Source organism: Pezoporus occidentalis, unplaced genomic scaffold, assembly GCF_034315485.1.
Source record: "Pezoporus occidentalis ecotype Australia unplaced genomic scaffold, CSIRO_AGI_Poc_V1 ctg57, whole genome shotgun sequence".
Lineage (NCBI taxonomy): Eukaryota > Metazoa > Chordata > Aves > Psittaciformes > Psittacidae > Pezoporus > Pezoporus occidentalis.
The window spans coordinates 4,501,129-4,573,217 of NW_026915910.1; the positions used below are offsets into that span (position 1 = coordinate 4,501,129).

General features: G+C 41.2%; 1 protein-coding gene across 8 annotated transcripts; it reads left to right on the forward strand.

Annotated features, from left to right (window-relative positions):
• The first annotated feature begins 5,125 nt into the window (after positions 1-5,125).
• Positions 5,126-38,751, forward strand: TFAP2B (transcription factor AP-2 beta). 8 transcript variants are annotated; one of them, XM_062638515.1, is made up of 11 exons: positions 5,126-5,320; positions 6,149-6,196; positions 10,239-10,697; positions 16,031-16,091; positions 23,758-23,832; positions 24,092-24,311; positions 26,912-27,030; positions 29,532-29,673; positions 31,738-31,997; positions 33,382-33,444; positions 38,680-38,751. In XM_062638515.1, the coding sequence occupies exons 1-10, from the start codon at positions 5,240-5,242 to the stop codon at positions 33,420-33,422; spliced, it is 1,506 nt and encodes a 501-aa protein (XP_062494499.1). In that variant the 5' UTR covers positions 5,126-5,239; the 3' UTR covers positions 33,423-33,444; positions 38,680-38,751. The 8 variants fall into 8 exon arrangements, with proteins under 8 accessions (XP_062494499.1, XP_062494498.1, XP_062494500.1 ...); XM_062638514.1 differs by lacking the exon at positions 38,680-38,751 and having other exon boundaries at positions 33,382-37,482; XM_062638516.1 differs by lacking the exons at positions 6,149-6,196; positions 38,680-38,751 and having other exon boundaries at positions 5,127-5,320; positions 33,382-37,482.
• Positions 38,752-72,089: the final 33,338 nt, after the last annotated feature.

The following is a 72,089-nucleotide window of genomic DNA, read 5'->3' on the forward strand; positions in this document are numbered from 1 at the left end:
CATGACTATCTTATCTTTCAGACTGTTATCAGTGTGGCTTTACTAGCTAGAAGTGGATAATTGTCATTCCTTGCTCACAACAAACTTTGATGTCTTGTATCACGCTGTTTAATTTGTACCTCTCTGCTTCATCATATTTGAGAATACTCTCATCCTAAAAAAAAAAAAAATACCAAATTCCTGAGATGTTGCTTTAAAATTTCTTCTTTACCCACCTATTCTCTTGAGTTTCCTCCTATCCACAGTTTTACAGCCATTTGATGATTTTACAGTTGCTGCCAAAACCAGCAGTGTCCTGTCTCTCAGCTGGAAATCTTTACCAAGGGTATCTTCAGTGTACCCTTATGGTAAGGACTGGGGTTTTCATACGGTCATGTCTGATTGTCCTAAACTCCTTTCTGTCATTCAGCTCTTGCAATTCCTCACTATCCCAAGACCCAAATTCAGAGGGGAAAAGCAGACAGAAAACCCAAGGTTTTCTGCAAGGCAACAGAAATGCCCTCTAGAAAACTGACCAAATGTCTTTCTTACTAACGGAATTTGGGTCCTCCTAGCAAAAGTCATCTAAAGCGTTTCTTGAGTTTGCCAAAACATCATTATAAACATGCTTTTTAAAATGGGAGAGAGACAAAGGCATCCAGACAGCTGGTGGGATTTGTTTTGTGAGTCTTGGGTTCATCATTCGTTACTAGGTTTCTCTGATGCAGAGATTTTTTACTCTCTTCTTCATTATATAAATGGTTGGGAATCACAGGGAAGACTCTTCTAGCTGGAAATATCAGAAAGACATTTCTGTTCCTTCTCTTTACAGGTGAGTAGTACTGATGGTTGAAATGGTCACACCAACCCTTTTTAGCCTGCCTGCGCCTATGCATGGTTATTAGGATGTTTCAGAGACCTTTTCAGGGAAGACATTTCAGATTGAGTTACTGTCTTTGCCTTGTCCTCTCTGGCTGCAAGCAGGGGTTCAGGGAGGTTGGCAGCCCCATGCCAGCGGGAGATGAGTTCTGATACACAGAGGTGACTCCTTCACCTTGATCCTGGCTTTGGGAACAGTCTGAAAAGGGTTGTGATGAAAGGTGTCCAGGCAGGTCACCATTGATGGGAAATCGTGCAGTCTTCTCCACAGGGTTATTAAATGTAAAACAGTTAAAACACTGGTACAGGTTTCCCAGAGAAGCCATGGCTATCCCATACCTGGCAGTGTTCAAGGGCAGGTTGGATGGAGCTTGGAGCAACCTGTTCTAGTGGCGGGTATCCCTGCCCATGGCAGGGTGTTGGAACTAGATGAGCTTTAAGGTCCCTTCCAACCCAAACCATTCTATGATTCTCTAAAAAACTCTGGTTATGTCTGCAGACGTAATAAGGAAACTAAATTTACCAGCAAATGATAAAAAATAAGTTAGATTATTTTAAGAGATGAGTCTTGCTATTATTCACAAAGAAAAGGTATAAAATGCACACCAAAGTGATGATTTTTGTAAATCCATGAACAAGCAGGCAGTAAATTTTAAGCTACATTTTGAGATACCTGCAATATTACATGGGGTTTTTTCCCCATTAATTAAATTGCAAAGCTTTTTAATAAAAAAAAAACTAACTTTTTAAACACATGTGAGAACATATGTAAGAAAAGTGTCAGGAAAAAAAAAAAAAAAAGCTACTTCGCAAGAACAGGTACCAAAAGTGTCCAAAAAGCTTGGATTTTCAGTTAGAACTGGCAGGACCCTGCCTTTATTCGAGAGCCAGCAGCAGAGGGCGCTAAGATAAACATATTGATTTCAAACTCTAGCCAACAGTAAGGATTTGCTAGGTATAGGGGGATATAGACTTCATTACAGAGATCTAGGTTGGATTTACAAGGTAAAGCAGGCGTTAAAAGTCCATTTCTAAATCAGGATCTTGACTAGGTGCCGGCAAAGCTTAAAATAAAATAAAAATCTTGAAATCATCATATGAAGCTAGAGGATAACTTGTTGAATTAAGATTAATGTTGGGATTATTTTTTGGTTAATCTCTCACCAAAATGGCCATCACGATGTTGCAGCTCCTCTATTAACAGGACTGTTAATAGACATTTGGTTTAGATTATTTGGATAACTGCATTTAAAAGTGTGGGATAAAAGATGGATTCTAATTATAAGGTTCAAACACTGTTAAGAAAAAAACAGTGTACATAACAACCTGAAACTGTATCCTAACGGAGGAAGCACTGATAAACAGCATAATTTCTAGTAAAGGAAGCGTTTGGTTGCTTGTAACTCCCAAATACAGGTACAGCCGGGTGTGAGGGGGAGGCAGGAGCTTAGGGAAGGGAGCTGCTGCCGGGATGGAGCCCCATGAGAGGGCGCCGCTGCCCCGCTCAACGCCGCTCGGAGCCCAGCGCCCGGAGAGCACAGCCTCCGTCGCCGAAGCGTAGGGGGGGGGAGGTGGATTTCCTCTAGCATAGGCAAGGCTGTATGGAGAAGTGTCCTTAAAAAAAACACCCAAAAAAATAAAAAGTATAAAATATTCCCTTACTGCCAGGCTGAGGCTGTGGTGCCGCTGCCCAGATCCCCGCTGGAAAGCCAGGGTCTTTGGTTGGAAGAGATTGTAAAAGCAAGCCCCAAAACTGCTGGGAAATGGGTGAATTCCCCCCCCCCCCCCCCCCTTTTTTTTTTTTTTTTTTTGTGGTTTGGTTTGGTTTTAGTTTTTTAAAGTAGCGCTTGCAACGGTCAAAAGATCAGTTCTGAGTAGTATTGCATTTTGCATCCAGGGTTTATTGTGCATTGCAGGTATAAACTGGTGTTAATCTTCCCGTTTGAAATTGGGTTTAAGGAATCTGCGGGGGTGGGGGGTGCAAAACAAACACAAAAAATGCGAAGAATCTTTGTTGTAAATGATCACTCGAGACACGTTTGTCATGTTTCGTGAAAGGAATGTAATACTAGTGGGATTTGAAAGTAAGAATTTATTGTCCATACCATTCTGCTACCAAAGAGCCAGGGGTCAGCAAGTCTATTTTTGGTTTCTTCTTTTTCCTCCCCTGCTCACCCCTCCCCCAGCACGTAGACCATATTTAATTCAGGGTGCCACTAAATTATAAAGCATTAGCTGTCACGGAGCACATTAACGCTGCCCTGTGCCAGCCTTCAAGGCCGTGACTCAAAGACTTTAACCAAAGTGATAGCAAACTGTCCCTGGTGTTTTTCTAAGAGGGTCATTCAGATCTAGAGGTGCGTGAGGGAGGGGAGGGAGGTAGCTGCATGGGTATCTCCCGCACATCCGCATGCAAACAGCATACGTTCTTTCTCCTTTTTCAGGATTTGGTTGAAATTATCTGTCCAACCCACTCCAAAGATGTACCCTTTTCTCCTCCTCCTCTTCCTCCAGGCAGCGGTGGCTGTGCTGTGAAAAAACTCGCCTCTGCTTTAACAGCTCTCAGCAGCACCAGTGTCCAGCTCTTGTTCTAATACCTGGCTGATACTTGGTTCTTGCCTTTTGGGGTTCGAGTTTTCAGAAGAAGATGTACCCTTGGAAATGAGGGGGGTGGGATGCTGTAGAGGTTGAGAGAAAAGGGGATGAATTTATACTTTCTGCTTTAACTTAAGGATAAAGCAAACAGAAAAAGAAAAGCCCACCCATCCCACCAGCCAACCAAAGACAGCCAGAAGTGTCTCTTGATTAAGTTCGCTTCGTTTTCGAGGTTACATATATATATATATATATATAAGTGTCTTTACTTATAGGACCTTTGAAAGTACAAAAGACATTATGCACTTTCCCATAGGATCCCATGCAGGATAACAAAGATGTGTAGGAACCCTATAGATAGAGCTTGAAATTTCCGGTGACAGGACCTTGAATTTAGAAATACCTTCTTGTTCTCTGCCTTTCTGTCTGTGTCTTTCTTTCCTCCCCATCCACACCCCACACCCCCACTTCCCACACACGCACACACCCGGTGCATCAGCCCATTGCAAAGCTCAATTGTAATTGTTTCCTTTCAAAGGCAGAGATGGGTTCTGCTTGCTTGCAGAATAGGTCGCCTCTTTGCTGTATAACGTGTTTAAAAAAAAAAAAAAAAAAAGAGGACAATACAAAGGAAGGTTAGCCTGAGGAAAGAGATAAAAAAAAAAAAAAAAAAAAAAAGGTTAAAAACGGTCCAACTCCTCCTCTCCCCTTCCAAACGAAGGGCTACCCGGGAACCGCACAAATATCCATCCAACTCTGGTTTTAATCGTGTTCAGAAAGTAGCTAATCGCTATTCAAATGCGTGCGGAGAAGGGTTTGCTAAACTCCTCTTTTTTCCTTCTTTTTTTTTTTTTTTTTCTCCCAGAGAAAGTGTTCCAAGTTATAAAATATACAGTCCAAATCTGAAGTGTAAGACTTTCAAATTGAAATCATTGATAAATTTACTCCCTTTATATGTGCCTGAATGTGCTTGATGAGACGCTGCTTTGGTGTTTTACTGCATATGGGAGGATAATTTCTGGACATGTAAATAAAAGCATATTGCATGTGGTGAAAAGCATAAGACCTCATTGTAGATGATGAATCGCCTAGTACAGAAGCAACTTATTCTTTATTTTAATATAAATAGGATCGAGAAAATATTCCTTAATTTGTCCATTCTATCTATCTATCTATCTACTCATCCATATACTAAAATAGCGGATATATGCACTATATAATTTGTATATTTGATCACTGTGCATCCACATATATATGGTAAATGTATAAATATATGAGCAAACATGTATTTATATACCCTTTTATATAAATTGATCAGGCTTGTATGTACACATGCATATGTAATGTGTAGAATATATGTGTCTACATATGTAGGAATATAGAGAATTTACATATATAAATGTGTCAATTTATATTTGTCTGTACACGGGAAAAGTTATGTTTTCGGTGGTATATGTGTGTATGTGTGTGTAAATGTATGTCTGCGTATTTGCAACTGTGTACATTTATACATCTTGATATGCCTACATAGAAGTCTAAGTCTCTATATGTGTATATGCATATATCTAGTCACATATATGTCTGTAGATATATGTAACGATGTAATAGATAATGTTCTTTACTATCCGATTGAGCTAGAGTTCTGCAGCCTATTGTTTCAGACAACACATATAAGTTGCGATGGAAGAGGAACGTCGGATTTGGTGTCTGTCCCCCATTTCCAATTATAGATGGATCATTACAGACAGAGAAGTACTGAGAATCCAGACATCTGCTCTTCACATGAATGCACTCACCTCCTAGAGAACAGCCTGCCATCATGCTCTGGAAACTGGTTGAAAATGTCAAGTATGAAGATATCTATGAGGTGAGTATATGATACGCATATGAGTAAGAGAGCATATGTATATTTAAATATATATAGTATATAGATACAGGCATGTCTATATAATACACGTATAGCTCTACATATACATACAGGCAGAAATAGGGACGCATACACCAACACACACAAGTATAGAGACGGGAAACCAAGAGTAAATGCTTAAATGTTTATTTATTTGCATCTTTGTATTCAGCATGCCAAGTCTTAAACTTTTTTTTCATGGAAAAGCTGTTTGATGCGATTTAAAACATCAAAGAAATGATCCGGGGGTTGGGATGAGGCAATTTATAGGCAAGAGTTTGGTTGTTTATACCTCCAATTAAATATAATTCGATTAAATATGGACATATGTCTAGGAAAAAAAAGCTGAAAATAGAAGAGAAGCACAATCTGGTGTTCAGGGACCGGATACATTTCTTTCTTTTCTTTCTTTCTTTAATTTTTTAATTTTGCAATTCCAAGCTGGGCTAAAATTGAGTTATGATTTTTTTTCTTTTTCTTCTTTTCACAATCGGATACGTCTTTTACGACTTTTTATACGTGTATACCAATAGCTAAGATGTGCATGGGTACATACACTCGCATTCATTAGGTGGCACATACATTCTTTCACGTCTGTGAGTACGCGTACCCGAACTGATACATTCAAAGGCAGCTCTGCATAGTCCGCGGACATAAAAAGTTGTGTGCTTTAGTCAGACTTCTTCGCTATTTTCGAGGCCAAATAGCAGAGCAAAGGAGGTGGGGGTTGGGGGTGGAGGGGCGAAATCACAGCGCAAACACCGCGAAACCTCTCTTAATTTTGCACAGTTTCCTGAGCCGGATCTTTTCCAAACGGGCTCCGCGAATGCATTTCTTGTAAGTTAACCAGCGGGCTGGATTTGCTCCGAAGCTGGGGAAAAGACGTGTAAGGGAAGGCGCTCCGCAAAATTATATTTTAATATTTTTTGATTTCCTTTATTTTTAATTTTGTTTTTAATCTGGCAGAGGCATTTGCACGGCGATCGCGGGGGGGGTGGGGGGGGGTTGATGGTGAAGATTTTCAGAAGGGCGCAATCCGCCAGCTCCAGCGCGGAGGCTGCTCCGTGGGGAGGTGGCCGGGCAAGGACCGGGGACAGGGCAGAGGCCAGATTCCGGGCAGAGACCGGCTACTGGGTAGAGGCAGGGCGGGGACCGAGGACAGGGCAGTAGCAGGGACCCAGTAGGGCCAGAGCCAGTTACTAGGCTGCGGACTGGGCAAGGCTCGGTACCCGGCAGGGGACGGGGACTTGGCAGGCTGGAAGCCGGATACTGGGCTGGGCGTCGGGCAAGAATAGTGGATCAGGCAGGAGCCGGGGACAGGGAAGCGGTCAGTTACAAGGCTGGGTACCTTGAAGGGGCCGGGCAGGAGCCGAGGACTGGGCACGAGCCAGGGGCGGGGCAGAGCAGCGGCCGGGGGCCGGGGACCTGCGGGGAGTACGCCCGGGATAGCGCCGTCGGGACCCCGCCGGCCCCAGCTCGTAGCTCCGCCGCAGCTCTCCCATCCGGGAGCTCGCTCACACTTACAGCGGGGAAACTCACGGGCAAAGCAGAGAAGGCGGCAGAGGGAGGGCATGGCTCCCACAGCAGCAGCCAGGGAGGGAGGACGGGACGGAGGGGAGAGGGAGAGCGGCAGCCTGCGCAACCGGAGAAACGTTTCCATTCCCAAAAGCTGCCGTCAGGCTGTCAATTGACAAACCCCAGTTTGCCAGAATGAGCACAGCCCGGCATGTGTATTTCTGCCCGTGTGTGTGTGCGTGTGTCCGTCCCGCCGGCAATCGCAGTCCACTGAGCCCTCGCTTCTTTTCCCTCTCCATCTCCCGGCACAGCCCGGCCATTGTCTCTGCCTGCCCACAGCACCAAGCGACAAAACATCTCCCCTTCCCTGCTTCGCGGGGTTTTATTTCCCACCCTCCTTTGGAAGGGGATTTTGAAGCCGTTGTGCATTTTACGGACACTCTTATTTCTAGACTGCCGTGGAAGAGAAGCTGAGTTGGGGAGCTCTTGGTTGGGATTTGGCTGTGGGCAGGGTATACCTGGACTTGGAGTGCGCCCTAAGACACTTTTGTAACGCGTAGCTTTAAAAAATAAAGACAAAATATTGTTACTATTTTATTTTATTTTTAGAGCTGAAGTCCTCTAGGTCTATCTTTTTTAAAGAAAAAACGTTTCTTTTCTTTCCCATTAAATTCTTGCTTTCTTTTTACAATTTATAATTAACGTAGGGGAGTCTCAGCTGCTTAAACTGACTCTGTTCTTAAAACAGAAGTGTGTGTGTGTGTGTGTGTGTGTGTGTGTGTGTGTGAGCAGCGGGGGGGGGGGGGGGGTGCTCTGGGAAGTGCGAGTCTATTTAGGAAGGAACGTAAAGTTGAACTTTAACAGAAATGGCAGACAGTCCAGTTGAACGGGTTCCTGCAACACCAAAAAGGTTTGATATCGCCTCTGGCTTTGCCTCACAACTATAAATTTACCATCCTTTAAAAATCACTGCAAACATTTCACATTTGGCTGAAAATGTGGACGTATACGTGCATATATTTTTATTTATTTTTCGTATCGGGAAGGGAGGAACAGGATTCAGAAAGAAGTGAAGCCCAACTTAGTGCAGATTAATTTATTTATTTGGCTATTGTGAATAAATACGACCTGTAACATGCACCAGAAGGGCTTTATCTTAGCTGTAGACATATGTTATAGAGACTGCACACTTCTTCCATTTCTTTGAAAAAACAAGGAAAGTGAAGGTTTGGAAAAGCCTGGCTCTCCTCGTTATTTGTTTAAAAAGAAAAAAAAACACCAAACCCACAAACAAAAAAAAAAAAACAAATTTACAAGAACAAAAGCATCGAAGGCAAACAATTCCTCGTATTAGGAATGTATAATTAAATGTAAAAAAAAAGTAAAAGAAAATATGGGGGTTTTCTTATTTTTTCTTCGCCTCTAGCATTGTTTCCTCTCACTTCCCCGCTCCAGCCCACCAGTTCCTACTTTCCGCATCTTCCTCCTCTCGAGTTCATTGAAGTTATGCCTCTTTCTTGCTAAACTTTTTCCCCCCTCTCCCTCTCCCCAACCCCTGCTTCTGCCAGCCCCCCTCGTCTGATTACATCTAGTAATTCTCCACTGAATGAACGTCATTTACAATAGTAGGGGAGCTCTCGAGCTGGCTGCCAGCTTCACGCTCCATTTGGTCCTGCATTCTCCCTTTAAAGTAGTCGTGTAATATTAATAGTCATGAATATCAATTATTATGAGGCGGTGTAGAGAAGGAAAGGGAGGAAGGGGTAGCGGAGCAGTCTGAGCCTAGCCTTGGGTTGAAGAGGATTGTATTTGGGAGCTCAAAGGGGAAAAAAAGAGGGGGGGGGGAAACCCCAAAGAGGGAGGGGTAAATCATATATGCAGATAGAGGTTTCCAGGCTCGGTCTGGGGGGGGCATTGATCCTTTTTTTTTTCTTTTTTTTTCTTTTTTTTTTTTTTGATGGATAGACTTCGAAGTATCTCAAGCTGTTCTCCTGTGTCCAACACGGCCCTTTGCAGATCTCCTTGATATTTTTTCCCCCCTTCAATTATTAGCACTACTACCATTATTTTCTTTTTAGCTATTACAAGACTTTTTTTATTTCCAGATGTTAGTCCACACCTATTCCGCCATGGTGAGTTTGGATCCATGTTGTACTAGAATTGCATGTTCTCTCTCTCGATCTGTTGTCTCTCTCCCTCTCTCTCTCTTTTTAAACGCCTTTGGCTTGGTAATTTAGCACAATAATTGGAGGAGGCTTGCAGCTGCTTCTCCGTTTTTGCATTGTGTGTTCTCGATTTGAGCAAGCGGAGTCTGGGGGGGGAGAGCAGGGAAAAAAAAACACAACTTTTTTATTCCTGTTTTTTTTTTTTTTTCCTAGAGATGTGTGCCATTGCTTGTGGGGGTTTGAGCTACACTTTGTGGAATAGATATTTTTCTTGTTTACTTTTAGCCTCGCAGCTTCAGCTCTATGGAGTTGAAAAAAACTCTTCTCCCACCTTTTCTCCGAAGCCTCCACACCCCACCAACCCCCACTTCCCAGCCCCCCACACACCCCAAAGACTTTTCATTACAATTGACCCCCACCCCATTTTCCGGAATATAATATTGGGAAAGGAGACAAAAGACATTGGAAATAGCTGGAGAAATCAGAAATCACAGCGACTGGATTTGTTCAATGCCGATGTTTCTTTTTTAATTTTTTTAATGATTTTTTTTTTTAAGGAGTGGACTCTATATAAAAAGCCCCCATGATTTTTTTTATTTTTTTTTTTTCCCAAGTGTTTTTTCGCACAACTTCTTTCCCCGGAGTCCTCCGAGAAGTGCAGCTTTCTTTTTGGTCTTTTCCAAGTGAAGATGGGTTGGTGATTTTGAGTTTCAGGACTTCAGCAGTGGGGACAAACAGATGTTTGGAAACTTTAGGCAGGACAAGGGGTGGGCTGTTTGGAAGGATGGGTGGTTTGGGGTTCTCAATATTCTTAATTTATTTTTAAAATTTGGGTTTTATTTGAGGAGATACTGGAGGGGGAATCATATTACTGGACTGAAGTCACTAATCATAACTGCATATGGAACACTCGTTCTACATTTTTAATTACGACATTTAGTATTTCTCCCTCAGACAGATCCCCCTTCCCCCTCCTTGATACTTACTGGGAACAGATACGGTCTGGGTGGGAAATGCTGGGACACTCCTAATCCTTGGCAGAGGAAAGAAGGGACATACCTGAAACCTGGTTTACAGCTGGTTGTATTTATAATTTGTTTTATTTTGGGGTGGGATTGTGCTTCTTTTACTTTTTTTTTATATTATTATTTTTTAAAAGTCCTCTCTTTTGTGTTGCTTTTATTTCATTCTGCTCGTAGGACCGGCATGATGGAGTGCCCAGCCACAGTTCCAGGTTGTCCCAGCTGGGATCCGTCTCCCAGGGACCCTACTCCAGCGCTCCTCCACTCTCTCACACCCCATCCTCGGATTTCCAGCCGCCTTACTTCCCACCCCCCTACCAGCCTCTTCCTTACCACCAAAGCCAGGACCCTTACTCCCATGTCAATGACCCCTACTCCCTAAACTCCCTGCATCAACCCCAGCAGCATCCCTGGGGCCAGAGGCAGAGGCAAGACGTGGGATCGGAGACAGGGTCACTGCTGCCGCAGCCTCGGGCCGCCCTGCCCCAGCTCTCAGGCCTGGATCCCAGGCGGGACTACCACTCCGTGAGGAGGCCAGATGTCCTGCTCCACTCAGCTCACCATGGCCTTGACTCCGGGATGGGGGACAGCCTTGCCCTGCACGGCATCGGGCACCCAGGGATGGAGGAGGTCCAGGTAAGGCTCCGCGTTGCGTTCTCCTGGGCCATGCAGATGCCTCCCAGGCTAGAGCCCCCATCTCTCGGCTATAAATCATCAACGAGGGGCTTACAGGGATACCGGTGCAGGCTGCCATCCTTTTTCCTTGCTGGGGTTATAATCCAGCTACTCCCCGTCCTTCACCTTCTTTTTATTATTATTATTAAGTATTAGTATTATAGAGAGAGAATTTATTTCACTGTTATCACGCACTTGCTCTGCTTTGCAAACTAAACCTTACCCTGCAAACAGAGTGCAGGGGAAGGCAGACATACTTTAAATATTCCACGTGTTTCAGAAGCTGGCAAAGTTTAAACCTGGCTTTTCAAATTCAGGTTATTTTCCATGCAATATCAGTTTACCCTCACCCTTAACCACCCCAACTAATTTCCTGCCGTTCAAGGATTTTGATGAAACTGTCCAATTACTACATTTTTCATCCGGGAGGGAAAATATAAACAAAATCCAAACTAAAAGCAATAACCGGTCATCAGGAACAAGACTTGAAACACTCACTCTCCACACCCACCCCCCCTCTTTTTTTTTTAAGCATAATTGGTAGGGTAGCGCTGATTTTAAATAGTTTGATTCCCTCTTTTGGGTAACAAAAGTTTAAGCGGACTTAAAGCACAGTATTTCTCAGCCATCTTCCATCCCACGCGAAACTCATCAGCACATGTTATTTCCTAAAAAAAAAAAAACAAACTTAATATATATATATATATATATATATATATATATATATATATATACAACCCCAAACAGACCCACAAAGGCCCTTAACAGCTTCGATACTAGTAGGTGGGGGGAAGGGTTTGCACCTTGGTGGAGCAGGGTATGGCCAAAGAGGGGAATTCCGAGCCGGAGGAACTCAGGGGCCAGTTCCTGTGTTAGGCTTTGCTAGTAGGGATCTGGGGGTTCGCCTCCATTCTTCACCTTCCTCTTCCCCAAATTTAGGTATCATATATATGCATATATACACTTGGGATAAACAAACGCTGGATGAGATACGAACTTCAAAGTTAGAGAAACGGGAAAAGAAAGGGGGAAAGAAAGGAGAAAAGAGGAGTCTGAGAAGGTAAAACCAGCCGTGAAAAGGATCCTGCTGAACATGACAAGGACAGCAGGAGAGGGGTGGCTAGTTGCATTGGCTTGAACACGGTTTTAGGACTTCAGGGGAAAATCTCTGCTATTTGCTGGGGCGAAGTGCTTTAGAAATAGAAAGATTTCGGCTTTGCTTCTGTCTCCGAGCTCGTCAAGTCGCTGGTTTCTGCGGGTTTCCAGGCGGGTTTTGAGAGCAGAGGGCATCCCCCCCTCCCTGGGGCTCGGCTTCCAACCTCGGCTCAGCCAAACCGCCTTGGGGGTCAAGTCGAGCTTTACCTCTGTGAACATGTCTATCTTTCTCTGGGTAGATGTTAAGTACTGTTTGTGCTTTCGTATTTACACTTTCCCCAAAGAAAAGATGGTGATTGTTGTGCTCTTGTGAGAAAGAAAGAGATGAGAGGAAAGGGAGAAGAGGTAAAAAATATAAAAGGTGGAAGAAACGAAACGAGAGAGAAAGAGGGGGAAAAGAGAAGGGGGAGGAAAAGACAGAAAGAAGCAAGGGGGAGAGAGGGGGAAAGGGGAAAAGGTGGGGAGAGACAGGGAAAGAAAGAAAGGGACAGAGACAGTGAGAAAAGAGAGAGAAGAGACAAAGGGTGGGGGAGCGGAAGAGATAAAGAGGAAAAACAAGAGAGAAATATAAAACATGGAGAGAGAGGAAGGGGATGAGAGAGACACCGAGAGACAGAGAGAAAGCAAAAAAGAGAGAAGGTCCTACTCAGCTCAAATAAAATAGCTATCCTTCCCTTTTCCAGTAAAACATTCCCGCTACGGGCAGGGCTCAGCACTCGTGGAAAGTGCCTCCCCCGGCCCCCGCCAGCCCAGGCAGGTGATCAGCCTGGGATCGGTGTGAAAAAGGGGTGGAATGAGGATAGGGATGGGACTGGGCCGGGGCAGACGTGGCCGTGGGCCAGCAGGCATGGGGTTCTTGTTTTGGGGTTCTGAGGCTGCTGGAAATCAAACAGGCCCTTTATTTCTGAAAGTTTGGTCTCAGGCCGGGGGAGGAGGGGAAGAGGAGAGGAGAGGAGGGTGTCCCAAGGAGAAACACGTGAAGGAAGAAGTGTCCAACTACAAGTTAGCACAGGCAGGAGGGAAAGCAGCCTGGTACTCGTTCCTACCATTCAGCTCTTTCTATTCTTGTCTCCTAGTGGCAGATGAACCTGGGCAGTTTTCCAGCCTGATTTTTAATATGGATTTATTGTAGAGACAAGGAATCCGTTCTAGGGATTTTAAATATGAATCTACAGGGATTCCTGTTCAGGCGATATTTACTTATTTTCCACGAACACTAGAGAGAATTTCCAAGAAGGGTCTCAAATAGCTATTTGGTTTAGTTTTGTGGTGGTTTTTTTTCTTTTAAGTAGTCCAAAAAGTTGAACCGATATCTAGGTATATAGTTGGATAAAGATGTGTCTCTTTGCTTTAGCTTATAAGTGTCTGATCAAATACATGCCATGGGAATGGGCTGGGCTGACAAGGGAGCATGAAACAGAAAGAAAGGCAGTGCGTGACAGAAAGAAACAGTGGTTATTTTACAAAAGCCAAACTCAGGCCATGTGTGAGCCATTGTCCAGAGCTGGAATTAAGTGATTGTAACATGATAGCGCTCTGTTATTGTAAACAGGACGTATTGTAATGCTATTGCTGCTCCTTCCGACGGGCATTTTCAAACTGCAAGTTACAGCCCTCTCATAGGGAACAGAGAAGCCAAAACCTAGCCATTGAAAACAAATTTGCGTCATCTAAAAGGGACTCTGACAACAAACAACCCCCAAACGCTGCAACTTCAGATATTCTCACACACACCAGCTAAGCAGAAGAAAGATTATACTAGTAAGAGATACAATAAAGAAAATATGGAGGGGATATTCAGGCTCTTTAAAGGGAAACAAGAAGATTTTTTTTTTTCTCTGATATATTCTTTGCTGTTGAATAACGGGGATATATATGGCATTTAGGAAGCTCTGTGCTATCAGATTATTGGAGGAAGGAAGGGAGGGGATCTTCCCCTCGAGATTTTCCAAATCTATCTGGAAACTCATCACCTTTCCCCTCCCCACACACACCTTCACTCCTCCTCCCTCACACTGCCGCCCCTGTTTCTACGTGCTAGCTAGAGAAACGGAGAGCTAAGTTGCGCCAAAACACCGAAGTCTCTTATAAAGTAACCCCTGGTATCACTTTTAACTAAAGAAGTCTAGTAATTAAAAGTCTGAGTTGTTTTTCCACGTTTCCGCATGCAGTCCTAATTAAATCTTTACGATCCTCTCTGTGACTATTAACTGCCAGCATGCTGAGCGAATATCCTGTACAAAAACCCAGCAGGAGGGCGTAATTAGATAGAAAATCAGACAGGAGTCTTCTCATTAACTACAACAACTAACCCACGTTGCTGATGGAGCGAGCCGAGCGCACGCACAGGCATAAAGCGTGGGCACAACCATCTACTCCAGAGATAAGGTGAGATAAGGAGTTAAAAAAAAAATAAAAAAAAATAAAAAAAGGGAAGGAAAGATGTTGTTTCATATTTACCTCCAATTCTGTGCCGTGGAGGTGCACCGTGATGCACGGTTTGCTCATCATCCCTCTTTGGGAACTGTTCAGGGAAAGGAAGGAAGACTGTAATTTTATTTTGTGCCCTTTAGGTATGTAGCCTATTGATTATGAGAGAAAGACACAGCCATGCACAAACACACAACAGAAGGAACCGCTCTGTGTGTGCGCACCCGCTTGAGTGTGTATGCAAGGAAAATGAAAGGAAAAATCTCATAGAAAATATTGTTCCGTCACATTTTAGGGGAGATGCAATTTTGTCCTAAATCATATTCCGTCTTAAATATCTGCTAATCAGAGAGAGCTGGAGATAAGGGCTTGATCCGGATAATCTCAGCCTCTCGTGGTAGCAAAGATAGTTAAAATAATAGCGAAGAAAATAATGGCTTTTCTGTGAAAATGTTTTCTTTATCAGGAAAAAAAACAAAAACAAATGACAACTCCCCAGATATGCAATAACTTGGGAAAAAGAAAAAAAAAAGCCCTCAAACCTTAAATAGTAATAAAGAAAATAAAATAAACCCAAGAAACCCTTTCTCGAATGCCCAGAATTTACCCTAAAACGGAACGTGCCATAACCCTGCAATAAATGGCTCTGATGACACCTCTTTAGGAGATTTTTTTTTTTTTCTGTACCTACAGCAGATCCAGCGGTAATTTTGGTTTGTTTATTTGTTGTTGAGTGGGTTTTTTTGGTGGTGTTTTTGTTTGGTTTGTTGTTTGTTTTTTTTTGTGTGTGTGTGTATCCCACGTTGGTGTTGAGAAATGAAACCCAACATTTTCTGTGTCCTCTGGGCCCTTCTTTGTTCTCTTCCCGGCTAAAGAAGTTAATGCCGTAATAACAGGTGTGCTCTTATACGGGCTGAAAAGAAAGGGGAAAGAAAGGGCGGGGGGGGAGGGGGGCCGAGATGGTGTGAAGGGGGATGGGGTGGAGGAAAGGCTTGGAAAAGAGATAGGGAGACTTTTTCTAGGCAATTTCATAGTTCCTTCTTTTTCCTTCTTTTGATAATGTATATTCCTCCTCACCTCTCCCCATTAATTCAGGAGCTGGAAATCTTCTGCTCCTGCCCCGGACCATGGGGCCGGATGGCTCCGGCTTTAATTAAAAGTCCATAATATAAACTATTGTATATAAAAAGTAAATGGCCCTCGAATTATTAAGATGTAACAAGGTTAAACAAACAAAGCACACACACACACATAAAAAAAAAGTTGGGGGGGAGGAGGGAGGAAAGGAGAGGGAAATTTTAAGTTGTCCTTAATCGTGTTCATTTCTGTCATGCGATGGATCTTGCAGACGTTGCCGAATTGCCAGGTTTTCAAAGGAAGAAATATAAAGCTTAGCCGAATGCAAGGAAGTCTATGTGATTTCTGTGTTTTATAAGATAACAAACCCAGTATTGCATCTCATGTGCTTCACACCTTATTATTATTATTAATTATACATACTATATTATACTATATAATTTGTAAGAATTTTATTTCCTTTTCGATTTGGAGGAATGATGATAACAATAAGAATGATTAAGAAATCCCTCCTCCCCCAGTGAATTAATATAAATGGAAATAACAGAAACTTCAGTTTGGAATGACATGATTTATGTACGTGATTCTTTAATATACAGTCAATTTGAATAGTGATGTTTTTATATCCACAGTCAGTTGAAGATGCCAATAACAGCGGTATGAACTTATTGGACCAGTCTGTCATTAAAAAAGGTATGGATTATTCCAACAGGCTAGACGAACTTGTACTTTGTAGCAAAATCTTCAGGCTATCTTTTTACTTTGGGACAATTAATTTATCCAGGATGTAGGTATAGATGGCAGCAAGGTGTATAGTTGGTTGTATCGGCAGATAGAGTGAAGGGGAAAGGGAAGATCTGTGAAAGAAAAAGTTTATATTCCCACCTTCCCCCTCCTTAAAGGGTTTAATTACCCAAATGTCCCTAACGGAGCACCCCATGTTCAAATGCAGTTTCGGCGTGGGGGGTGGGGGGGTGCTTATCTTTTAACGGGAAAAGAAGGCTGATTCCCTTTGGGGTTGAAATGTATTTCCCAGGCCAATCAAAAATGAAGGGGAGAAAAAGAAATACTTACGGAAAAACAGCCTCGACCTTCTTTCCCCCTTCTTCCAAGAATCCCCCCCTTCCCCATGCCCATTTTGTAAATCTCCCTACATACGCGCACATGATTTAGTGTAACTGCAGAATCACCCCATACTGTTAAAGGGAATGTGATATTAACAAATGTTTGCAGTCTCGTGTACAGCTGTAAGCAAAATAATTAACTAATTAAACTAATTAAATGTAATTACAATAACTCATTTCGGGCGTATTGCAGCTGCTTAATTTTTTTACATTTCTCTGACAGTCACTCGAGGATGCTTGGCGGCTAGTGTTGTGTTATGCTGATAGACATTAAACAGATCACACGCTGCAAATGTAGGGAAAGCTATCTTTAATTATCTAAGGAGTTTCTATTTCTAAATTCAGTTTTAAGTACCAGAGATGAGCCTTAGAAATGCTGTCTCTTATGCTTACTGTCAGCAGTACTTACTTCTTACTTGTCAAATGCGCACAAATACTTTAATAGGGATGATCTTCTAAAATGTAAAGGAAAATAACAGGGAGAGTGTTTATTTAAAATGTATTTAAGGCATCATGAGGTCCTTCCTTGTATTCATTGTTTTTTTTTAATTTAAATCCTCGTGTACAGTCCCTCTCTTGCACACACACACGATCAAGGTCTGGTTATTTGAGCGAGGAAAGGTGAAAATTTGAAGAGCATTTGGTAGCATTATTTAGGACCATCGGTTGAAAAGTCGAAGGTGGTTTTGAGAAATAGAAAATTACTCACCTGTGGGTTTTAATACATATAGTGAAAAGTTGTTTCTTCTGGTTTAGTGCAGTTTGAATGTTCAGTCGGTTTTGTGCTCAGGGTCTGTAATCCGATGGCTTTTGCTTGTATTATCTTCCGCCCCCCACCCCGCTCTCCTCCTCTCTCTTTCCCTCCCCACCCCCGCTTAACACCTCATACCTACGTTTCCTCTTGGGTGTTTTTGATTAATTGGTGCTTGATTTGTGGCGGAGAGGCTCCTTCCTAGCGTTGCTCCCTTTTAGTATATTACTTTCACAATCTGTTTTTCCGCAGAACACTTTTTCTGTTCATCACCCTGGCCAAAATACTCTTTTTTTTTTAAATATATATATACATATATATATATATATAACCACTCGACCCCACTTCTGTGTCTCTCCTTCCTTCAGGGACAGCAGAGACTGAACGCGCATGCTGGGCGGTACAGTTAGATAGCGAGTAGCACTAAAATGTGAGTATTAGTAACTATATCTCTTAGGTGTAGATACAGGGGTGCTTAATGTGTATGGGCATTGCAAGAGCTCCAGGCCGAGCAGCTGCCGCATAATCCCATATAGGTGAGACTACATGCGCCTATGTGCAGCCATAAGAAGAGATACCCTGAGTTGATTCATGGTGAACAGGATAGGTATGCACTTTGGCAATGTTATGAAACAAAGATCCTGAGATCTGTTTTAAAGTCACTTTAGCAGTATTTTCTTCCTCAGATGTAATGCTGAGACTTAAGCTTCTCAGCATAAAGGAATATTGGGAGCTCAGTTGCATTTTGCGCAGGGTGTTTCGTGGGTACAGAGGAAGAGAAATGAGTAATAAATAGTAGGTCACGTTTGTGGCAGACAATATTTAATCAGGACGAGAGAAGGAGCTACACAGACAGGGTCCAGTATCGATTTCGCCTTGTTCTTGCAGTTTGTTGCTGTGATGATGTCCTTCGAAGCAAGAATAAGTTGTTGAAACTCTCCAAGCTGTTATTGCAAGCAGATGGACAGAAACGTAGAGACTGGGGCTGTGGAGCACTCCCCGTGATACAGATTTGATAGACAAGGGTTAGAGTGGGACTATTTCACCTAAACCTAAAGCACTTTAATTAAGATGTATTTGAAAAAAGTATAATGTGGACCTGATATCTGAACCATGCAGATTGTGTTTGTTTCTTCATAGCCTTGGAAGCCTGCAGAAGGAATTACCTATCTATGCAAAAGTATTGCCAAAATATTAAGGAAATTACACAGGGATTCATACGCTGCTATCGATTTATCCCGCCTATCGATCCCGCACAACAGATTATATACACCCAGCCTCTTGTTATGTTTGCTATCTGAGCTTACTTGACATTTCTGAAGTAATTTAGTTAAGAGGAAATGAGTTGCTCCCAGTAGAGAGAGCAAACGAGTGGAGTGAAGGTAGCCAGCGTGATAAATGGCTCTTTCATTTGGAGATCTCCAGAGCTCGTTTAAGGCTAATTTTCTGTATTAGCCCCCTTTGAGCTATTAATGCAATAGGCAGGGACCGTGGCCCCTCGGCTCTTAGCTGCCCCATTAGAGCGAGCATTAAGCTACCAAGCCTGAACTCTGCTGTGGTGGTGGTGGAGCAATGAAAGGTGCTTTTTAAACTCTCCTAATCTAAACTGGCAGAGGGTGGTTAATACGATTTGAAGGGGGCTGGTCAATGAACAATCAATAAACTAATAATGAGAAGGATGCGGTACATTAACAGTAAAAAAAAAAATCCAACGAGACGTTTAAAAATCATCGTTAACTCTTAGTTCCATTAAGATTTGGGTGGTGGAAGTGGGCGGGAGGGAGCCAGATAAATCATCGAGATGATAATAATCACCAAGAGCATTAATATCAGATTTAACTCGGCTTTAAGAGTTCACCAGCTGCACGTTTTGAGGCCTTTCCTTCGATCCCTGTTGAAATACAGAGAGATTTTATGTATGTCAGGAATTAAAAAGCGGGTCCTCTTGTCACCTGTTCTTTTGGGATGTCCTTTCACCGGCTATGGCCAAATAAGTTCTCCTCCTGAAAAATCCACGTGACCAGAGCCCTGAGTTAATTTTTTGTGACTCTGGGGCATAGCCAGTGACCTTAAAATTATTCTGATGTATTTATTTACTTTCAGCGGTTTCTGCCAATCGCCAGCACACACCTGATTTAGCATGAAAGACCACTTAACCCTAGCACCTTCATTCTCTGTGTCCTTGCAAACAGGCTCTGTTCTTACCATTTCTTTTAAGAAATACATGAAAGGATGTGTCTTAACCTTGAAAACCCCAAACAACCTAATAATACAGCGTGAGATTACTCCCCACTTCTTCTCGAAGCATCCAGATAAATGATTAACTGAAAACCTCTCTGGCCTCAGCTTTGTAGGTGATAGACCTGGGAATGAGAGATGTTGCTTCGCTGCCGGTTTCGTGCTTATTCCTGGATTGCCCACTGAACCTTATGATCACCTTTAGTTGAATGCAAAACAATTTTGAGGGAATACATTTCGCTCGGAAATTTAGTCCCGGTTTTCAGGGAAAAAAGGACCTCGGTGGAGGAGAAGAGAGGGGAGGTGGGAATGGAGGAGGTGAAAGGGACCGGAGGGAAAGGGACAGTAACACGCTTTCTCAAATTGTTCATTAGAATTAAAATAACAGCCGGGTCTTTTGGTGGCAGTGGGTAAGACTGTCTCCGGACTTTCTTGGTTGGCTACCAAGTCAGACCAAATCAAGCTGCAACAAAGTCCTGTTGTTATAATGGACAAAGAACTTTTTACTGATTTCAATTTGCCCAGTAGGCAGATCTAAAAAAAAAAAATAAAATAAAATCTGTTTGATAGCTCAATAGCAAAATAGCAAGAAGTTTGTCTATGACGTTTGTTAGTAAGAAATATAAGAAATATTTATTCGGATTGATTGTTTGATTGACTGACAGGTGATCATATTATTGACTGGGGTTATTGCAACGATATCCATAGAGTAGAGCCTTGTTACTCAACTATTTTCAGGGCATTATTTTATCTATTAATATTTATTTGTTCTATTTATTTTTTGCTTTTTTTTCTATTTATTTGTTTATTTTTAGTGCTCCTCAAATGCCCTTTTATTTCCATTTCCACTTCCGCGTCTGCACTGGTGCCCATTTTTTATGCTTTTGTGGAAAGCAACCCAACAGAGAATCACCATCAACAACAAAAAAAAACACCCGACCAAAACAAAAAAAAAAAACCAAACCAAAACCAAACCAAACCAAAAAACCAACCCGTAAGGCTTAATGTATGCACAGAAAATTGTAAACATGTAAAGAACTGAAAGCTTCACGCTGAGTTTCGCCATGCTCCATTTCCCCACCATTTCCTGCTGTCGTTTTAAAGCGATCTCACTCATCTAGAGATCCCGTTTGCAGGAACAGTGTGCTTATAATTACTAACAAATCAAGCGGGTATTGTTGCTCTCCCGGTTTATTGATAAGCTGAAGAGAAATGGAAGGGGGAGAAATGACAAAGAGGCTGGAAGCAACCACAGGAGGAAAAAAAAAATAAAAATAGAGAAAAGGGATAGAAAAGAAGGAGGAGAGAAAAACAGAGAGAGAAAGAAAGAAAAAGAAAAGGCAGGGATTTTGGAAAGGGGAATTATGCAATTGTGAGTGCTCACATACAGCAAATAGAGTTTGTGAGGGAAAGAAAATGTAATGGCTTCTGCTGTGGATAACAAGAACTAAAAGGCATAAAGTTAAGGCAGAAGTGCTGGGGATGCTGTGTACACGTGTGTGTTACTCTGATTATTTCAGTTCTCGCAATCCCTAGCCAAAGAGTAAAGTTGACATGGGCTGCAAATATATTCTGCATTACACTTTATTTACATATATTCAGGGATTTGACACTTGCAGCTGCTCACACGGACATGTATGTCTCTTCACCCACTAAAACCTCCACGTTTTAGTATCTCTTGTAAAGTCTGGGCTCTATCTGAAAAGCTATAGCCATGATAAACACATAGATGCGATATAGATAGAGATAATTCATTCCATGGCAAACACTTCTTTTGAGGCAACATTAGGTAATTTACAGAAGATGTAGAGTCTAGATAGAATACATCTCTCTGAAGCTATGAAATTGCAATAGATATGCTTACACCGCCTGGTAAGCTTCTAAAATGAAAGGTCCTAGAGTCCAAGTGATGCGTATATTCATGCTGTCCTTTTGGGAGAGGCAGGGGTAGGGAGAAAACCTGAGGAGTTATCAGCATAGTGGGGGAGGGAGCCAAGGCAGTCTGCTTCCCAAAAGCAATTTGCAAGGGAAAAACAAAACAAAACAAAACAAAAAAACCACAAAAACCTGAGCACGTGAAAATCCATATTTCAAAGGTTAACTAATGTAATGAGCACTCCAAAAGGGCAGAGCAAGGCGGGGAGCAAAGCACATTTCGCCATTGCACGGGTCCCTCGCTCTTTAGTGAGTTTGGACTAAGATCAGATGTTCGTGGAATTGCTGCCTCTTGTTTAATTTTTCAGTTCACTGGACAGTGACCTGATAAACTGGTGACTAAATATAGCCACTGTAAAGGTGTACTGGAACCACTGAGCCCATGTGTTGGGCCAAGAGGAAAATGCCACTCATGAAATCTGTCTGGTGGCACTGCTTTACTTGTTGTTGTTGTTTTCTTTTTCATTTATTTATTTATTTGTTACTTTTTCTTGATGCTTCACTAGAACGACATTGCAGAACATCATGCATGAAACAAGTGATATGTCTATGTATAACACGGGGGTGGGGAGGGATTTGGGGTTTGTCTACCAGAGCTGCCTCTGAGACTCCAAATGAGTCTTTTCCCTTAGAATCAATATCAATCAGCCTCCCCCCTCCTGCGACTAATAGCAATGAAAGCAGGAGTGGGCCGCTAACTCTTTTATAACTATTTCTGTGCCGTTTTCAAACTACTTGAAACTGCCTTTATGAGCTGTATAAAGTGCCTAACTAAAATAATAGAGAAATAGGAATACATCTCACTTTCTGATTCCCTGAAGTAAAGCCACTCAAAATAATTTGTTTATACTGTAGACTATATACAAGGCGAACAAAGCAATGTGTATGTCTAAAATCGACATGCCTTTTAGTTTTTAGCTGTTATGGAGCTTTTATTGTGGGGGTCTGGTCTGGCAATAGGAAATGATCTGTAATAAAAACAGTGAAACACGGTTGTGTCTATTCCATACAGTGAGGTTATAAAATTGGCAATTGCCCAGTAGTTAGCACTTTGTAATATATTAGGATACCCGATCTTATTGTTTAGCAGCTCCAGACGACTCAAATATCCGCTCAACCCTAATGGTTTGATTCTCCAGCTATGTTGCAAATAAACAGGGTTTTTATGACTTAACTGACATGTATTATAACTACCTAAATAGCTGGCATATGTGCATAATAGAACCCTATTATTTGCCGAATTGGTTTTGTAATTGATTGAGTGGAAATAGGAGACTGTGGAGCAGTATCTACTCGATGAGGGTATGTAATCAATTAGTTTTCTCCCCTGAAAGATGCCCGCTGGACTGTCAGGATTCTACCACCAGCAACTCTCCTAATTTTGGAGTGTATTTTCTATAGAAAGGCATGTTGCAGTGATTCCGAAAGGAAGCAGCAGTAGCAGCTGTCAGCTCTTATTAACTCCTGCATAAACCATACCTTAAGTACGGTTTGTTATCAATTACTTGCAGAAATGAAACAACTGGGGAAAATGCAGCGAGGCTCCCTATAAATTAAAGCGATTGGCTGATTGATTAGAGCATCTGCTGTAAATCATCACACTTACCCACAATTATGAGGGAGCTATTTCAGTTCATTCGTAAACAAAATTTGGTCACGGGGGAAATGCGCTCATTTCTGGTTTAGCCAGTTTTTGTTGTTGTTATTTATTTCTGAGTATATATGGTTGCTGCTATAGGAATTTGTTTGTTATAATCCCCTTGGTAACTTTCAAAGTAACCTCACTGGTTTCTCAGAGAAAATAAATACTTTTTTTTTTTTTTTTATCGTGGACAGAATATCATGTTTTAATTTTGCTTAGTTTTGTTTTATTGTTTTCTTTTGATCTTTTTCCCCCATAACTGCCTTCATAGGTGTTACCTATATCCGTAGTTACACATAACTACCTAAATATGTGTTACAGTAACTAGATCAGCTTTATTTAGGGGCAGGAGAGTTCCTATTACTTCACGGACAGCACAATATGATCAAGGTGGAGAATGCCACGGTTAGACTAGATTTCTGGTGGATTTTTTTTTCTGGTGTTCTTTTTTCTGAAAAAAAAAAAAAAGACTCATTTTATTTCATAAACCAGAGTTAATAAAAACACAAAGCAATAACAGAGCTATCTTCTGGTTGCTGTATCCTCCAGCCTTGATACTTATTTAAGACAGCAACTCCCTTCGTGTAGTGAATTTATTCCTGGCTCAGCTTAGCAGTAATGGAAACATTAGCAAAAAAAAGTAAATTTTCCTTTTTTTTTCCCCTCCAGAAAGGCGCTGTCCGTTGTACAAAAGGCATCGGGGGGCTCTGGGTGAGACACAGGCTCAAACCCGAAAGTTGCCAGGTGCTTGCCAATATGTATTTTATTTCCCAATGATCAAACCCTGCATAGAGGCTGTACTGTACCACCCTTCTCTCCATCCATCATTCATGGAGCAGTTTCCTAGAGGTTGGGGGAGCAGCACCCTTTAGGTTGCTGGAGGTAGCCAGAGACTCAAAATTCCCTTTCATTTTGCTGTTCTGTGCATGTCAGAGAGACTTATCCAATGCTCCTTCATGATATGATGGTTTCTCTCTCCCCTCTCTCCCTTTTCTTTTTCCAGTTCCCGTTCCTCCAAAATCTGTTACTTCTTTGATGATGAACAAAGATGGCTTCCTGGGTGGAATTTCAGTCAATACTGGAGAGGTGTTTTGCTCTGTACCTGGCCGCTTGTCTTTGCTTAGTTCAACTTCAAAGTATAAAGTAACTGTAGGAGAAGTTCAAAGACGCCTTTCTCCTCCAGAGTGTCTGAATGCATCCCTTCTAGGAGGAGTACTTAGAAGGTAAGAGGCTGGAGCACGTGTGTGAATATGCCCATGTGTGGGCATCCGTGCATGCACCAGAAATATTTGGTCAACAGTAAAGATGATTGCAAGTACTCACTGATCTTATTGCCATAGTTTGTGTGTGTCACATTCAGGGTTAGGTGAAAATATGCTGTATTCAGACATTGAGATGAACATATGGAGACTAGAGAAAGATGTGGCCTAGTGAGCTTTCTATCAAAAAATCTGGAACTTGTCTCAGTTCCAGAATGAAGGAACTGAGCCAAGAAGATTTTCACTCTTGTACATGCGCACACTTTCTACCTTTTCTTCTTCTTACAGTTCTCTCTTAGAAAACTGTCAAAATAAAATGTGACGATGGCCATGTTGCAGTTAGACATTGCATGATGAACCATATGTATTTCAGGACCTGATGTATTTCTAGGGATTTCCTAGGTAAATCCATGAGGCTACCTTTATATGGCTATAACGACAAGGCAATTAACATGGTGCTACACAAGACATTATTTAAATTGGCAGAGGATAAATAGGCAACCTGTAATTTATGTAAGTAGCTGACTAAAGAAAACCGGCAACAGATAGCTTTGAAAGTCAGAAACTTAGTGCTTCATCTAGAGAAAGTTGCTAGAGGAATTATTCACAGTTGATGCTGAAGCCTTTGCTATTCAACATTCGTGCAAATCGCCCACTAATGTCCTGGTGGATTTTGCTGAAGACCTCAAAATAGTTGATGTTATTGGTACTGAGGAAAATAAAGACCAAGGGATGACCTGGAGGTCTGGATACCACTCCATCATAGCAAGTGGGAGGTTGTGCATTTAGGTACCAGCAACAAGAATTACAGCTCTGAGGTCATCAGCTGGAAAAACGGGCAGAGAGAAAGGCTTTTATCTTTTTGGCAGTGTCTGAAGGGCTGTGAATTGTCAGAATTGCGTGTCTGGAAGAAAGGTGGGATAAGACTCTAAGTCCAGTCAGAACAGGCAAGAAGTCATGGCATGAGGTACCAGTTCACTTAAGCCAGTAGAAAGCTGAGAGGGGATAAGACTTCATTCTCTATGAGTGAGGTATATGCCAGACTGGAAAATAAAGCATTACTCTGAGACAGGAACAAATGCATATAAATTGACCTTGAATAGATTTCAGATCATGTTTAAAAAATTGCTAATCTTAAAGAAGAAAATAGTTTTTCCAAATCCTGCAGCAGCAATTGGGCGATGTCGACTGTAAGGTGTTTTTAAAAAGTTGTGTTTGGACTCCCTCCCCACCCACCCCCGCAAAAAAAATCCGCGATGACGTCTGGAGATGTGGGGGAAAGTCCTGCCACATGCTGTCAGTCACCCAAAAATACACGTGAGAATTAGGGTCTCCTAAAATAGATGCCATTCCACGTGAATATCTGTAATCATTGTTCAGACAGCATCTTTGCCAGGGAGAGCAGCAGAGAATTTTACTTACAGATGCCAACCTGCCTGCTCATTCTGTACAACTGTAAATGGAGCAGGGAGAACATCTGAGAGATACACTGCAGGAAATATAATTAGCAAGGTAAAGAAACATCATTATTGAACTTCAATGGATTTCTGGAGTTGGCCCAAGCCATCGTCATTGGCTGCTGCTGACTTCAGTTCCTATCTTGAATCTAAATTCTAGACAAGCTTTTGTTTCAGAGGAGGTGAAATATGGAAAGCTGCTCTCTTGTAATTCTGCCATCTAGCCCTATTTACTTTGATATAAAATAGTGGGAAGCCAGCCTGGCTTCTCTGTCGTTTCGCTAAGAGAGAGTACTGATCCTTAAATAATTTTAAGTAAAAGCTTAAAGGAGCTTAAAAGAGCTTAAAGAGGGAGAGACTCCGATTTTAGGTGCCAAAACTCTTCTTGATTTCTCAGGTGGCAAGATTTCATCCCTGGGGGTTTACATATGTATAGGCGTCCGAACAATAGCTGTGTATTTCCCACCTATAGCTCACTCATCCTTTTATTGTCGTTATCAGTAACCTCCGACAGGCATTCAAATCTTCCTCCAGGCAATCAGTTCCCTCTGTATAACGCACCGTGCCTTCAGGTGAGCTGTTCCTCTTAGCATCGCCTTTCCGCACCAGAACACACTCAGACACACAAGCGCAAAAATGGGTTAATAAATATTTTCCTCCTTTTCTATTTTATCCACAGGCTCACATATTCTCCCATTGAGCCTTCCAGATATTCCCCCGCCTCGCTCTTCTTCCAATCCAGGCTTTTTCCTGGAATAACCGAGGATTTAATTCTCCTCTTACCTTTCTGCCCATCTCCTCACTCCATCTTAATACCAGCTAGTATCATACAGAGGGAACCCATTCCCTCTCTAGATCAGAATGCTGTACGTTAATTATTGCTATCTGGCATTATTTGATTTCCCTTGATAAAATAGGGTGGAAGGTGGGTTCATTCCTACTCCCACCCCCAGTATAAATGAAGAAAATCTCAACAAACCCGAGCAGAAATCAGCGCACCCGAGGTCGAGAGGAAACCCTTCTAGGTTTCAGTGACTGCACAGACTAAATGTTTCTTCCAGGAACACCGCGGGGTTAATCACGATGTTAATTTCTTTGCAATTCTAGAGCCAAATCGAAAAACGGGGGGAGATCTTTGCGAGAAAGGCTAGAAAAAATCGGTTTGAATTTACCAGCCGGGAGGCGTAAGGCCGCAAATGTCACTTTACTCACCTCTCTGGTGGAAGGTAAGCCGGGGGTCGCAGCTTCCTTCACCCACCTGCCTGCTCTGAACTCGTGTTTGACATCTGACGAATAAAAAAAACAAAAACAACAAAAAAAAAAAACCAAAAAACAAAACCCCCAAACCCAAGTCACTTCGGGATCAGATGGGAAAACCCTGTAGAAGTAAAATTCAGGATGGGTTAGGATGAACACGGATAAGGATCTCATTCCCCAAAATCAACTCACAGGCTGCAGGGGCATTGGTCCCTCTTGGTGGCAAGAATGAGATTGTGTGTGTGTGTAAGTGTATGTGTGCATATATGTGATGCTGCAGGGCAGTCCCATCCCTCACTGCTATTAATTTCCAGCCTGTGCTCTCCAACTCCACATCTATTCCATCCTCCCGCTAATTCACTCCTCCCGAGCTTGTTTATGGCCCCTACAGGACGCTCAGTGAAGGAAAAGTAATACAGAATTTATTTATTTTAAAAGAAATAAGAGGAATATCAGAGTTGCAGAGTGTTGTTTACCTTAAGGTGTCTAGAACTGAGCAAAGAGAGAAGCTGTGTCTGAGGAAGGAGAGAGGGGAGATGAGGTTGCACCTCATCTTAAATCAGCGAATGTCGTGTTGGATGTCGGCGTGTTGACTTGATTTACTGTTACGGTATTGAAAAGTAAAATTTAGAGTTACTAATATGTTTAGGATATGTAAGTGTTTATGCTAACAGAAGTTGGACCTTCTCCAAAAAAACATAACCGGAATAGTATGGATGCAATTATGAATAACATGTATCTGCATTACACATACCCACCGAGAGTCGTTTAAATAATCCACTTATCTCTGCAGCATATAAGCATGCCTAAACATTTGAGCTGGATAGTAACTTTTCGACTCTTTTGATGGAGTTTTGTGAGCGATAAGACGTTTCCTCATGCAGAGAGGGTTTGCAAAAAGTCGGGTGCTGGTAGAAAAGAGCTCCCATGTAAGGCTGTGCAAAGCTCAGGTTTAGGGTATAGAGTCGCTCTGGAGGAGAGGTGAAGTATCTCGGGTGCGACAACGAGGATTAGCTCAGCTTCACTCTCTTCCCTGCCTGTGTGGAGATCGGTGCATCCTTCTCCCAGCAAAATCAGCTCCTTCCCGAAGCCGGCTTGAGGTTCAGAAACCTGTGCGGTTGTAGAGTGATGCAAAAAAATATGTTAAGTGTGTAGTAAGGTGCGCGTTCCCCTGATTTCTTTACAAATCAACAGTTTCTCTTGAGAGCTCCCTCCTTTTGGGAGAAGCTGGGCATGATGGAGATTTATTTTCTTTTCTTCCACTAGCCAGGCTCTAGTGTTGCTGTTATTGCATCCCGGAGAGCAGAACCGCCCCGGCCGGGGTCATGGCTAGGATGCCCAGGCGACCCCCGGTGGGAGAGGGGGGCTGGTGGCGGATGTCGGGGTGCCCAACCTGTCATCAACGAGTCAGTGGTGAGCGAGAAGCCCCGGGAAGCAGGAGATGAAGTTGGAAAGCAATTCCCGATTGTTAAAAATAAGGTGGTCCTGGTGTTAGTAGACATACCTGGTTTGCGTGTTGGAAATCTTCCTCCACTGTCCCTCAGGCGGTGCTTTAGAGGGTTTAATGCTTATTCTAGAGGGGTTGAGCTATAATCTGGTGGAATCCCCGTAGAGTCTGAGGTTGTTCCCCCTTCCTCTTCTCCTTTCTGCAGCTACTGTCTTCTTCTTGAGGCATGAAGTACATCAGTAGAAGTTGGATGACACGAAATTCTGGAGGCAAGAAACCGAAACCAGACAGGCAGGAAAAGTGACAGAATTAGAACTAGAGTAATTATTCTTTTTCACAGAAAAAGGTGGCCATTGTTTTCTCTCTTTCTACCAGGATGAGTTCCTGTTGTGGAATGGTCAGTTAAGAAAGCAGATTAATAGTTTCCATCGGGAGAAACTCAGTCATCTCAATCATTTTCGAGATGTGGCAATGATTGTGATGATGGTGCAAGTGCTCGTTTAAACAAGTGTGTATATAATGTTCCACAATGAATTTACATTAATACTAACTTTATGTCCACAGCTGTAAAATTTTCGACAATGATCTGCTGTATTGAATTAGGAATGGTTTATCTGCTTTTAAGAAAAGTTTGGGTCCTTCTGTCCTTCGGGACTTAACTGATTTTCCCTCTCTTTATTTTTTTTTTCCCAGTTAATTTGAAAGTGTGTGTGTGTAAGGTGAGAGGGGTGTGTGTAGGGGTGTGCGTGTGCTTTTCCCACAGTTCTGCACAATCAACCACATGGATACACGCCATCACAATTGCATTGTAGCAAAACCAAATCTCATCAGCTGAAAAATCTGTCCCATCGTCTTACTTCAGCCCCCAACACAGGGCTTGTGGAGGGAAAACATGTACCTGGCGCCTGTCCCCAAGGCACAAGGGGTGTTAGAGGTCTGAAGGGCCGGTCCCTCCCCGGGGAGCGGTGGGCAGGAGGCGGCTGCCACCGGTGCCTGAGCTAATGCCCCGCTCCTTTCCTCCAGGTGAGGCCGTTCATTTAGCCCGGGATTTTGGGTACATCTGCGAAACCGAGTTCCCAGCCAAAGCTGTTTCTGAGTACTTGAACAGACAGCACACGGACCCCAGCGACCTCCACTCCAGGAAAAACATGCTGCTTGCTACAAAGTGAGTGCTAGTTAACTATCCTCTTTCTGTCCCGCCTCTCCACCAAATCCTCCCTTCCTCCTTAACCCCTCAGAGGTCGTTCTGAAAGGAGACATTTTACAGTCCTTAAGTAAGCTCCAGTCCCCAGATTACAGGGAGGAAGGATGCTTGCGTGGTCCTGTGGGCAGGGTAGACCCTATAACTCCTGCATCCATTTGCAGTGGGGTTTCTGCCAACACACCCTAGAGAAGGATATAGGTGACTATCCCTGCTCCTGCTCATAATTTCCAAACCACCGCCAGTTAAAAGATCTTTATGGAAAGGGGGCAGAAAATTTCTATTTTGCTCCCTCAGTGTGTCTGTCTGCCCCTCCTGCTGCTTACACACACCCGTTTGTCTGCTACCAAATTGCAAAGTCTTTTGCATAGGGTTTAATGAAAAATAATAATAAGAATAATTAAAAAAAAAAAGATGAAAAATTTAAGGGCTCCCCCACAATGTACTGCTGTTGATCTTTGGTTTGATTTCCCCATTCCATGTCCCTCCCTTGGGTCTTTCTTGGTGGCTGTGCTGTATGTGATGATTTACACTTGGCTGTGCCTCCCAGGCTACTTAACTGGGTGCTTCATAATTTGCTCGAGTCCCCAGAGGTGGGTGCTATATGTCTTCACACATCTTTGTCTACCCGGCAAAAAAAAAAAAAAAAAAAAAAAGGCGGGGGGGGGGGAAGGAAAGAAAAAGAGAAAAAACCACACCAGGCTAAACAGCTCTCATGATGTATTTCATGCTCTGGGATGTGGCTTGCCTCCGATGACAGTGTAATTTAAAGAAATATATGGAGGGTTGAAAAATCATTTGCTCAAATTTGTCCAGATGTTTTTTAGACGTGATTGGAATTTGATTGCCCTTTTCTGCAGGGTCAGAAGATATTAATGTCCCAGAACTTTAATTGCTCACAGACCCTGCTTTGCTCTTTGAAGATGTAAAATGTTGGACTCATTACTGTTTGCTCTCCAAATTCAAAGTTTCCTCTCTTGCACTTTCTTAATGGATAATACACATAGAAGCAGACCTTTATCTTTCCACACCCTCTGAAACCTTTAACCCACTGGGAATTTCAGAGAATTTCAGAGGATGAGAGCTGAACGTATTTTTTAAGGGTTTCTTTTTTCCTTTTAAAAAAAAAAAAAATAAAATTCTGGCCCTTTTTTCTCCAGTCCCTTGGTAGACACCTGTCTCAAAGAAATTATTCCTTTGGGAACCTCACCAGCCCTCAGGGTTTCTGCATTGCCTGGGCACCTGTTGACCTGAAGGCCTTTTGGACCAGAGCAGTGCAAAAGAAAGTGTGTAGGTGGGAATTCAGTAGAAAAATCAAATCTGATTTTTCAAAGGTGCAGGCAAACAAACAGCCAGATGTCAACTCTGATGTGTTAATTGGGGTGTCACCCCCCGGATATAAAACTTGACATGCTTGCTTTGCTCCTCATGCAATGAATAAGCCAACACAGAGTCCCAGAGTCCTGATCTCTTTTGACAAGTTGGCCCAGCCTAAGGAGGCTCAGAGGTGACTCTGTTTTAGCCCTTTCCTGCACTGTGTCCCTGTGGTATGTAGCTCTCGGTGCACAGCTGTACTTTCCTCCAAGAACAGCACTGGTGGGAGCTGCCCGGCCTCCAGGAAGATCGTGGTTGGCAGACCCATTGCACAACTCTTTTTTTTTGGTCCTAATTATTTCTAAAGCCACCAAGCAAACTGATTCAGAAGCACCCTTGAAGCAACACAGTGCTTCAGAAACATCCTTGTGGCTGTCAGGGAGAACTCTATCTCCAGACCTGGTATTGTCCTGCAGTTGCAGAAAGCTTTCTCCTGAAGAACATCATTCTGAGCAGATGCTAGCTCACCGTGGCTGGTCCCTGAGCAGTCCTAGGGCAAAGGAAGGTGACAAAAGTGACCTATCCTGGGTCTTGGCATCAGCTTTTGCCTGAACCTGCTCCTTCCTTCAACCTTGGTTGTCTTGGAGAAGTGTGGGATGAGCCTAACCACCACTTTTCTCTTTTCCTTTCTTTATCTTTCTTTTTTCTGTACAGGCAACTTTGTAAAGAATTTACAGATCTCTTGGCCCAGGACAGGACACCCATTGGAAACAGCCGGCCCACCCCTATATTGGAACCGGGCATTCAGAGCTGCTTGACTCACTTCAGCCTCATCACTCACGGCTTTGGGGCCCCCGCTATCTGTGCTGCCCTCACGGCCCTTCAAAACTACCTGACTGAAGCTCTCAAAGGCATGGACAAGATGTTCTTGAACAACAACACTGCTAACAGGCACACATCTGGCGAAGGACCAGGTAGTAAAACTGGAGACAAGGAAGAGAAACACAGAAAATGAGAGAAAGGGAGAGGAAAAAATAAAGAGAAAGAAAGAAAGAAAGGAAAAGAAAAAAGTAAAATAAAAAAAAGGAGAAAAGAGAGAGATAACCTTTTAAAATAAAACCGTCTTAATTTTAGCTTTAAAAATACTGGATTGGGCTTTGGAAGAATTCTATTAGGTAGGACAAAATAATAATAATAATAAAAAATAATAATAATTAAAGAAAGACAATAATTTAAGATCAGAGGAGCACAATGGCGCAAGACCAGTGGTTCAGAGTCTCTTGCCAGGAACATATGAAGACAACCACCAGGATTTTTTCCCCACTTCTGTTCCTTTATAGTTTTTAAATAATGATTTGGAGGGAGGGAAGTAAAATAATAATTAATAATAATAATAAAAGAAAAAAATGAATAACTTATTGGAAGAAATTGGAGAAACATTTTTGGTGTCAGTGCTTTGATTTCTTGAGCTGCACGGTCTGTCTTGCTATTACTTTTATTTTATTCTTTTATCTTGTTTGTTGTTGTTGTTTTTCTGAACATCTTGTCTCCACCCTACCTAACATGTTCTTCCAGATCATTCCTTTCTGAGAAAACCCATAGTTTCATTCCTCTCAACTCTTCCCATCTCATCTCACCACCCTGGTTCTGTCTAGACTAGGAAAGGAAGGAAGGTGAGCGCACAGACCTTTCATGAAGCCATCTACCCCAGCCAGTTCAAGCTGCATTCATGGCAGCATCTTAAGGTTAGATGTCATTAGATGGGACATTTCAAGTCATTGTAGCTTACCGGAATTATCTAACTCTATTTTTCAAGAACTTTTTTCTTTTTCCTGGTCTAGACAGACTCTCTGTTTAGATTGCCAGCGTTTACAGGTGTGTATGGGCGCGTGTGTACCTATGTGTGTGCATGTGCATATGCATATGCACGCACATAACTTGGTAGGGATGCGTGTGTATCCTGTGTATGTTTGTATATATATATGGATATATATGGGTATATACATATATATAATATGTGTGTATAGCCACACATATTCATGCATGCAAACATACCTTTGTAACTTAGTACTTGTCTATGATGGTAAAATGCTTTGTCTACGATGCGTTGCAGAATTTGAAATTAAGGTCAGCTCTCTCTGATTTCTTAATTTTCTGAGATGTCCTCTTTTTCTCTAGGAAGTTTTATATTCCTAACTATGCCAATGTTTCAGTCCTTAATTTCCTTGAGTACTGTGTGTGAGAGATGTCTTCCACCCATTTTTAAAGAACTGTTAACAACAACAAAAAATGAGTGATATGAGTATGTAATTCTTTCTCAGGTGTATGCACTATTTTATTTTCTTCTGTTTCCTAAAGCTTTGCCCGCTTGGCTTATGAGCTTCTTCAAAGAGGACTAGAGATCCCTACACAATATATCAGGTACAGAGAAAAAAAATCCACAATTCTGATATTCTGATACTTTTCTTTCTTTCTTTTTTTTTTTTTTTTCCAATCAAAGCCAGTTGTTTCTGAATTCTGTAGGTGCACTTCTTTAAAGAAGCTCAAAGGGAATAATTTGAATGAGATAAAAATATAAGTTGAAATCAAGGTGTAATATCACAAAGAAAATAAGAGCTGTGTCGAGTGTTACCATGCTTGCTTGGCATTAGGGTTTTGCACCCAGGGAGGAATGGGTTGCCATGTGAGCTGGCTCCTCGTGATGGGAGTGGGGAGGGCTTGCCAGGGAATATCCTGATTTCTGAGCTCAGTCTGAGAAAATCTGTTTCTCTTAGAAAGCTTTAAAAAAAAAATAGTCTTGTGACTCTTGCTTTAGAACAAGTTGGTGTGGTAGGGGAAAAAAACTTCTTACTGACAATGTTTTTCTTGGTGGTTTGGTGTCTGACAGGATGTCTTATGCATATGATTGGGGGGGTAGAGAGGGAGTCTGATTTCTTTCCCTTTTTTTTTTTTTTTAACATACATTTCTTTGTCTCCTATGGTAAAAATGATGCTGAAGTGTAAGGATCTGATTTTCTGTTCGGATTCTGCCACATTGGGTAATTGCATATGTGTTTCTCAGTGGGGTAGGGTTCACGCACTAACACATCTTTTTGCTTATGTCAGAACAGTTACTAAGTGTGGGTAAATCTCCTGGAGTTTATGGTAAAATTCCAGTGGGGTCAGGCCTCCTCCTAGGATCCCTGTCAAAGCTGCAGGAACCAATCCCACCAGCCTAAGCAGGCACACCTGAACTCGAAACAAGGCAGACAGAGAAACAAAAGAGAAGCCTTAGCCTTGTTTTAGTTTCTACATACCTTCCAAAGTGGATGGTGGGGGACAAATAATTCAGCAGTACTCTCAACATCCCCCAACAATATTTTCTTAAAACAAAAAGGCAAATGAGCCTTTTGATTGACACTCTCAGTACCCTTAGCTACCTGAGAAATGACTACAGCTGAGGGCCTGCTCTGCTTTTCAAATCTTTGTGCAGCAAGCGAAAGTCTCTTGGCTCTTGTTCCCTACCTGTGAGTTGGGCACACATACGGCAATAGAAACCCAGGAATCCTCCAGACTCCAGGAGCCCTAACCCCTTTGGAGCTGCTCCTCATTCATCTACTTTTTGTTCTTCTGGGGCAGAGTGCTATAGGGAATCTCATGTGACAAAAGGGGGAAACTGAGGCAGACAGCCTTCTCCATGGGCTGCTGGGATGTGTTGGAAGTAATCTTCAACCCTAGCAGGTCCATGGCAGTGGGTTTCACATGTGGCATGTCCTGCGGATGTCACTGTGTAAAGTGTAGATTCCTGAGATATGTAGATCTCATGGATTCCACACTGGTAGTCTGGGGACGCCCAGACTGAAAAGCTGCTTTCAGGCAGCCTCTGGTCCTCCAAAGCCTACCCATTGCCAATCACACACAGTTTCAGCAGGATCCTGGGGAAGGACAATCCAAGCTGCTGTGCAGAGAATGCCTCAGCAGGGATGTGCTGGAAAAGAAAGGGGTATATGCATGTGTGTGTATCTGGGGAGAAATGAATGGCACCACCTGAAAGCACATCTCCCTTCTCTACCCAACCGGAATATTCTGTTTACTGAAACAGAGCACAAAGCGTTGAATGTTGCTTTGCCTGCCCTCTGCAAAAACCTTTGTGAGGAGCACATGGGTCCAGCCACCCCAGTGGGGTATCTGGGAGTGAGGAGACCTCAGGTTAGCTCTCAGCCTTCTGCCTCCCTAGTTGTACATGCAGGGACCTGGGGACCTGCTCCATCTCAACCCAGATCTTCCAGCTGAAAGCTTTGGCAGTGAGGTTGGGAATGGTCCTTCACTATCTTTTGGGTGGATGTTGGGGATGCTCCTTTTAACTGCAGAAGACAGTATCCCACCACCACTGTGGGTTAATGAGAAGAGGGACGCACTTGCAACTTCTTGCGGAAAGACCTGCACATGCATGTGTGAGCGCCTGATAACGCTGCTGAAATCTGCCTTAGACACAGGTTGGTCACCTGCACCAGGACCTAAACCTTGAGAAGGCTGAGGGAAGAGTTTCACTTGACTCCTGGCAACTTTGGATTTGCCCTTTGTGCCTTCTAAACACCATTCCAAATGCCAGGCTGTGCTTTGCTCAGGTGAAGTAAAGTCAAATGTAAAATCCCCGTTGATTTCAGTGGGATATCCATGACTTGTCCCTCAGAGTATGCAGAAAAAAACCCACAAGGTTTCTGATTTAAATGTAAACAGGAAGAAAACATGGCATAGGAGTATATTCATCTCTGTCCTTCCCCCTAGCCTACTGCTGGTCCCTGAGGGAATTGCCCATTTCTCAGTGGCTCCTACCATTTCGAGGGGACTGAGGTCCCCTCAAAACAAAACTCAGTCTCCCACTGGAAAACATTTTCCTGCTCCCCTCCACTTTCCCAGCCCGAATACTTGTCAGGCTAGGCACCTCAGACGTTTATCTGGTAACTGAGTTATTAAAAGATTTGGTTTCCTTGGGATCATAAATCAATAAACAGGAGGATTAACACGGCAGCTTTGCTTTTTAACTCAAGGGAAATATCTGAGGAGAGACCGTGAAAAGTTTGTTTTCAAACCAAACAGGTGGGTTACTGTAAATTTTATTTCATTCTTAGTTTTGTTTTTGTTTTTTTTTAATAACAATTCTTTGTTTTCTGTTAGGAAGGTCTTTGTTTTTGTACTCTCCCTGACTTTTTTATTCGCCTGGTTGGTATTCACACAAGATGTGAAGGAAACAAGAAGCCAATTTTATGGGAATCCTTTTACAACCCGATAATTTCTTTAAGATCGGGTTGTGTCTTGTCCCACCTAATAGAAATTCTCTGTGAGAAGCTGTTTTAAGTCCCTTTGCATCCCAGACCAACCTCTCCCAAAAATCCCTAAATTTACATTTGGGATTGGGAGGGGGAGGGGGAAGGATGGTTTTAAGACCTTTAGCTATGCCCAAAGGGCTTATTGACTTCCCCTGCTCATCCCTTTCTGACCAGTTTATCACGCAGACTTATTTGGCTCTGTTTTAACATGTTTCTTGGAGAATTTGGTGCTCATTTCAGCTGCCACAAGCATTGCCAGATTGATCCGGCCAAACTCCTGCTCCCCTTCATCTTCCCTGTGTGTGAGAGGCTGTAAGCTTTTTACAAATAGTATATTTTCTTATACAAAGGGAGAAAGTAAAAGCATATATCCCCAAACACACTGGCAAATGCCTGAACATTTTGAGAGAGATGAAACATTGTGTGCTAGCAAGAAATAAAGGAAAAAAAAACAAACCAAACAAATACAAAGCTTTGAAAAAGAGAGTGAGAAACTGGAAAGATAAAAGAAAAAACTAATAATTCTCCTTTTATGCCCCAAATGATCCCTTTCACCTCCTCTTCTTGAAAAATCTGACCATGCAGTGAGAAATATCAGTTTATTGACTCTTCCTGAGAAGAAATGTGGAGAGGCATTCAGTATTGAGTTTGTATATATTTATTTATGCTTAATTTAATGGGAATGTGTAAATATGGCGAGCAAGTAGTTTTTGGGTTATTTATCTGTGAATCTATACCTCTGTGAATGGGTGGGGGAATTTAAAACAAAAAGTAAAATAAATAATTAAAAAAAAACAAAAAAGAAAAAAAACAAAACCAACAAAAAAAAAAAAATCCCGCTTGACTAGATAGTATCCTATCTGAATCTTTTCTGTTCTTTATAGACAAGCTGTTATGGTAATGGGTAGAAATTGGTTTCTTGTCCAGTGATGACCTGATTTACATAAATAATAAGAATAAGAATAAAAGAAAAAGAGATTGTTGTGTTTTGTTGTATTTTCCTCTTCAGTTTTTTTGAATGTTGGTGCTGCTTCGATTCTGCAGACGGATTTACTTATAACACCAAGAAGTCTATATTTTCCCAGTCTAGGCTTTGGGGAAATTCAGGACATGTCTCGACATTAAAAGAAAAAAAAAGACAAAAAAAAAAGACAATAAATATTGCTTCTCAGAAATGTGGGTATTTTATTTCTATCTGACTCAAAAGTGTCCATATTTTTAACCACTCTTACCTCCTCATTCTAAGCAGACCTACAATAAACCTCATGTCATGTTAATATGAACTTTTGCTTCATTTTGCTTTTATCAGCTGAATTAGGACTAAATCTTTTTCTTTTCAAAATATTAGCCATTAAAAGAACATTTTCTGTAAGATTTCAATATCAGAAAACTCTCCCCCTCTTCCTCTTCCCCCTCCTGTATTACTGTACTTTTCATTTATGTATATGTGGATGTGTGTACATACATACAGACATATACTCTTACATATATACTCTTATATACGTATTGGGAGTGATTGTTTTCTACCTTAGTTCTACAGCTGCAGCATCAGTAATTAGCATAAGGAAATATTCAACCCCAAACACCTTCTTCTTCCAACTCCCTTGCTCCCCCCCTTCCCCTCCATTCCCAAATCGGTTTTGTTTCGGTTTGTAATGGATGGTCCCGAAAAAGAGCTGCTTCTTTGGGATCCGAATCCCCAGGGCTGACCTGGAGCCATTCCAGAGTGACTCGGGATTTATCCTGCGGTTGGATGTAGGAAGTGGGGGGCAGATTAGGGCCTCAGGATTTATGTTGTCAGTGTTCTCATATATATTTTGTATGTCTAATATGCTACATATTACTATGTATAACAGATAATAGATTATACATGAGATTTACTATACAATCTACATAATATATAATATACATTATATTATATATTATTATACACAATATTTTCCTTATATTATATTTTATATACGTATATATTTACCTGTAAATTGGAGGCTGGAGAGGACTGTAAATTTAACCCTCGGCACAGTCACCCTGAAAACAAACACCCACGTGTGGTGCTCTAACTGACAGCCCTGAGGCTGGAAACCGGTTTAAAGAATCGCTTTTACTGCCGAGAATTATTTGAGTGAAATACCCGCTCTGGAGACTTGTTTGGGTAGGGTTTTATCTGTCAGTTTTTTGGGAGAGAGGTGGTTTAAGAGGGCAAGGGGAGAGATGCAGGACCGGTAACAGGCGGTGAATCGTTTTTTACAACTTAATATTTCTCTTGGAGGGGGTGGGGACTTAACAAAATAGAAATTCATCCCCACCTCCATCTCCCAAACTACCTCCCTTCTCCCTCTCCTTCCAGCTTGGACTACGGGAGCCGTCTCAGCTGATCGCCCAAGGTGTCCAAAATAAATCATAATAATAATGATAATAAAAACCAAACCAAAACACTGCAAATGACGACCCCAAAGTCTGGTTTATGGGGAAGGTTCGTGGCTTGGCTGTCTCAGCTTCAGCCAGGCTTGGACTCAGCCGTGACCTACTTTTTCCTTGTGGTGTGCTGGCAAAAACGCCCGGAGCAAGACTGGGGGGTCCAGAATGGAGGAAGCGGGGGGGGGGGGGGGGGGGGGAGGGGAGAGGGGGAGGGGAGAGGGGGATGGTGGGGGCCAGCAGCCCCCGGGGTCCGAGAGCAGGGGAAAACCGAGATGGGGAAGCAGCGGAGCTTCGAGCAAAGGAGAAAAGGGAATTCCACCCATACCCACACCCCATTCTCCAGCCACTTCCCCTTTCCTCCTTTGTACGGGGGCTTTGCAGTGCGCGAAGTGGGGACCCCAAAGCCGCGGGCGGGTGCGGGGTTCGGGATGCCCTCGAGCGGGGAGTGCTGGGAGCACTAGCGACACTGGAGCGGATTTCCAAAAGCCAGGCTGCATGCCAGGCTGTTTTAGTTTGTTTTGTTTCTTTTGGTTTTAATCACACTGACTCTAGGATTTTTAGTAGAGCATGTGTTTTGCATGAAACCTTCCAAAACAGCTCTTGCAGTTCCCAGCGGACTCTGCGAGGGTTTTGGGGGGCACGAGGTGGGGGTCAGGAAGGTTCTCTGTTGTCCGAGATCTGTGCAACACTTATGTATAAAGGGGATTAAAAAAAACCCTCCCAACAGACCAAACACTAAGGAAAGCTCTTGTATAACTCAGCAGAAGCACCCGCTGGTGGAACTCGAGGTCTCCCTTTAAAGTAGCACCTGACGAGAAGAGGAAGGGCTCCCCCGAGCTTCCTAGGCTCCAGGCGACAGTGTCAGGGTTGCACATTCAGAGCACATATGAATGTATACTTAGAATAGAGAGCAGGTAGCTGCTTGAGAGGCTCTCTGAGTGCCCTGCCCTTCTCCCCTCCCCCCACCCAGCGGGGTTGGAACAGAGCGTCCCGGGAGACGCTCCTGCACTTCATTACTCCACGGCAGTCCTCCTTTCCTCTCTTCTTCCTTCCTTTCTCTCTTCTGTGTTTTCTCTCTCGTCTCTCCTAGTCCTTCTCTCTTAGCTTCTTCCTTAGCTACAGTTAAATACAGACGAATAGCAGCTGTCACCAGTTCATCAGGACTTACCTACCCCACCGGTCCTATGTTAGAATCTGCTCTCCCAGCCACGACCAGCAGGGAGTTTCTCTTCTGCCTTGTCCCATTCTCTTTTTCAAACTCTAGATAGTTCAAGTTTCCATTATAAAACTTCACCGTGATTTATAAAGTCATAAACATAATTTTTGTCTTTCATCCCTTTGGGGTGAACTCCATTCTTCCTTTCTTGGTTTTACTTCTCCCTCCTCCTTTTCCCTCCCCACCTGCATGGTATGGCCCACATTTATATGAGACCTCATAAATAACATCTGGTGTCCCTATGATGGAACTAGTAAAATGTCTTAAATAATCCCAGTACCAATATATTCGTCACTGGATTCCTTTGTTTGGTCTTGTCTCTCTCGTAAACAGGCATCCACACACATTTTTCCCTGTAGATGGACGTGTGTTTGTGTGTGCACAGCTGTACCAGGACGTTGTGTTACATCTCATGTCACAACTGTGTGTAGCTTCGCCTCCCCGCGCAGAGTCAGTCTCATTCACGCACCACTACTGACTTTTAGGAGTGAAGGGGAAAAAGAAATTATCCTCTTTTTTCTCTTCGGAATGAAACCCTTGAAATAGACTCCAGCTGGTGAAAAGGGCCGGTCCGGGGCAGCCAGTGAAAGGCTGCCCCGATTTCCCTTCCAGCAAGTCACCCTTCTACCTCTGAATGCTCTTTAAGAGGGAGGGGAGGAGGAATAAGAAGGAAATCTCTGGAAATTTAGGAGTTAAAAGAGTCTCTATAGTCTGTCCTTACTATAAAGACAGAAAAAAGAATAAAATCTCACGCAATTACAAAATCACCGCAATTACTTTGGAGCTTCCTCTAAACAACACTAAACGAAAGGGGTGTGCATGTGTTTGCGTGTGTATTTCTCACCCGAATTTGCAGTGACAATAATCCTTTTACTCCACCTCTGCCCCAAGTCTGCTCGGGAGGGGGCAAAGGAACCCCCTGCTCCCCCCCCCCCCCCCGAAAAAGGAAAGGGGGGGGGAGGGGGAAGGGAGGATTTAATACATGGCAATTGCAAAGCAATGTGGTACCGGGCATTATTAATACTCTTAAATAAAAAGCCTTGTGAGCGGTATCGGTGTCATCTTTTGAGAGCACGCGACTAGGATGCTGCCCTCAGGTCGAGAGGAATACCTCCTTTAGAGCAGAAAACGTTTGATTCTTCCCGGTGATAAAGCAGTCCTTGTTGAGATTTACAAAGACCATTCGGTACACTTGCAATTGCAGGGATTTTTTTTTTTTTTTTTCACTAGCTTAAAACGCTAAGGTGGATGAAATGCGTGTGGACTTTTCTCCTCCCTGTAAAAATCCATCAAGGTATCAGGGGGAGATCTTTTGCTTCCTGAAACCAGAGCTAACAATAGTTTATCTTAGTGCACGGAGCATCCTTTGCTCCTACAGAATTCCCGGTGATTTAAGGGAAAGCTGCCTGCAGCACTTGCCTAAAACTGTGAGCAGTGATCGGGGTGAGAGAAAGCCCCGATCTCCTATATACTCTGCTTTATTTCAGTACAGAGCAGATCCTGTTCTGGATGGGAAAAAGGGAGCCTGTATCCAATTCTGTATAGAAAAATCACAGTACAATAACTGGCAACAATGGGAAGGGTGTGAAAAAAATCTCAATTTTTCGGAAAAATGCTTTTCACGGAAATAGGCTGATTTTTTTAAAAAAATCTATCTCAAATTGGTGTAACTGAAGCAGGAAGGAACGAGTTGGAATATTTTAAAACGAAAAGTTCTGGATTTAATACGAACATGCGGCGGTGAATGGGGGAGATGATTTTGTTTGATGAATAAATCTTTTACCCTGCCCCAGAGAGCCGCTGTTCGTCCTCACAAAACACTCTGAATTCAGATTGCTGAGTGAAGAAGGCTGAGAAAGTGAAGGAGATTATGGCTTAAAGCCCTCCAGTCTTCTTGTGCTGGAACCTTGCTGGAGAGTTTTCCTGCCCAGCAGCTGCCGGGGGAGGCCGGGGCGGAGCAGGGACCTCCTTTTTCCTCCTCACGCTTCAAAGGTTTCTTTAAACTTTAACTTAGGAGTGACTTGAGACGAGCGAAAGTAACTGAGCAGCGACCTTTTAAAAAATATAAAGTATTATTTTACACCCACTCCTCCCGCCCTTCCTCTGGCTTGGGAAGTCGGGGCTTGCCTGGAAAGTTGTAAATAATAATCATAACTAAATAATAATTAAACCCCCCAACAAATAAAAAAATAACAAACCAAACCACCAAAAAACCCCCCACAACCCACAAGTTCGGTTACAGAGAGCTTCTCTTCTGGACAAAAGGAGATAATTATAGCAGGTTTCTCACCAGTGCAATACCCTCTACTCCCAAACCCCACACTGGGCTGAGGGTTTGCAGTTCTGGAGGACGGCTGTGAAAAGCCAAGTAGGGCTTTACCCCCTCCTCTGGCTGCAGAAATCGTGCGTGTGTGTGTATACATATGCGTACTTGTGTTACTGACCTGCGGGAAATATTTTACAGCTACTTATCTCTCCCGGTGCAGCAAATGAAAGCTACAGGACTACTTTCTGCTTGCTGCATGGCTTTCTCCATCTCTCTTGATGTGCCGTTGCCCCATCCCGAGCAGGCAGCCTTTCAACAGGCTCCTTTACTTGCCAAAGCCACCTGACACAGGACTCCGGGAGAGCCTTTTTACATTCTGGGCTACAACCCCTGCCAGGAGGGATGGCCTCCGCTCAGACTCTTGCTCGGACAAGGCAAGAATAGACAGCTGATACCGGAGGGCAGAACAGCTGGGTTAACCCCAGGGTCAAGGTAATCCCCTGTTCAAGCTGGGACAGAAGAAGAAAGAAAGAAAGAGAGAGAGGGAGGGAGAAGGAGATGGAGATGGAGAGGAGAGAGTAAGACCTGGGAGGGAGTTCATCTTCGCCTCCACCTCATGCCCAATCCCTTCAGCCCTCCACGGGTCTGCACGGCCCCGAACCCACCCCTTCCCCTCTCTGACAGGAGGGTGTGTGTGGGGTGAAGGCCTTGCCCTGCTTGCTTTGCTTCCCGACCTCCCCTTTCCAACATCCTGCCAGGCAATAGGCTGTAAAATAGTTATCCAGCCCAACACACAGGCAAGTGCCGTCTGAGAGTAATTTCTGCCCCGAGCGTTTGGCCGGAGGCAAAGCAAGCGTGCTCTCTAACTGATCAACCTGGATATTTCATTATTCATTAATTTACTGTTTAACCAAATCCCACTCATTATCAGAGGCAACGCTTGGCAGAGCCCAGCGAACAGTAGCAGTTGGTGTCAGGCGTGGAGAATTGGCCCATTTGATCCTGGGCTGTTTTATTATTCAGCACCACTGACTGAGAAAAAGGCCCATGAATAATAAAAAGCCAAAGCGTGTTTGAACTGAGAAGCATGACACAGCCTTACAAAACAGCAGTTAGGAAATTAAAGGCAAGGTGGCCCAGGCTTTGCATTTTTTATTCTCACTGTGGGCACAGGCATTGGAAACCCACATTTTTGTTGCTCCTGTATTTATTGTTGGCATTATTACTATTTTCCCACAAGCCATTTGTCCTGGGTTTAGCTAAACCCAGGACACCATTAAAGAGGTGTAAACCCAAAATCTTAATTGTAATCTTTTTACTGTAAAGTTTATTTCTGTTTTATCCTGATTATTATTTCAGTTTTAATAATGATACAGTTTGTCCTGCTTGCTTTTTCTTCCTTCCTGTACTCAGTAGGAAATAAGCCTCCACAGATCAGACCTGGATCTTTTTGGATGTCAATCCACAAAAACACTGCTAAGAGAAGGTTAACTGAGCACTGGGATGCAAACGGTGCTGCAAGAACTCTGCTGAGATCCTGAAGGACCCTCAGGGCTGGGACTGGTCCATCAGGATCAAGTCTCCAGAAAACTACTATGCTAAAGGCATTTTTTGTAGTTTGACACCAACTTCATCTGATTACCCACCAGCTGAAAAGGATACACCTCTTATATAACTATTAGTAACAAATGATGTAATAGTAATCCTTATTGTCATCATTGTCATGCTTTTGTGAACCTAGATCTTTTCTTTTTTGGCCCTAATCTTTCCCTTATGTATGACAGAAACTCACATGTGTTATTTCAGTTATTCAGGATCAAATTCTATTTTCCCAAATTCTTTGGTTTTTTGTAGGATACAAAAGATTGTCCTATGGAGTGGTCACATTGAGCCTGTCTTTTTTTCTTAAAAAAAAGTTTTCTTCTCTAAGGTGGTTAAAATACAGGTTCTGAACAAGGTCTCCAACTTACAAAAGTCATCCAAGAACAGTGGGGAAAAGTAACTGCAGGTACAATGATCTAAGGAGTGAACCTAAATTATTTGTGGCAGCCTGGCCCTAACGTCACCCTCTTTGAATAGGAGAGTTTTACAAGACTTTTGATCAAAATATTCTTCCTGAGTTGCACTTTTGATCTTTGTTGATTACGGCAGCTGCTGTGGTGAAATATCTCCTGATTTTCTCCCTGCATGCAACATTGGGCACAACACATGGAGATAGGGTGCCACAACGGGACTGGTCCCCCCTTTATTGCTTGTATCTGTTGAGACTTTGGCACTACCTAACACTCTTGGATGATGAAAAGAGATTGTTCCTCTTGTTTGTGTTTCTTCATATTTTCTCTCTCATCTTCCCTCCTGCCTCCCCAAGACACACAGAGGTGGGATTTCTGATGCATGGTAGCTGTGCAGGGAATGATAATTATAAGACCAAATGCAGGTTGTCTGCATGTATTAGTTCTGGTCAGCATCAACAAAGACCTCCTAAGTGATTTAAAGTTACTGTATTTGGATCAATTGTTTATTTAATAAAAAAGTGGCCAATTCAGCCCCACACCACATGTTTTGTTTTATTTGTGGCCTGGCTCCCTGCAAAGGCATCTTTGAACAGGCCATGTGTATCCTATTGTGGTGGCAGGCACTTATCCATAGGCTCTGTCTCATCCTGCAGGGCTTTTTTTAGGTTTGGCTAGTTTTGTTGGTTTTATTTTATTATTTTATTATATAATTTATTAATTTATTAACTATTTACAATTATTTATATATTTAATTATTTATTTTGTTTTATTTTTTTTCTTCCTTCCCTCCCTCCTTCCCCCAGCCTTCTAGAACTGGTGTGAATTTCATTGGGATTTTATGATTTCGTACCTTGATTAATAAAAACCAAGTTCAAGTCTCTGACTGGAAATTTGGCTTCCTAGTCAGAGCTTTGCTTTATCTTTCTAAATCAAAACGTTCTTTAGAAATTACTTCAGATTATCAGAGCTTCTTCTGAAGTCTGTTAAGACTGACTGTGGGTTTTAAATACTAGAAAAAATGTCTGTGCATGTGGGTGCAGATGGATTGGTACATATGATGCTTGTCCTGTTTATGCCTCTAAAGTGTCTACACAAAATCTTTTTTCTCTCCTCCTTTCTTTTTGATCTTTTACTAATATTCGTGACTATGGTTGGTGTTCCTGGTGTTTCAATGCATCTGGTGAAAACAACCTTTTTGCTGACTTTAGGAGATGGATGTCACATGCGCATCCCATTACCAAACTGCAAAGATGTCCACTGGATTGTGCAGAAGAGACTACCTCAGATGACTGTTAACTGCTTGAACAGCAAGTCACTGCAGTGATGACTGGTTGGCCATGTGTTAAGGAATATCTGTAATTTGCTTTCATAACATTTCCATAGATGCAACAGGGGATTTGTAGGTGCCCTTCATATTCCTCCATATGAAACTCTGTCACTTTCTCTGGCTGAAAGAGAGATATAGCTTTAATCTCTTTAGGTTAGGAGCTGTCTTTTGTTTCAGGTGCCCAGCATTTTGTGAAACGGAAGGTTGATTTTAATTCCTATTAGGTATTAAAACAAAATAAACAGCAGTATATATTCCTCTGGAGGTATAAAATAAGGATTCAATGTGATTTTCTGAGAAGGCAACATTCCATAGGAACAGCAGGTCTTTCTGTTCCTTGATAAGAAGTGGGTGCTCTTTGTGTCATTGAAACAAAAACTAAAAACCACTCTACTGTCAGAGTGAAAGAAGAAATCTGGTGTTTCTATGCGTGCATGAATGTGATGAGCAGACTTGCATTCCAGCAAAAGCTATTGAGCATAAGTGGATGCGAATGCCAGTAAAGGATTATACCATAGGTGCAGAATTGCAGGTTTAATCACATGTGACTATAATTGAGTGTAGGGGGTAGGTGGGCAGCACTGGTGGTGTAACTGAGTGGGGAGTGTGAGGGTGTGATTGTAATTAAGTGTGGGTGTAACACTCTGAACATAACTGAATGTGAGTGCCAGGAGTTGGGTATATAACCGAATGTGAAAGTGTCTGAGGGCGTACATGTTAGAGGAGGGAAGAGGGAGTGATTGAAGCTGAAGGTGAGTGTGGCTGAATGTGTATGTGATGGAGCTGGTGTGTGAGCAGAGGATGCTTGGAATTCAGGCTGGCAGCAGTAGGACCACAAGAAGCCCATGTTTCTGAAGTAGGGGGTATGAGAGGTGAGTGTGGAGGGTGTAATCAAAATGCAGCCTGACTCTTCTAAACTGCAGTGATAGCTGGGATAGCCCTCCCACTGGTGTTCTCAGTCACAAGCAATCTCATTGACTTTACTGTAGCTGAACATGCATGAATAAGTTCTCAGTACCAAGAACAAAGATTACAAAATTAGTGGAAACAGTTAACGAACCCAGTAGTGACCAGTGCTGGGGTAGTCTACAAACCATTGACTATTTGCTCAAATAAAATGCTATACATATTCTTTTGCTGTGCCTGGTATTATTTATTTTTTTTTTTTACATGCAGTTTAACCTGTAAGTTCATTGAGGCAAAGTTTGTACAAACAAAAGATTTCCAGTAACTGTTAGAGCATATTTGTGGCAGAGGTATCTGAAAATATTTTTTTCACATATAGCATGTGTTTCTAAGAACTAAATTAATCCAATCAATGCAAAAAAGTTAACACATTCTAAACTATGTCTAATCAAAGCTAATTAGCCCAGCATGATTTTCACATGTCAAACATACAATGAACAGCTCATAGACTTCAGACCAAGATGCCTCATACATATTATTTGCAGTGTGAATTCAAATACTGACTAAATTGTGACCTTGAAGCCCATGTGTGAATCTAAAAAGAAACTGAATTAATTCAATCCTTCTTTTCCCCTCCAAACTAGTTCGACAGCTCTAGTTGTTTGTGTGCCAAAATGATTTAAAATGATGCTACCAGCAACACTCTCATTGCCATTTACCAATGTACACAAGTTTCCTATTATTTTCACCTTCCTTTTAACAGTTTCTCATTGAGACAGGCATACACTTCTCTTTGCATGCCTTAGGGCTTCTTGACACTTCAGAATTTACCAGACTACGTATTCCAGAATTCTGGAATAAAATTGGTTACATGGGGGCTTTAATTAAACAACTACTTGGGAACCATTATCTAGAAATAGTAAATTTCCAGAAGTAGAAAACCTTTAGAGAAACAATGTGGCTTAGTGACTAGAGACATGGCACGGGAGTGAGGAAAAATTCAGTATTTTCTCAGCTTTGCTAGAACAGCTACTTTATCCCTTATGTTTCATATACATAAATGGGGACGGAGAGCCATATTCTGGTTGTTTGCTAAGGGATTGAAGTTAATCTCACTACATTTTACTTGTCTACAAGGTATACACCTGCTTGAATTGCAGAGGTTCCCTTTATATGGACAGAGAGAGTTTCTGGCTTGTGCCATCTTGACATGAGTATCTAGATAGGCTGGGTGGACATTTTCTATGTGTCTTTGTTTCTCAATGGACTTGGCAGAGACCCAGAGGACGCAAAAGAGATGAGTTGCCTTTTATGCTTAGTAATACACTTAAAAGAGGCCACATCTAATAAAATTGCTAAATTAGGCATAGGTAAGTGGTGAAAAGATGACCACTGTTGCTTAATTTTTACTGATAAGCAGTTTGATGTCTCAGATGTAAAGAACTGAACTTCACCAGCACTCTCATTGCCACTGTAGACTTTCCTCCTTCCTTGTCCTGTGCTTCTTTGCATATGTGGATTTAACTTGGTTGCATGTTTGACCTAGGATGATTCAGATTATGTGGCCTAATAGATAAGATACGAACGAGTTCAACTTTCACAGTATTTTTAGTCACACATGTGCTCACCACATCTACTTTTCTCTGATACCATCTCAGGTTTTGCTCTGCTTTCATTTGTAGGCTTTGATTGGAGGAACACATAATGTGTTCTAGCAGCATTAAATCTTTGAATGCAGTATTCACATTTAACACTTGCCACCATCTGTAATACCAAGGCAGGTCTAGAATGCACAGTAGCTATTCAAAGGGAAATCATCCTCCCTCCTGTTTCCTCACTCCTAGTTTCACAGTGGCTTAATTACAGCATGGAGGAGCAAGACTTTTTTTTTAAATAAAGTAGCCTGGTGGTTCAAGGGATTTTCTCAGCAGACAGGGGCCTGAAATCTTTCAAGAGGAGCAGGACACTAATCTTTAAGGCTAACATTTTGCTTCATACTGAGCAAAAGCAGCTTTTACTTCAGCTACACTTTGAATAAAAATAGTCATGAAGTGGAAGTGACACCACTTGTTATTCACCCAGCTTGCTCTGATCAGAGCACATTTGCTGGACCAGGACCCCTTGTGGTGGGAGCACCCCACCTGTGAGCCTCAGGTGGCATGTTAGCTCAGCTCAAGAGAGTGGTGATGCAGTGCAAGAATCGTTCCCTGATTTCTTATTAACTTCCTTATCTGTTGTAGGGGTGAGCTCTTGGATCGTGCTCCCAGCCGTCTCTCTGGGGTATGAGAATGTGAGGACATGGATTCTAGTCTGATCAATCAATCAGTCACTGGGTGGTGTCTGATTCAACACCTGCCCATCACTGCTAAAGCTTTCAATGACATCAGTGGCTCAAGACTAGGCCCTTCAAGTGTAAATTTAAAGAAATGAATCACTGCACACTTCTATGAAGTTTCCTGCTGGAAATGACTTGATTAAAAATAACGCACTTAGGAGAGGTGTTTCTTCTCCAGCCAGACCTCATTAACAGAATCACTCTTGATGTTCTCTTTGGCTAGCCTGGTGTTAAGTCTGCTTCAAACTTGTTTATGGGGTTGTTTGAGGTTTGTGCAGCACACAAGATGTACAGTTGGAAAAGTGTCACTGCAGGAGGCTGTAATCCTCACTGTGGTCAATGTGTTGAGAGTTTTATATTTCCTGACTGCAGGATCTTTCCATAAAGTGAAGGGGGAGGGATATTATTGTGATTAACCAGCTGGTTTACTAAAACTTCTGGAAGCCATGGTGAAGCTTTAATGAGATTACTGTGTCCATAAACTACAACATTTCTTCTCTTTCTTATTACGGAGAAAACAGAGGAACTGGCCAGGCCTTTCTCAGGCCATGTGAAAGGTTATTAGAGACCATAACAGTGGGTGTGAATGGTGGCAGCGAGACAAGGAGAAGCCTTCCTGATGCACTCACCAGCTGAAAATTTGTGAGGTGTTTTTTCCCCCATGGTCTCTGGAGTTGTAAACTGCAGCAGAAGATTTTTGGCAGCCACGCTAGAAACAGGGACAGGATACCTTCCTTCCCTCAGATCTCCCTGGTTAATTTGCAGGCTGAAACAAGCAAGTTTTCCACAGGCTGGCCATGACCCATGGTTTCAAACCATATATTGCATTTATAGACCCTGCTTTGGCAGAGTCCTGAAGCACCTATGCAATGATATATGTATGATTTCAGTCCAACTGCTCAGGCTATGTCCTCAACCAGAGTCATGCCAGGCTTCCTTTTCATCTTGTGAGATTGATGGAGCAGCAGTTTTCACATGCTAACAACATTTAGCACTTGTATAGAGCAACAGTTATCTGGCTTGCTCTCCAACATTAGCTAACTTATTGCTCTGCCTGGTAGCAGAATAATCACAGAATCATAGAATCATGGAATGTCTACAGTTGGAAAGGAGCTTAAAGGTCATCTAGTTCCAATCTCCTGCTATGGGCAGGGACACCTTCCACTAGACCAGGTTACTCAAAGCCCCATCCAACCTGGGATGGGGCAGCCACAGCTTCTCTGGGCAACCCATTCCAGTGTGTCACAACCCTCACAGTAAAGAATTTCTTCCTAATATCTAATCTAAATCTACCCTCTTTCAGTTTAAAACCATTCCCCCTTCTCCCATCAGTACATGTGCTTGTAAGTAGTCCCTCTCCAGATTTCTTGTAGGCCCCCTGTACAGGTATTGAATGACTGTTATAAGGTCTCCACAGAGCCTTCTCTTTCCAGGCTGAACAGCCCCAACTCTGCCAGCTTGTTTTCACAGGAGAGGTGCTCCAGCCTTTGGATCATCTTTGTGACCCGCTTCTGGACTCAGTTCAAAAGGTCCACGTCTCTCTTGTGCTGGGGTCCAGAGCTGAACACAGTACTGAAGGTGGGGTCTCACAAGAGCAGAGTAGAGAGGGATAATCACCTCCCTTGACCTGCTGGCCATGGTCCTTTTGATGAAACCCAGCACACAGCTGGCTTTCTGGGCTGCAAGCACACACTGCTGGCTCATGTTGAGTTTCTTGTCAACCAACATGCCCTTGTCCTCAGGGCTGCTCTCAATCCACCCTCTATCCAGGCCTGTATTTGTGCTTAGGATTGCCCTGATCCAGGTGCCGGACCTTGCACTTGGCTTTGTGGAATATCATGAGGTTTGTACTGGCCCATCTCCCAAATGTGTCAAGGTCCCTCTGGATGGCATCCCTTCCCTCCAGTGTCTCAACCACACCGCCCATCTTGGTGTTTGCAGCAAACTTGCTGAGGATGCACTCAATTGCACTGACAATGCTGCTGACAAAGATGTAGAACAGCACTGGTTCCATTACTGGTCCCTGAGGAACACCACTTTTCCCTGATCTCCACTTGTATATTGAGTCATTGACTACAACTTTCTCAGTGTGACCATTCAGCCAGTTCCTTATCCACTGAGTGTTCCATCTGTCAAATCCATGCTTCTCTAATTCAAAAACAAGGATGCTGTGCGGGATAGTGTCAAAAGTTTTTCACAAATCAAGGTAAGTAATGTCAGTTGCACTTCCCTTATCTACAATTGCTGTGGCTCCATTGTAGAAGGCCATCAAATTTTTCAGGGATGATTTGCCTTTAGTGAAGTCATGTTGGCTGTAACAAAACATTCATTTGTTGTCCATGTGCCTTAGCACAGTTTCCGGGAGGATCTGGCCAATCATCTTGCTGGGTACCTAGGTGAGACTGACTGGTCTGTAGTTCCCTGGGTCTTCCTTTTTTCTTTTTTTTTAAAAATGGGGGTTATATTTCCCCTTTTACAGTGCACAAGGAAGAGGTTAAGTGTGGCCTGGAATCTGAGGAAAAGCAGCAGGAAGTTCATCTGTAAGGAGAGTTTCTTGGCCTTTACACCTTGATTCCTCCATGCTTTCTACTATGTTGAAGTGAAATGTGAAAAAATTACAGGCCATTCTAGTGATTTCCTAACCTTTTTCTCTGTTTATTAATTATATTATTGTAGATGTTAATTTCTTCATTTTCATTGTTTTTCTTTCCTTCCTTTTTTTTTCCCCTTCCCTTTATTTTTTCTTTGCTTTCACAGTCTATTTCAAAAAAATACAGGATGGTATATACACAACTGTCATTTTGCTTGGAGATGTGAAAAAGACATTGTAAAAGCTTCACAGAGAAGAAGAAAAGTATGCCAGGTTGTGTCTATTCTGGTCATCCTTTCCAAACATAGAAAAACCCAACCCAATCCAGAACCAAAACCCGAACAGTAGGAAACTCATATGGTGTTTCTAACATAAGGAGATAAGTCCATATTCTACAACAGACAGCTTGGAGCCATCAGGCCCCACTTACTTGGCACCAAGCCCAATTATAATATAATTATAATGTGTGTTATAGGTTCCTTTTTAAGGATGGGATTTTATTATCCTCATGTGTAAATAACTTTCCTTGTTTAATATATATGGGGAAAATGAGGATTTTTTGTAAGTAACCAGGTTAACTTCTGATTATAACCACATAGTGATGGTGAATTAGTAGGCAGAAGCCCCATCACTGTAGGTAAGTAGGTTTGGAAACATCCACAGGTGGATCTTCTTCAGTTAGGGAAGGTTAACATGCAGGAGTCTTTTATTATCATCTCTGCCTTGACATATTTGCACTCATCAGATTCATATTGGATCTTCAACATCCTCGACCTGTTGCAGAAATGAACCTACTTAGTTATACACCAGGCAGTATCCAAGAAACTACATATTCCCTGTCTCTTATCCAACTACATCCGGCGATCCAACTTATTTCAAGCTCACTGGGATTGGGATATAAGTGATTTGACTGTCAAGCAGCGGTGACATAGTACTTCTGCATTAAGCGTCTTGTAGAGTAAAAGTTGGTAATATATTGTTCATTCAGGTTGTCCTTGAGGAGACAATGAAATTTACATTTGCTCATCCTTCTGACACTGAAACTCCATACAAAGCTACGTGCTTGCATGCACATGCATAGGAACACATAAGCGGTCTATAAGGAGTTTCCACTGGAGTTGTTAGCAAGACACAGAGGGTAGGAAACATCCCATTATAGTTTATGGCAGCTCCACTTGTAACCTGCTGTAGACATAGCTGTGCTTTGAGAGGTTGTCTTCCTCATCCCTCAGCTTGACAAGATATGAGTGGACCTTTTATAATGGGTAAGACAATAATTTACACTTTTGTTTGGTCAAAAGGCCAGTCATCACTTGTTCAAATTGCTTGTCCCTGATCTCATACCCAGGGACAAGTTCTAACGTTAAAGTGAGGAAAAACGTGCACAATTTTTCACTTGCAAAAAAAGGTTATTTAGAGAGATATCACAGGACATGTCTAGTCCATAGATGGTAATCATATCATGAAGCTGTAAGAATTTTCAGTTTTGCTTCCTGCCCCATCCTCTCCTTACTGTGGCCTCATGTGTTTATCTGTAAAAGACTTGAACAGCCTGTGTTTTTACCAGTTCAGCAAACCTAAGTAACATGTACGCAGATGAGCAAATAAGTGGATTGGAAACCTTCAACAATAAGACATAAGGTAGCAATGACCTAAAATCACAGTTTGATCTGCTGGTAAAGGCATGGGGAGTCTGATTTGTTTTCAGAGGAAGTTTTTCAGCAGGAGCTGCAGATGTCTCAAAGGTAATCCTCTTCATCTTACTACATTCTGGACCCACATGACATGGGGTGCCTGCTATTGCAAATGCTGTATTTCAGATGATGTTAAAGGAAAGGCTTTTTTTTCTCTGCAGTTGTTAGTCTTCCAGGGAAGTTCTGCATGTGGACATTAATCCCCCTCCAAAGATAATTGCATTCTCTTTAAATTCTCAATGCATTTTTGGTGGGTGAATAAAGTCGGTGCCTCAGATTGCCTGTAATATTGACTTGCTCTATTAAATCACAGTGGTTGTCCCACAACAGAAAATATCTTCATGAAAAAAAGATGTTTTGATCGATGTGTGCAGGGCATGTGTGTCTCCAGGCAAAGAAATCATTGGTCACTCTGTGGGACTGCCCATCTTTACTCAGGACTGTATATCTGCATATAATACATGTTAAAGCATATCAGTCCCATCCCTTCCTCCATGTCCAACAGCACAAAATTATTCTAAAAGTTTCTCTATTTGCTAATTGGTAACAGCTCTGTAATTATGAGATAACCGCTCCAAATGAAATATTTGGGATTGGGTTTGAAATATTGTCTCTTCCTGCCTGCCTGGGGGATTTATGCAAATACAGAAAAAATTGTATCCTAAGTCAAAAGATTCTGTGGTCTTATCCACCTCTTCCAGGACTTTATGAGCAGGAAGGAAGGTTAGGGCAGTTTTTCATTTCCTATATGAATGTCAGAGCTTGGAACAATAATGGGGTCTGGAATTGCTCTTCATAAAAAGTATGTTGAAATTATCAGTAGAATGGAAGGGAAATGCACCAGGTGAGATAGGAGATATAAAAATAATTTTCCTGTTGCAAAGTAGTTTTCTTCCTTTAAATGGCATGAAGGGCTAATCTGTTTAGTATCCAAGCAAGCTATTTATCTGGTAATTTATTTTCCTGAAAAAAAAGTCCATCTGATATTATTAGGCTATAAACAGACTGTATATGTATTGTCTGCTTTTTTTATTTTTTTTTTAATTTTTTTTTCCTTTTTTCGTTATCTGGTTTCAAATGCTGAAAAAAGCTATTATTTCAAATGTGCAGCTGGCAGTTGCTGGCTGTAGGTGAGAATCGCAAGCTATGGTATAGGACATTTATAAGACTCAGCAGAAAAGAGGTTAATTTTAAGTGTGAACTTTAAAAGCCTCAGCTGACTAAGTTTGGAAGTAAAGATGAGACAGGTTCAAAGCTTATGATGTAAGTATCCTAGAGCAAGCTAACTATGGTGCCCGGAATATTGTGGTTTAAAAATAACCCTTAAGCATGTAAAATTAAGAATAATTTGGTAAGGCTTTTAAGTTCCAGAAGTTTCCCATAGTCAATATCTAAAACAAAAAGTATACCATGCCTAGAATTCAGATGCAGAAACTTGGAGACTTTTCCAGATTTCCCAGTTTTCTCTTCATAGAAAACCAAACAGAAACCAATGCCATAAAACACATGCATGTTGTAGATATAATTAGTTTGTTTGTATACTACATATATGCCTATGCATATAAATACACATACACATATTTAAGCAGGGGAAGAGAAAAATGACAATGAATTGTTAAGGAAAAAGAGATTCACTAGCAAACCAAAACTTGCTTCTAGGAAACAAATATATGAAAAAGCAGTATTTGTTACTGCAACAACACTCACAAGATTTCTAAAGAGATGCTGAATATATGGGGGTAGATCAGCTTCATGTAATCTTAAATGTCTAGACAGTAGGTACTTAATCTAAAATAGTTGTCTAAGATGTTGATCATCTCTAAATAGTCAATGGAAATGAACAGAATCTTCCAGAGCAGTTCATCTCACACTGGAATGTGTTAGGCCATTTCTAGAGGTTTACAACTTTCTTTACTAAGTGGAAGTGATTAGATAGCGTAGACAGATATTTAAGTTTCTGATGGCTAAAGTTAGGTGAGGTGAATTCACTCTTTCTATGCTTCCATGTTAACACCTCCAATACGAATAAATTGCCTCAGTGTTTGAGAACCGTTGGGTGCTAAACTAAACATTAGAAAGCCAAAGGCTTTGAGTTACTCAAGTTTTTATACACTTCCAGACTTTAGGCATTAATTATATTGCTACAGTATTCTTCATCATCTGTCCTTCATCCATCCTTTCCCTGCCACCATTAGCCAAATTCATGGGGCATGAAGCCACATTCCCAACTTGGATAATACCTTAACTCTATGCCTATATTTAGACATTGCCTACAGTCCAGTGCCATATTAAACCATGCATACAGATACATAAAGTATCATTCACAGATAAAGAGAGGTGGGATTAAGTCAGATGTTAAAGCACTTAAATATTGCTTTCAAGCAGGTGCCTGTGGGCTCTCTAAGTATTGAATGTCCTACTGCAGGAAGTAGCCAAGACTGTCAGTGAAGCATAGAGAGGGTTCCAGTGCACAATTATATTTTATTTCAATCTGACACCCCAACAGCTTGAAAGGCCTAATGTAGTTTATTTTGTTCCACCCCTGTCCCTGAAAAACGCCATGTTCTCAAAGTAGTAGCCAAGTTTGTGTACCTCCTACCACCCGCTCACTTCACAGCCCTTGTTTATCTCTAAATGCTACTTGGAGTTGTTGGGCTACCTGTAGCTGCGCCTGATTTGTGGTGTCAGGTCCCCAAAAGCTGGACTTGCACGGAATGTTCCTAACTCTACCAGAGTGAGTTCAGCTGAAACATCATGGCCCTGAAGAAAACATTGATACCCATGCCTAGAAGGTATCTTCCACATAAAGAGCTATGCTATAGCCTGAGATTTGGTGCAAAGGAGGAAAAGGAAGAAAATGGCAACTTATCATTCATACCTACCCCACCAGGCATATAGGCCTTTCTGAAGGGAGTAATGGAAAATTTATGGGAGCAGGAGAACAAGAAGGAAAAAAAAACCTCTGCAGCTGGCTTGTGTGCTTGATTGGAAGGCTCCTGCTCCTGTTGTCATATATACACTGTGCACTGAAACGTCATAGGGTAAAACATGTACATAGTCCCTGCATAGCTATCAGTCCTGATGGTGCCTGATGACTTGTCAGGTAGCCTAAATGTCATTTGGATTACCCCACTGAGTACTTGCTGCTTTTTGTGATGCCTATTTTGGGTGTTTGTAGTAAATGTTCTGGGTTCTAAGATCCCTATCTAACTACAGAGGGGCCCAGTCTTCAGCATTTTTAACACCGGAATAGTGAGCGCACTTCAGAAAAAATGCACCTGAACTTTATTTATTTGTATTCAGAAGCAGCTAAACTGGAATTAGGAAAGTGACACTGTTTTAACATCAATGTAAGCAAGGTCAGAAACAGTCACAAAACCTGCTTTTTAAGCTCCACTAAGCTTTTATGATAATTCTTACGCTAATCATCCAGGATACCTTTCTTCTAACAGGGTTTTTCTGAAGCTGTAACATTTTGCAGTTTGTTTCTCCCAGGCCTTGGATTTTCTGGTGGTGCACACATGCTCACTGTTAATGAAAGCAAATGGCTATAGGGGATTCTGAGTCTTAAATCTAATAACGGGTAAGAGTGAAAGTAAACAGTGACTTTGCAACACTGCAAAGGGCTTTGCAATGGACACGTCAATGGTGAACTGCAGCTGAGCACAGACCTGTGCATTATCTAATCAGTACCTGTAATGGTAGAGAAGAGAAAACAGATTTTCTCTCCAACCTATTCTCTTCCTCCTTTCAATCTCTACCTTATTGCACCTGTAAAGTCTCAGACTGCCTTTCCTCCACATTTTCTTTCTTCCCAACTCTCCAGCTACTGATGAAAAGGGATTTTCCAAAGCATCCAGCATCCCAAGAGCATCATGCTTGGAATAAACAATACAAAGACTAGTCATTCCATGGCAAATATCACTCAGCAGGAAGCAGGAAAACTGAAGCAGTAAGTATGCCAGTAATTCTAATCAATATGCCCTCTTTACATGTCAGGCTACAAATGCAGAGCAAAGTTGGTTAAAATGTATGTCCTGGGACATTTTAACATCTGGAACTTTTTATGTATTCATGAAGACTGCGAGTCAGATTCAAAAAGCTGTTTAAACAAGTGTGTTGATACACATAAGGTTTACTGTATATATATAAAAAAGCATCTTTGTTAACATGCTTTTTTGTATCCCTACCAACCTTCTGCCAACCTGGGATAGAGTGTAGGTTGTTGGCATATGTTCCTTAAGCTCTTATTGAAATGGAAACTTCCCAAAACTGGTTCAAAGGTTAGCTGGGTGTTTGATTTAAGCCAAACAATCTTAGAAAACAGAGATTTATTTTTTCGTTGAAATGAGCGTTTATGTTGGTAATTCTCACATTTGGTTTTGGTTGTCATTGGAGATGTTTATTTGGGCTTGAAAGAAGTGTTCTGGCCAACTTGGTACTAAATCAGAGACTGATTTAATTTGGGTAAGACTTGCATTATAGCAGTACCTTACTGTTTATGAAGCGATTAGGCTTATTTCATGTTGGTTGTCAATAAATTAGACACCTAGTCCTGGTTAATCAAGTAGCAACCTGTTTTAGGACTGGACAAATCACTATTTGGAGGTTCCTAGACGTTCCTACCTCTTTTGCACTGAACCCATATACACAGAAGCTGGATGGATGACTGGTTTGGTCCAGGTGCTGACACATACTTAAACGTGATTTGTGCCACTGTTAAGTATTAATGAGATGAGCTTCATGTGTGCTTTAGAAATTTAAGTTCCTCAAATCTATTGAGAAATTTCTGGTTCTTTAAGAAATGAAATTTGTTTCCAAATTTCTTTTGGCTTTAAAAAATGGGAGTGAAGTATCTATCTATTTTAAAACCATGGGTACGGTGGATTGTGAAGCTGCCTTTCATTTCATGAACCCTTCCATCAGCAGCGATGGTGGCATCTAGTCTCAGATATCTACATGTAGCTGGTCAAAGTGGTTGGGATGAAAAATTGTAGCCTGAGCCCTGTGGTACACTGTGTAAGTGTCTTGGGGTAAAGCAGGAGGCAAAATGATTTAATTTTTCCACCCACTTGTTCCCTAACCATAAGGGACTCTGTGCCTCAGGGAACCCATCAGGTAGTTTTCTATCCAAGAGAATGAGCTTGAGGTATAATTAATTAATTAATCACTATATAACACTCTGAGATTTAATAAAAGTTGGAGGCAAAAACGCTAATACTTAGGTATATGGCAATAAAAATAATGCACATATAAAAAGAAACTATATTTTGCTAATGTGTTTACAGTACCCTCATTTAATATCCATTTAATTTGATTGCCCTTGAAAAGCCTCCTTAGTCAAAATGTTATGTTCTGTTAGCTCCTTGTAGACCCATAAAATGTAAAATGTAATGCTTTCATTCTTAAAATTTTTCTTTTTTCTTTTAAAAAAGTGTTTTTTAATGAACAAAAATTTTTTGTAAATATTCTGCCAGAATACGTTTACAGACAGCATTCTGGTTAGAGTTTAAAATGTTAAATTATTCCTTAGTGTTTTGTTTTGTTTTTTTTTTTTAAAGGTGGATTTTAGGTGTCTCCAAGTTAAAAGTCTAAATCTAAGGAGATTGTTCTGGATTATCTTTGCATGCAGCAGAAAAGACAAAGAATTCATGAGATAAATAGACGTAAAGTAAGAATTTAACATAGCTGAGATAAACTATTCTGGAAATGCCTATTTTTCTCTCTTAGGAATTTAAACATTACTGCACTATATATGGTCACTATACTTTTCAGAGCTTTAGTATGATTTAAGTCATCAAGACTTTAAACATACTCAGGTAATATGAATTCTACTTATGATTTTCCTTTTTTTTTTTTTTTTAACTGAGTTGATACAATAGATTTCTCTATTTGGACAAGTTTGATTTACAATAGTTATGTATGACTTGTCGCCACAGAAGATGGACAATCTTCGGTGTAGTTATCTTCACAACTAGATCCTTTGTTGTCTTAAAGGTACTAATGAAAGGGTCATAATTTTCAAAGAAACTCTGGTCATCAGTACTTTAAACTATAGGTCTCATTTAACCTATATTCAGCTGGGAGGGTAAAATCAACATACACTGAGGACTCGAGTTATTGACTCGTGTTGGTCATGATCTCTCTGAGATTCTCCAGGATATTTCAAACGACTATGGAGCTGTTGGGTATGACACAAGATATTATAAACAGAGGTTTTTTGGAGTAGAGGCTACAGACACCTGTTTGTTGAAGTCTTGGAGGTGAATTGTGCAAAAAGGTCTGATATTTCTGTGAGAAGATCATCTCCACAGAGATTTCTTCAACATCTGCTTCTCATCCCATCACAAATGCTGCCTGTCTTTAGGTCACTTTGGCATTTCCACTTCCAGTCTCAGCTTGCAACCAGCAGTAAAAGAACAGAGGAACTTGATGAAGTCTGGTTTGAGTTTAGGTGTAAAAATGACTGAGGCTCATCTGCTTTCTATCTCCTATGAATTGCTGGCTAGTTCTTTTCAGACAAGATGTTCAAGTGAAGATTATGTACATTTTTAAGAAGACTGTGTAGGGGCCTAGAACGGGGGCTAGGTTAAAAGAACTGGGAGATCCTTCTCCCTGTGTCTCCTCTATAAATCTCTCATTATGAAAATAATGCCTCATTTGTGGTCTTGGATGGCTCTGCCTTGAATGAGTCATATTCCTTTTGAAATAGATGATTCATATCACTTCTTGTACAGCCCAGGCTTGATCTGCAGAAAAGCTTAATAGCAGAAAAGCTATAGCAAACAGACTCTGCACACGCTCTGAGTTTTTGATAATCAGCCTTTATTTAATTAAGTTTCATATCTTTCTTGTGAGGTAATTATTATACAAGTTATACCATATTCTAAGAAAGAAAGAAAAACCCAGAGATATTAAGAGATTGATGAAAGTCATGGGAGGTGTTATTGCAAAGATCTGGATTCAGAAGCATCTGCCTTACTATCCCTTGAAACCACACAATGCTTTTTTCTAATGCAAGTTGTAGATATAAATTCAACGTAGCCAACAGGGGGCTTTATTCAGGTCCTGTTGCACACCGTGTCCTGATTCGAGGGTAATGGATTGCTGTGTCCCTGATTTTAGGGATGAAACAATTTGTTTGTGCCTTTTTCAAGCGATAGTGATCAAAAAGCAGAAATATATGCCTTGGTGAGGTTTTGCAACTACACTTATGCTTCTTTCAACCTCTGGCTCCCCTGCTGTCAAACTGCATGGCTGTAGTTTCTTAGACTAGATCCTTCAAAGGATAATCTTTCTCTTCCTCTGCCAGCAAACAAACAAGATTGTCCAGCGTGTATACTGTGAAGAAAGGTATATTTTTCAATTTAAACCTCATGATTTCTGCACTCTCTACTGGACAGAGCTGAGACTGAGTATGGTTTCTGTGAGGGTGATGAGACACTGGAACAGGTTGCCCAGAGAAGCTGTGACTGCCCCATACCTGGAAGTGCTTAAGTCCAGGTTGGACAGGGCTTTGAGCAACCTGGTCTAGTGGAAGGTGTCCCTTCCCATGGCATGCGGATGGATCTTTAAGGTCCCTTCCAACACAAACTATTCTACCATTCTATGATTCTGTATGTGGACCAGCTACCAATGTTGCAGTCTAACTGGACTTGGTCTCCAAGAGATGTAAATATACTTCAGGTGAAAGAAGTTGTGAATGAATCCCAGATGAGGGAATGTGTAGTTAAATTGTGATTTGAGACGTTTGCTAATGTGACCTTTTTTGCTGAGGCAAAACCACAAGGCAGCATGATCTTCACAGCTGAACCTGGCAATTAAATGTGTGTTTTCTTGATCTTTTTTCATTGTGGACACTGTGTTAATTGTGTTCCTTGTATAAAAATAGTCAAAATCATATGCGCCTCTAAAAGGCCTACACCTTTCAACATTGGAAAATTATGTAATTTCCAATCTTGTATTATTCTCTATGTGTGTTTTTACATTATTGAAACACAGGCAAATTAGCCAGAGAAGTCTAAGTGTTGGACTTCTTAATGACTGCTCTGAAGTACCAGCAGATATGATCCCATATTAGATTTCATCCTATTTACTCCAAGTTAATTATGAGGACACTTTCAAAGATGGAAGTAGAAGATACATTGACTTTAAATAAGAAGAAGATACATAAGTGATATTGTCATAACATCATAGAAAGAAGAAACAGTTTATTGAATAAACATGCTGCCCTGTCTATTCAGACACCCATGATGGTTTGCAGATATTTTCCTGAAAGAACTTAGAGGAGGCGCATAGTCATCCTGTGCCAGTATTTCCAAAGATGTTTAAGTGAGCACTTGGAAATAAATGAACGACCATACAAAAATCAGGTATCATCATTAACAAATAAAAAAATAGTAAAGTAAATTAAAAAAACTTTCACTAATAAAACAAGGGCAAGAACAACTCCCAAGCCCTCCATCTCACATGAAATCTGTTCTGAAATGTGACATATAAAGCAGTGTGCTTTTAGTTTTTCTTTCGCTGTTGACTTTAAGAAGAGGCACTCAAACGCAGTAAGGTAGCTAACTAAAACTCGAAACGGAGATTGATCTTGTAATTACTGTATATATATATATATATGTTATCAGGAGGTTTGTGCTTGATTTCTAATAATTGAAATTTATTTTTCTATAAATATGGTTCTATAAATATGACCACCTTTTGATCATGTGGACTAAGTTGGCTTTCCCAGTCCAGTTCCTTGCAACAAGCACAGTACAAATGCAGTCATAAAACTACATGTGGTGGAACACATTGTCATTTTGATCCCAATGAAACAGAAGCAAACCCCTTTTTCTTCTACCTGTAGTTTATAGAAATATCTCAGAAAGAGCTGGCAGACTGGATTTTTGCAGAGATGTCTGTCTGCATGGATAAGCAGAGATTCATTTTCCAGGTCAGCATCCTTTTGCAAAACATGCGATTCATATTGAAAAACAACCAACCAACCAACCAACCAAACTTCTGAGGTCCTTGAAACAAAACCTCACTTTTTGGCAAGAAAAAAAAGTCCTAATATGAAGCTCTACATTAAATATCTAGAGATACAACTGTCATTAATACAATTATAATAATGCAATCAATACATTGACACTTTCTGATTTGACAAGGATGATTACCACTATTTATCTCGCAGGTTTCCCAATAGTCAATGCCTTTAATGAAAAGTCTCCTTTGACTCTTTCCCATTTGATGTTTCAGCTTTTTTGAATTATTAGCTTTAATTTTGTCAAGCTGGAATGTTGCAGACTGAGCTGCTAGGATACTGCAAGATTCATGGGTTTTGGATATTGTACCACAGTAAAACAGCTGGAGGGGAGGGGAGAACTGGTATGGTGAGTAATGGCAACTGCATCCATCACAACAAAGAAACTTCTATCAGCCCCACTGGCAAAACAGTGAGTTACTGAACTATCAAGGATATCAGGCTGAGGATTTTGAATGATAGCTAAATATACTTTCCCCTTAGAGGAGTGATCTTGCTTTGGACTGATTATATTTCTTGCTACCAATGATGACAATGAACAGCTGTGCTCGGTGGTAGCTGCTTGTAATTTCTTTGTGAACCATATCCACTCACAAGGCAAATAGATGCATTTTGAAATTAGCAATAAAAAAAGACTAAAAAAGCAAGCAAGAGGTACTGATACATGGTACAGTCCAGCCATCTTTGAAAGAGTTATTTTTTGACTGACATTGTAGCATCACTGAGTCTATTTATACTGTCTCCTACATTTTGTTATAAAGCTTTTTAGTAGTGAGGTACAATATTCCCATGGGGTAAAAGAATTTTCTGCACAGAATTTCCTCCTAGTGTAAAGCCAAGCTATGAGCTCTGTCAACTCGTAGTTTGTCACAGAATAGATGCCTTTCTTCAAATCTGTATCAGTACATGTACAAAAAGTACCAGGAAAAGAATTGTGTCACAAAATGGTAAAAGTCCCATTGACTCCAAAAAGGAAAAGAGTTTAATTACCTAAATCAGCTCTGAGGTTCTTTCCAATTTTGGCATGCCTTTGCCAAACAGTTTATTCAGTAGCAAGCAGGGTTATAGCACATAAAGTCTGTAAATTTGGTGTTTCAAAATTTATTTTCCTCAGGGTTGAATTTGGATTCGGAATTTTGATCTGGCTTTGGTTGATGACTCTTCATCTTGGTTTAATCATCTTATCATCATTACATTGCTTGATAGCTCTGGGGAAGGCTATCATAAATGGTCGTGTTAGTCACACAACTTTCAGATGCGTATGTAAAGGCAGATTGGGCAACTATAAGGATTTCTTATTGTCTTAAAGCATCTCTGTTTAAGATTGTAATTCACACCTATCCTCTTCATTTTTTTTTTTTTTCAATCCAGTTTCTTAACTGAGAACAATAAAGACTGAGAATGAGGGAAAGACATAAGTGTGATGGAAACATAATTAAAATAGCAGTGAGCACATCTCAAAACTTGGAAAAAAAATTTAAGGATGATGCGCACCAAAAAGGTGCACAGAGACTATTTCATGTTTGAACTCTGGTGTCAGGGGACTAGTTAAAACATACCATCCAAAGTGGACAAGCAATTATGAGAAGTGAAATAATAGTGGATAAGTATATAAAACAGACTGAAAAGAGACAGTCAAAATAAACTAGGTAATGAAGCCACTTAAAACATCAAGGCTAAACTCAAAGATAGGCATGACACCAACAGGAACTGATGTAACTTTGAGAGGGAGAATTGACCTTTTCTTAGCACCACTCGGGACCCTTGAAGTCTGTACCCTCTTGTCTTTTGCGGTGAGAAGAGTTGTCTTCAACACTGTCTTGAATGACGAATCAAGTTCGTGTTTAAAATACATTGAGACTAACATTATCTTGTGGGTTAGAAGTAGCTACAATCTGTACAACTTGAGCAGACAGTGCTGCAGGGGAAGGATGGCTGTCTTCTAAGAAAGAACACTTTATATTATTACGGTTTAGATTTCATACACGTTTGGTGCTGGACTTTTCTCGATCTCTACTAATTTTAGAGACTGGTCTGTACAAGATGAGTGGGAGCATATTTAGATATTGTTTTCTGTGGGAATAAGCAAGGGGGGAGAAAGAAAGGTGGACATATTCAGATGGTTTCTTGTATAGTCAGATTAGAGACTTCTTGTGGGTCTCTAACATGACTACAGAATTTAAATTTAAGATAATGATGTGTTGATTCAGGCTGTCAGTAACTCTGGAGGGTCAGATTTTAGTAAAAGGAGATAAATTTTTATCGTGTTGAATTGCTGACTCCAGCAAAGCCTTCGTTTCAAGTTTACTTGCACCAGCTGCATTAGGTGTCTGATGACTGCAGGTAGTATATCATCAGAAAGCATTCAGGTACATAAACTCAGTCACTACAATGTTAACAACTCCTGACCAAGGGACTGTGGGAGCGAGATGTTTGTCCTCATCTTCTTGAGATGGTATAGGTAGTGGTGAGCTCAGGAATTCAAGCATAGGATTCCCTTTCTAATTAATATACCCAAATTTAGTCAGAGGCAGAGCAGCATGGCCTTGGGTGAGGCTGCCAAGTTTTGTGGCTGTATGTGCTAGGGTAACCTAAAGCAATGGTGAGCCACAGTGTGTGGATGTAGGATGCTTACTGTGATGGAATCCTGCTAGCATGTCTGAGTATTGAATAAGGCTTTTATTATTGCTGGTATTAAGGAATTTTTCAAGGAAGATAAGAAAAAGGCAAAAAATAAAAGCTAAAATAATTCCTCCAAAGCCAGTCTAGATTTCCTAGGCGACAGTGAAGAAAATCATGGAAGTCTAATCATATAATTTAAACTCTGTTAATGGGAATAGCCTGTTGTAATTATCTCAGCAATTCTCTCAGCTTTTTTTTAAATTCTATTTATCCATTACCTTTTAAAGTTAAATAGCATCAGCAATAAACAGGAAAAAAATGGGAAGATTTCTTATCTACAGTCACTAACTGAGTAAAAGTGCAAATGAGCAGCTTGCTTCTTTGTATTTTGGAACTGGAATGTAATTGAATTTCAGACTACAAATCTGGATTTGAATTTCAGCGGTAGCTCTAAGACTGGGTTTGGCTGGCTCTAGCTCATGTCAGAACTTTTACTTTAGCCTCTATGAAGAGTATCAACTCTGAAACTCTCACCCCAGAAGTAATTAAAGATTACAAATTAAATTAACTATTCAGTTCAGCTTTGTACTGAAAAAAAGTGAAATTTTAATCTCCCTTCTGTGCACTAATCTCAAGCCTGTGAGATATGCAAAACTTGCACCACTGTAATTGGGATCCCATGCCCATCCATTCATCTAACTGCAGTTGCTCCTGATTTACACTGGCAGCAAATGTTTTTCCACACCACTAGGATACAGTTCTGTTTAAGACAGATTTATTTCACTGGAAATGGAAATAAATCCCTCTTATTAATACAATATTAAATTAAAAAATGGGCTTTGTTTCCTTTCCCTTCTACCCTCAGTCCTCTCTCATTTTTGTAACTCTGAAGGTAATAAAGCAAAGTTTGTTGCTACAGATCTAAACATGACTATTCGGCAAATTTTATTTCCTTAGTTCAGCTGAATTTTTTATTCTCATACAGTTCCGTAATTGCCTTAATTTTTTTTCTCTTTTTTCCCCAGCTATCAAGTTCACACAGGTGGAAGAAAGACTGCTTTAGATCTGAACTTGATGCTGGAGGTTGTTGGAAAGATTATGTAATGCAACTCAAAAAGCTTTACAAACTGTTCAAATAGCAGAAAATTTCTAGTACAGTGCAGGAACATAAAAGTGAAACCAAACAAACCCAAACTATTTCGCAATTGCTGACAAGATCATGCTCTGGTAGAAAATGTGAAAGAATAACAGAAGCAGAGTGGTGGAAGGTAGATTTTTTTTTTAATTTTTTTTTACTCCCCCCCCCTCTTTCTTTTTTATTTCCTTTGGTACCAATATAGAAAATGTATCTCAGTTGAAAAAACTGAATACATGTACACTTCCTCTGCCTTGCTGCTTTTCTTTGTATTGATAGCACCAGTAAGAGGTAACATTAGCACCAAGCGTAAATTAAATGATGGATGTTACAGTTTGCTTTTTCTGAATCTAACTCTTTAAACCTTAGTCTAGAAGCTTAAATGTGGAATGGGGGACTATGTCCTGTTTCTCCCTGCTGGGTTCATTTAGGATAAAACCCAGGCTGTCCTGCATTTTAGTTGGAGACTTGCACACAGTGGGGGTGATTGGACTTTCTCTGCCCAAGGCACAACATATGCTACTTCCCATCACTTTAATAGGCATTAGTTCCGCAGACAGCACTGGTCAAATGTACATTATTCACAATCACTTTAATGCAAATATGCAAGGATGAGGGAGAAAATATGTCACAAAGAAAGACTCAGCCATTTCCGTTCTTTTTTTTCTTCTTCTATCATAGTATCTGTTCTTTCACCACATCTGTCTGCCTACATATATACAGATCTATGCAATCACTGCATTAGTTGGAGGATTTGGTTTCTTGGTTGAAAGTGTTTAAATGTAAAATACCAATGCTACATTTTTTCTAAAGGTTCTACCTATTGTTATTCTTAGCACTCATGGGAGCAACACTTTCTTTTTCATTGTCAGCCTCTTCTTTTTCAGAAGATTTATCCTAATAATTATTTTTATTATTTTTGTTCTGCTGGATCCTACTGTGCACCTTCAGAATGAATTGTGTCTGTAACAAATTAAGCTTCCAAATTAAAATGTTACCACAAGAAACCGGTTCATACACTTCTGCATAGGTGAAGAATAGTTTCATGTTCTTTGCATTTACACCATTGCTTCTTTACCTTTTTCTATTTTTTTTTAGCTGTGTAAATAACATATACTTTTCTGCCCACATCCATTGTGATATAAATCCCATTACGGTTCTATGGTTTTGAGACTACAAAGATGTTCTTAGTATCTACCTGTCTGCTTGTTTGTCTGGCTATCTTTATTTCCTTGTGATAGGTCCTGAACAGATAAGAAACAAGTGATGCTTCTTCTGTGAGGATCAAAGACAACCCTAGAAAGATAATGAATACAATTCAGTAGCTTATTCAGAGTATGATGTTGCAAATCACAATATTTAAGCATTTTACTAGTTTAGATTCTTTTTTTTTTCCCTCATTTTTTTTTTGCCAAGTGCAACACTTCACTCTCACCCTGCCTATCCATTCAGGTGTCAAGGCTTTTCCTAAGTTATCACTGTCATTTATGATAGTTTCTTTCCAACCAGCTTTCTACATAGATTTAACGGGTGTTTGGACTGAGTATTGAATGTGAATCCAAGCTTATCAGGCATTTGATAAACTGGAAATATGTTGCTCTATGGCAGCCAAAATCAATCTAACCTTTGGCTCTCATGGTGTTCCTTAAGAGAGGGGAATTGTTTTTCTCCAGCTAATAATCAAAGCCAGTGGTAAAACCTTTGCCAAACAGCAAATGAAGTGTATCAGTTCATGAACTATATCGGCACCGCCAGAGTGACCTATTCAGGGAGGTTACATGCCACACTGGAAGGCTTTTTAATGTAGCAAAGAGGCAGAGGCATAAAATCCAGTGATCTTGTGTCTGGATAGATTGACAACTCAGATTTTCAGCCAACAGCTCACCAGAACCATGAGCATAACTTTCCAGGAGAAGTACTATATTCTGCAGATTTTATTTCTTTAAGGATGTTTATCTTTCCTAAGAAGACATTCAGGCTCTGCCTCAGGTTCCTGGGGTCATGGCAGGCGATTATCTGGGACGTTCTGAAGTTAAATAAAATACTGTCAATGGCACAGAACACTGTGGAATCAGAAAGCCAAAACTATATGTACCCTGTAGGAAAGCACAAAATAATTTTATTAGACACTTAGCTGTGAAAGTAAAAAAATTGCATTTTTAAATACATACATTCCCATGAGATATTTTAAATCAGACAAATTGTGTTTTCTGAAGAGAATGTATTCCCCTCTCACATGTACCACACATGCACATTTGTTCATTTTGTTAGTTTTGTTACTGTCAAGTGATTAGGCATTAATTGCAAAATGTAACATTGCATCAAGTTTGCTTTCTAACAGGTGATTTTTAATGGCACAGTGCTCTACCAATGAATTCTAATTAATGCTCAATTTTGTTCTTTTAAGTATAGAAGGAAACACAAAGCAATAGATGCGTGTATGTCTGTTCAAACACAGATAAGGCTTTTGGAAACCTGTTTATAACATTCCTTCAAAAAAACAGTACTCAGCGCTGCACAGAGGATTGAAGGATGGCAAACTGATGGATGAATCTTGGTTCTTTTGATTATTCATTGTTACTTTATTATACCTTCACTAAAATCAATCCAGATTTACATCACCAGAAAGGGAAAAACAATTTTGCTTTTATTTTTATGTATCATCATATTGTAAAGTTATGCAGATTGTAATCAGGGTTGGCCTGATGCCAAGTACCAGGGAGTCCTGGCCAATGATCTATGTTTTCCTGGCTGGTGAGATAAATTGCATCAATTTCATAAAGAATAGCAACAAGCAGAAAACCAGCAAGCATGACATCTGGACACCTTTAACTTCTTAGCCTAAGTGATCTGATGCCCAGTTACATCTGGATTAGCAAAGAGCTGTCTTTGGTATTATTTCTAGCAATCTTTGTCCTGTCTGCATGTATAACAAGGTGTGTTATTGCATCTGTCAGTACCTTTCAGAAAAAAAACAACAATAAAAATAACAATTGAAATTACTATGCTCCTACTCCTCTTCCTTCCTCTGCAGCTGTTTGCTTTATTTATGTTTTTATCAATACTAGAGTAGTTATATGAGTTTTCTGAAAAAAGGTTTGCGATAGCCAAGCATTGCTTCCCCTTGAAGCAATCACTTCCTGGACTACTTTATTTCATATCAGTGTTATTGTACAGCTTAGGTTTCACATATTTACATTGTAGGTTTTTTATTATTAATAGATTTTTCAATTGCAAAAGCCTATGTTCTCTGAATTTAGTAGGACTTTTTCCGTTCTTACTGGCGATGAGTGATTTATGTGGACAGCTCCTATTAATGCTGATGGAAAGCAAATGTATAAATCTCTCCACAGTAGATAGATAGCAATCTCACAAAAGTGGTCCAAGCAAAGCATGTCTTTGTATAGGGACTAACTAGCAATTAGCATAAAAGATTGATGTCAACTATAATTCAGTATTTATATGAGTACTGTTAATCTAAATACAGAATCAAATTAATCCCTTGTCTAACTCCAGCGCCTGCTTTGGAATTTCAGCACTGAAAATTGTGACCTAGTCTGCCTTCACATGTGTAAATTAAAGATTAATGCACAGGTTTTAAGGACTAGATTCTGATACCCTGTTCAGTCAGGGGGAGCCTTGTTAATTAAGCCAACCTGTATAGCTTCTGTGACCTGATGTGTAAAGCCAAGCCATTTGGAAATTGATATTTATAAAGGGGGCTGAAAAAATTATGTGCTTTTTTAGGGTTAGGCACCCTAAAATACCATCAGGAAGACAAGATTTCAGTAAAGTCCTTGAAGAGCTAGAAGGGAAAAAGGGTGATATGAAAGGGCCTTTTTGTGAAATTTTTATTAGAAAAGGAGCCAAGGGTTTAGTAGGGAAAGGAAAAAGAAAAAGCAAAGACACCAGGTTTTAATCAGAAAATCATCAATGCTTTTAAGTTGGATTGCTTTAGTTGAGAAATGTTTGTTTTTCTTTACAAAATACTGCAAATATCAATATGGCTGATTCTTGAATGGAGTTACATTTTAGGTAGAACCCAAGTACCATTTCACAACAAAAAGTTATGGTCAGTAATGGCAAGAGTACATTGAGAGACAAAATCACCCTCAAGGGTGAGTTCCACACAGCAGGACCTTGGTGCTTCCCATTCCATCACTGCCTGGATCTCAGGTTTAGATGCAACTCCAGAAACAGGCATGGGACATACTAAGATATAAACTCATAAACTCTGTTTAATGCAGAGGAAGTAGGCTGGTGGATAGGTGTAGAGTATTTTCATAGGCAAGTTGATTAAGAATGGAGTAGATAAACGAACAGATTGAAGTCAGAGGCTTGTGCTCAGTGATACAAAGTCCAGCTGGACCATGATACCTAGAGGTGTGCTCAGGTCAGTACTGGGGCCAACATTGTTTAACCTCTTCATTAATGATCTGAATGATGGAGCAGAGTGCACCCTTAGCATATTTGTAAATGATAAAAAACTGGGAAGAGTGGCTGGTACTCCAGATGAATGCGGTGCCATTCAGAGGGACTTCTGGCAGGCTGGAGAAATGAACTGAAAGCAACCTCATACAGTTCACCAGAAGGAATGACAAGCTCTGCACCTGGGCATGAATATGGGGACTCCATCAACCAGTATTGGCTGGCAATTGTCTTTCTTGAAAGCAGCTTTGCAAAGGGAGTCCTTGTGGACAAGAATTTGAACATAAACCAACAATGTGCCCTCACAGCAAAGGTGACCAGCAGCATCCTGGGCTGCATTAGGATCATCCTTGCCAGCAGATCAGACTTGGTGAGATCCTTTTGAAGTGCTGTGACCAGTTTTGGTGTCACCGGTGCAAGGCATACTGGGAATGAGTCCAGAAAATGACCACAAAGACAATCAGGCAATTAAAGTGTGTCAACATGCTGGGAGAGGCTGAGAGAGCTGAGACTGTTCAGGTTGGAGAACAGAAGACTTGTGGGTGATCTTATTCATATATAGAAGTATATAAATAGATAATGGGAGACAGTAAACAAGACACAACAGACTCTTCTCAGAAGCTGACTGCACTTGGCCCTGAGCAATCTGTTCAAGATGACTGTGGTCTGTATAAATGGGTTGGACTAGATGGTCATGAGACATGTGGAACCATACTTAGGAGTATGATTATTTCTCTAGCTAGATCTATAGGTGTACTTCGGAGTTCAAGAAGTCAACTTTTAAAACTGTGGCTGTCTTTGACTTCCACTGATGTGAAATCACTGGCAATTGGGGTACCCAATCTCTCTCCCTAGCTACTCTCCCAAGATAGAAAGTTAAGAAAGCATGTTTTAAATCAAACCTGCATGGTTAATCAACAAAATAAAAAAATAACCAGAACAATTTGGACAAGAAGCTGATAGAGAAAATGGAATTAACCTCCTTAATGAAAGTAGTTAAAACATTTTATTGACCAGGGTTTTCCATTTTAAACAGCATTTACAAGTTATCTGGTCCATGATTCTTATCTCCCTTGAGGGGCACTGCAGAGCTGTTTGGTGACTTATGTCAAACAAATCTAGTCCCCAAGTTGCTTCTATCCTAGTAAATTAAAATACATCAAGGAGCATTCCCAGGCTCTGCAATGGAGCTATCTTTACCGTTGCAGCATCAAGGTGGTCTCTGCCATGCCAGTTAGTGCTTTCCCTATAAGTCCTGGACATGGCTCAAAAGATAACAGGGCCAGGGAATGATCAAAATAGGTACATGAAGTGCAGCCACCCTTTTGTGAACACCAAAAGGATTTAATAGTATTGACATGACTAGGCCATACCAGTTGGCCATAGTGTTAGAGATCTGGCTTGATTGCATTTAATTTTACTAGTGTGCTGTAGTGCAACTCCACCAGAACAGTCTACAGAAATCACCTTTTTGCTGTATTTTCAGGAAAAAGAACCTTGGACCATATTGGGCAATTCTTTGAAAGAGCAACCCCTGATCCTCAGAGCACTACTGGTTTTGATCCCTGTATGTCTCCAACAAACAGGGTTGCTTTTGGAGCAGCTTAAAAAAAGCTGGTCAACTGGACACATAAAGTTCTAGCACACTGGTGAGTGGGGGTACACAAGGCCCAAAATCTGTGTGTTGGGCAAAACAAAGTGATGAGGGACAAGTGTGACTGAGGGTGTAAGAGATGGCAGATCCCCATCCAAATCATTTCATGTCTAGCATTAG

Bases quoted from the DNA above. Each gene is read 5' to 3' on its own strand.
- TFAP2B (XM_062638515.1), top strand. From the start codon at position 5,240: ATGCACTCACCTCCTAGAGAACAGCCTGCCATCATGCTCTGGAAACTG. The intron at 23,833-24,091 runs GTGCTTGCCAAT...TTCTTTTTCCAG, and splicing joins TCAAACCCGAAAGTTGCCAG to TTCCCGTTCCTCCAAAATCT. The intron at 29,674-31,737 runs GTGAGTGCTAGT...TTTTCTGTACAG, and splicing joins AACATGCTGCTTGCTACAAA to GCAACTTTGTAAAGAATTTA.